This window comes from Magallana gigas, chromosome 9 (assembly GCF_963853765.1).
Source record: "Magallana gigas chromosome 9, xbMagGiga1.1, whole genome shotgun sequence".
In the NCBI taxonomy this organism is placed as follows: Eukaryota; Metazoa; Mollusca; class Bivalvia; order Ostreida; family Ostreidae; genus Magallana; species Magallana gigas.
Window position 1 is genome coordinate 662338 of NC_088861.1, and position 72089 is coordinate 734426.

At 33.1% G+C, this 72089-nt stretch overlaps 5 protein-coding genes, 1 long non-coding RNA gene and 1 other non-coding gene across 8 annotated transcripts; 4 read left to right on the forward strand and 3 right to left on the reverse strand.

Moving 5' to 3' along the window:
• Positions 1 to 4434: 4434 nt before the first annotated feature.
• Positions 4435 to 12445, reverse strand: LOC105321980 (uncharacterized). Its single transcript, XM_066071215.1, has 9 exons — positions 12208 to 12445; positions 11545 to 11649; positions 11027 to 11086; positions 10432 to 10569; positions 9427 to 9582; positions 8565 to 8816; positions 7724 to 7914; positions 6126 to 6301; positions 4435 to 5689 (listed from the first exon to the last, which is right to left on the reverse strand). The coding sequence occupies exons 1-9, from the start codon at positions 12302 to 12304 to the stop codon at positions 4516 to 4518; spliced, it is 2349 nt and encodes a 782-aa protein (XP_065927287.1). The 5' UTR covers positions 12305 to 12445; the 3' UTR covers positions 4435 to 4515.
• Positions 12446 to 12700: 255 nt separating this feature from the next.
• On the forward strand, positions 12701 to 18442 carry LOC117690629 (uncharacterized). Its single transcript, XM_034475055.2, has 7 exons — positions 12701 to 12804; positions 12938 to 13075; positions 14950 to 15105; positions 15259 to 15504; positions 15627 to 15796; positions 16067 to 16242; positions 16810 to 18442. The coding sequence occupies exons 1-7, from the start codon at positions 12771 to 12773 to the stop codon at positions 18308 to 18310; spliced, it is 2421 nt and encodes an 806-aa protein (XP_034330946.2). The 5' UTR covers positions 12701 to 12770; the 3' UTR covers positions 18311 to 18442.
• Positions 18443 to 18641: 199 nt separating this feature from the next.
• Trnav-uac (transfer RNA valine (anticodon UAC)) lies at positions 18642 to 18714 on the reverse strand. The gene has a single exon. It is a non-coding gene; the product is annotated as a tRNA-Val (tRNA).
• A 60-nt stretch (positions 18715 to 18774) lies between these two features.
• On the forward strand, positions 18775 to 26506 carry LOC117691350 (uncharacterized). The gene is made up of 11 exons (XM_034477295.2): positions 18775 to 18933; positions 21454 to 21504; positions 21682 to 21774; positions 22111 to 22236; positions 22620 to 22816; positions 23050 to 23110; positions 23338 to 23449; positions 23947 to 24127; positions 24278 to 24469; positions 24721 to 24825; positions 25026 to 26506. The coding sequence occupies exons 1-11, from the start codon at positions 18897 to 18899 to the stop codon at positions 25302 to 25304; spliced, it is 1434 nt and encodes a 477-aa protein (XP_034333186.2). The 5' UTR covers positions 18775 to 18896; the 3' UTR covers positions 25305 to 26506.
• A 2988-nt stretch (positions 26507 to 29494) lies between these two features.
• On the forward strand, positions 29495 to 30449 carry LOC117690782 (uncharacterized). The gene is made up of 2 exons (XR_004602678.2): positions 29495 to 29630; positions 29883 to 30449. It is a non-coding gene; the product is annotated as an uncharacterized lncRNA (long non-coding RNA).
• A 10435-nt stretch (positions 30450 to 40884) lies between these two features.
• LOC105321986 (putative inhibitor of apoptosis) lies at positions 40885 to 56110 on the reverse strand. 2 transcript variants are annotated; one of them, XM_034477296.2, is made up of 11 exons: positions 56054 to 56110; positions 54391 to 54471; positions 51007 to 53307; positions 50238 to 50361; positions 49009 to 49068; positions 48437 to 48549; positions 43088 to 43136; positions 42284 to 42409; positions 41921 to 42067; positions 41629 to 41640; positions 40885 to 41252 (listed from the first exon to the last, which is right to left on the reverse strand). In XM_034477296.2, exons 2-11 carry the CDS (start codon positions 54424 to 54426, stop codon positions 41050 to 41052), a joined length of 3171 nt encoding a protein of 1056 aa, XP_034333187.2. In that variant the 5' UTR covers positions 54427 to 54471; positions 56054 to 56110; the 3' UTR covers positions 40885 to 41049. The 2 variants fall into 2 exon arrangements, with proteins under 2 accessions (XP_034333187.2, XP_065926708.1); XM_066070636.1 differs by having other exon boundaries at positions 51007 to 52095; positions 56054 to 56096.
• A 1121-nt stretch (positions 56111 to 57231) lies between these two features.
• On the forward strand, positions 57232 to 58978 carry LOC117690947 (uncharacterized). The gene is made up of 2 exons (XM_034475797.2): positions 57232 to 57784; positions 57888 to 58978. The coding sequence occupies exons 1-2, from the start codon at positions 57232 to 57234 to the stop codon at positions 58976 to 58978; spliced, it is 1644 nt and encodes a 547-aa protein (XP_034331688.2).
• The last annotated feature ends 13111 nt before the right edge of the window (positions 58979 to 72089 follow it).

Below are 72089 nucleotides of genomic sequence, written 5' to 3' on the forward strand. Positions count from 1 at the left end.
TAATAGGAGCAGACTCGTAGTAGAATGATCGAAGTTTTTGAGTAGTGCAGAACATACATGTATTATACGTATAATATTATATGTATTGATGACGTACGTGTAATACAACACATCTTACGGTGCAGTGGGTTTTATTTACCTGTGCATATCTTCTTGTTAATTTATTCTTATTTATTTTTATAACGATTTAACTATGTGTTCACAGTATTTTTTATGATGATAATTTTTCAAAAGTTAAAGCTATTTAATCTAATGCATCACCAATTGATAACCATAATATTTAATTAAAAAAATAGAATTGTATGGGATACTTCAATTGCACCACGAGGAAAAAATCGCCATATACATGTATACATTTTAATTAAGAAATTAAGAATAAAGGGTTTATTTCATTTTTCAGACTTACTTCTTAAATAAACCTTTTATTACTTTTTTTAAATTCAAAAGCTCTATATTTTGCTTATTGATAACGGTATTTAGTTTTGATATATATAAGTAATTCATTCAATACTGGCATGCAGTGGGGTAGGGTTTGTACTCCGTTATTTCGGTACTACTATAGAATTCTTTTGATACAACTGAATCATCAAGAAAAGTGGAACTGATACAAAATTGTCTAAAATATGAATATATTGGATTTTCACAGTAAAAAAATAAATGGCCTCTTGTTTATCATAATTAAGGAAAGAAGCAATGTTTAATGCCGCGAAGAGAAGATCATTGTATTGAAAATACATTATGTCTAGCATTGCATGGTTCATGACTTAATTCTAAAGTTTTTTCTTTTAGCGCAAATAACAATAAAAGAATTACTAAAATAAAAAAAATACCATTAGGAAAAAAATGGAAATGTAGCTATAAAATGAAAAACAAAACATTTAAAGCCAACATCAATATACCGTGTCACTTACGTTTTTAATCTACATGTAGATACTTTCAAAACTTTGAGTATCAAGAGAATTTTGTAAGGACATCAGAAGAGTACATGTGGTATGACCACCGTGTTACCGCTCTTCCACACAGATAAGGATGAGTCGATCTGGAATTTTCCTGTTTAGACCAGATTTAATCCTCAAAATTATCACCCTCAAAGATAACTGTATCTGCATTGTCAGGATATAGGGATAAGAATGAAAGTGTATTTAAAGGTCTCAATGTATATTTTTTCATCTGTATTTTTGTTTTGTTTTGTAGAACAAGTATCTCCCAACAAACGTGTCTAAGTCTAGATTGATGTATTATGAGAGCCAGGGAGATTTTGTGCTGTGTTTTCGTGTCTGTGATTGTTCTTAACTTTCCCGTCTGTCACTCTCTTCCTGTTGTCGTGAACTCTAGGCCAGGAAACATTTACCACGTCTTTCGAGGACCAATGTCTGGTTTAGCCAGGAGCCCAGTTGTGAAAACGAAAACCAATTCTACCTGTGTTGAGAAATGTGGTGACAAATATTACATGTGCAGTGTTGAAACATGCCCGGATGAAGATGCAGTTTGCAATCAGTACTGCACTGGTGTTTTTCGTTACTGTTTTAAAACATGCAGTTTGGAATCACCAACGCCATCACCTTTACAAATACTTCCGGTCATGCGCAATGATACCAGCATTGCTACTAAGGTTGACAACGATACGGACTCTCTCAGTCCAACCATGGGAACATGGGTATTTGATGAAAAGTTGTATAAAGCAATGAAGAGAAATAATTCAAACTCAGGCAATAGTTTTCATGGACATCTTTACAATAAGGCGGGAATGAATTTATCTGCCATTCAAATTCCAACCAGAATACACAGTCTACCTCAAATGCAGTTTGCAAGACTTGCAAGATGATATTCACTTTATAACAAGACTTTACGACGACAACTAAAATGATGTTTCCCTTTCTCAACTTAAAATTATATTAACCACATGTATACACATGTTATGCATTGTTGTTAAATTACAATTGCAGTCGTTGGTTATAGTTAGCAGTAGATGTAATTTTAGATAGTGAAAATCTTATTACAATTGGTAGAATACACGAATGTTATTTTAGGTACCGAAAAAAACCTTATTACATTTGGTAATTGCTGTCAATTTAGATAATGAAAATCTTATAAATACAGATACTTGTATTTTAGATACTGAAAGTTTTACAAATTGTCATTTTGATTCAAACCAAGATAACCAGTTACTGTAGTACAAAGAAATCCATGTATATGTTTATTTTATCTATTAAATATTAAATATTATTAAAACAATAACACAATATTTTTCATATGTGTACACATTGTTATTCTTTATCAATGTTTCATAATTGAGAATTCGAACGAGTGATAAACAGTAAAATGTGGTATTTTTCTTGCTCATGTACGTACCAACGTAAATAGGGTGTCAGTAGGTTTGCCTTCAGAAGAGGTTAACAATTTACTCTCACTAATTAGTGTTAAATATTTTTTGCAGTTTGATAAATCTAAAAAGTGTTATCGAACACGTGGTTGCTATTTTTAGCGTGTTAAGAGGTATCGCGTTGTAATACCCGTATGTTAGATCGCATGCTATGTTAGAGAGCATCTGTATTTCAGTCATTCGCGCTTTACGTCCACCTTCCCACCCTGTATTTGCATATTTACAGTTAGGCATGTATCGGTGTGTTCATTATTGAATTGAATATGCATTAAACATGTTCTTTTGTTAGCATTAGTAATCGAGTTCTATTTCAAGGAAACGAGGCAAATATTCGCTATATTTAACCATAATCAGACTGAATGTTGTTATGGAGGTTAATATTCTATGTTCGTTCGAGATTATCCGAACAAGAACAGAGGACTTCTTGGCAGTATAAAATGGCTTGCATTTTGTTACATTATCAGGTACAGATCCCAGAATTCTTTTGACGAAGTGGGAGGCGAGGGAGGATTTTTTTTGGCGCAATTGTCCGAATTTGCCCCCAGGCAGACAGCAACATGTGGGCCAAAGGTTGGGATGGCTCGCCTGTTCACCTTTTAAAAAATTAAGTCTTTTTCTCATATTTAATGCAGAAAACTTAACGAATATGCAAATCGACCCCTCATCTTGTATGACCCCTCCACTTTCTAAAACGACGCCATACACCAGCTTGTGTCCAAAGCCTAATTAAGGTCACTCTACTATGTGAATATGATATAAGCCTGAATTTTCCAATGGGGGATCCAGACCCTCAAGGCATTTTTCCTCTAGATTCGCACATGGTGATTCGCTTATTCCATTTAAGTTATTGATATTGTCAAAATTCAATCGATGAAAGTATTCTTTTTTCCAAGACTCGTAATAACTATAAGATAACCACTACCACTGTTACCTACTAAAAATTTAGTTACGTATTTGACTTCGCAATGAGTAAAAGAAAAGGTGACCTGTTTTTATGTTTTATTCCTTCAGGCACGTAGATTGAAGATCTAGACCTGTTTTAAACCACATAATGTGATTGATGTATGCAAAATATGTAAAAGGTTTTATTTTTATTTGAAATGTCTTCTATTTTGTTTGTCATCAGATTTCATTTGGTTGACAATCTTGCTAAATTGTTGTTGTTTAGGAGTTGGTTGGTCTTGATTTATTTACTTAATCATTTTTAAAGGGCTGCAAAATTCTTTTTTTCTACGTTTGTTATATTTCTTTGCAGACTTGTATCCCCCCCCCCCCCCCCCCCCGTTGCAAGCACTTCTTTTCTACATTAAAAATATTAAAGATTTAAAGTACGTCATACATTAGACCGAATTGTGGAATGGGGAAACGTTGTATTATTGTTTCTCCCATCTTCTCTCTCCCGCTACAACGGATTGTTTTCGATCTATAGTGGAACATTTTATCAATTAATTATTAATTAATGCCCCGCCCCCTCTTTCCATCCTAAAAAAAATCTAGACCCTCGCCTGTTATCTGGCCAATTTCGCTAAAAAAAAATCACTTCCATAAAACTATTATGTATTTAAATCGGTTTCATTCAGGATCGATTGAGAAATTCACAAAAAATAAAAATATTCATCAAAATGAATTAAAGATCTACAAGGTTCTTGGGCCACTATCAGTCCTGGTGGCCACAAATATATGATAAATCTTGATCCCTACAAAATCTCCTGCTTGAGAGCGAATGTCCCTCGCTACACCAAGGCACGCCATTCTGATCATGTGTTTGTTCCAAGACCAAATAAAAACCTCGTCACACACAATAATAATTAACATATATTTTAACATTATTTATGCCTTAAATATTGTTTGTTTTCAATTTAAAACATAAACTTTAAGGCATATTAATTTAGACTCGCCAAGTTATGCTTACTTCATGATTGTTGGGTTTCCAGATCAAACTACAGACATACTTTCTTCTTATATGTACTGTAGCTACATGTAAAAGGAAAAATATGATAATGTAAAGATACATGTATTAAAATATGACATGAGCTCATAGAGTTTCCGGAAGAAGCTATTATACATCTGATAAGAAAACAAAGAAAATGGAAATACATATCATATTTATATTTTGTCACATCAATTTTAAATCATGTGGTAAAATATGCATAGTAAATCTTTCCTTCGTCCACGTAAGTACAAATTTTATCAATTGCAAGGCTATCAGATTTCACAAAATTCGCCAGTGATTGCATAAAAGCATAACGAGTTAATCCCCACACACATGTGTTAGTAAGCTTAGCACTCATTGATAGGACAACACACACACAGACTTCTTTCGTTCTCTTGTTTTTGTAGAACTGTACATGTTGTAGGCCAATGCGTATCTCTGATGCTTTTAAAAGATTTCGAGAGAAAGCTTGTAAGTTGGAGGCAATGTAGAATTCAGTCCGTACTCTGCGTTTATTAAGATCGCACTCGGTAACAGCTGTCAGAAGTTTGATCTCACCAATATAACACACCGACAATAGAACAACCATGTTGCTTATGTCGGACACTAATCTATTTAATGGGTTGCATGGGCTGCAATCTTCTACAACTATGATCAAGAACCTCTGTATCAACCTTGTGTCCACATCAGTCTTTTTCCTGAAAACAATGACACTGTGGAATGACGATTGCGTTGAACAAGTAGCTACAGTATGAACTTTGAACCCCGATGAAATTATTTGCATCACATCTCTTTTTTCTTCTACAAATCTCAATTCTTGTGAATTAATGCTGTTTTTCCTTATTAACCAATCTTGAATTCCTTCGTTTTTATTCCACACAATGTTTGCATAAATATTTTCACTCATGTTCACCAGATCAATGTGGTGCATGAAGTAGCCTTCTTGTTTCATGGTCGTATAATGGTTTTCTATCAAATTGAATGGTAGAAAGACTTCAAACACTTGGTCAATGTGTGAGGAGTACATCCCGTAAAAGGACACCTCCATTCCCAGGAATGAAACGTGCTTAAAGAGCACAGAAGAATACGAAGAAAATCTTGGCGTCACACTTAATGCATGCCGCATCATGGTACCCAGTTCAATATCCAAAGTCTGAGATCCACTTTCCACTTGGCTGAATAACACAGTCCAAGTGATTCCGGATTGGTCTCGGAAAGCTAAGGAGTGGGTTCCTTCAGGTATTCTCCCAAAATGTCCCCAGCTCTCTCCGTTGTCCGATACCTTTAGTCCCAGCCCATACCATTCCGTGTCAGGACAGCATTCTGGTCGCTCCAGCATCTGAGTAACAGAGTCTTTGGACAGAACTGATCTCCTGTAAATAAATAAATGTACTGGTAATTGCACAGATAAATCATTTTCAAAATTTTTAATTTCTTCAAATAACTTAAATTCTCAAATGATAAAATATCAATGATTTTGGATGTTTCTGTATACTGTGGTTTCATTAATATTCAAGGGTATCAATTTTCATGGATAAAGTGAAAATCACAGTTTCAAGGATACGTAAATTCGTGGCCAATGGGCATATCAATACAGAATGTTAATAAAAATTGCACTTCAACTAAACAATGAAATCCACGAAAATTGGTATTCAACGAATATTGATGAAACCACAGTATATTATCAGAGCACTATTGTGCCCAATTAAATTGTAGTTCAAAACTGCAAAAAACTCCAAAATACTTGTACACATCAACATATGTCTTATATGTAACATTAAAGATAGATGTGGGTAATAAACTACTGACTGAAACAATGAGAGTTCTACTGAAGAGAAAATCTTGAACAGTTGTTCCGCTGAAGCTATAAGTCCACAGTACGCCGCAGTCTCTAACAGGAACAGTTCATCCTCCTTTCGTTTATCTTTGGTAGTTCCGTGCAGAAACTTAGCAGGAGCTTCATGCTTTTTCAAGACGCAAAACTTCTGCAAACCAAAGTAACAAACTTCATATTACAAAATTTATAATCTTATAACGGTACATGCACAAATAGATGTTGGTAGAATTCAGAAATCTAAATAAAAAGAACCCAGTAATTGGCATATCTTACTAAGTAAAGTAATTCTGGTTTTACTGCCTAATTTGGTTGGCTAAACAAATTCATTTATATTGTAAAACATAAAGAACTAAAACTTGTCAGCGGTGATGATTTGTGCTTAGGTCCAAACACTGTTTCACTTTCGGTTTGCCAGAGGGACTGCATAGGAGAGTTGATTAAAATCAACTCCCAAAAACTGATGTTAATATGTGCAAAATTTAAAAGTAATTTCAAGCTGATAAATATGTTTTGCATGTGTGTCATATATATTGTGATGTAGGAAAGTAAGTATAATAGAAAAATTAGATGTAATGTATGCTGAAGCATTGTTTTTCAAGGAAACTTATCTATAAACACTTTGAAAATAGTAAGATTTTATATTATACGAACAATTTAGATATTTATGTAGTCTCATGTATTCCTACGCCAGAGTTAAATATAGTCTCGTTCAACCAAAAGCTCGGCTGTCTCCGTAAATCTCCGACAAACAGAGAGGCTCTCTTGGATGTCGGAGATTAACGGATACAGCTGAGCGTCTGGTTGAACGAGACTGGAGTTCAATATCAATAGTGCTTGGATCCATTATGATACAATTTTTAGAATTGTTTCGATTACTAATACGTAGTTTGAAATCTATCTTTAAATATTACACAACATGATTCATATGGGATTTCTCTAAATTCTTGTCTGAAAAGTCTAATTAAAATTCATATTATAAAAAAGTGCGTAATTTAAATACAGACTAGAAACTAAGTGCCACGCAAGATAAGTTGATTTTAAAATAAATGATAATCGATAAAATCAACTCCCGTCAGTACTTCAGTACTTTGATTTAAATACTGTGCCCAATTTTCTGATTTTAGTTGTAGAAAACTAAATAATAAGAAATAAATTCAATTTCTACCTATTTTAAAAGAGTATAACATAACTTGGGACATTTTATTCTTTTTTTTATAAACCGATTCACGATTTATAAAGCGTAAACTGCCCCATTCCTTAAATATCTTTGCACTCAATATTCAAATACTTCAACAAATTTACTGTGCGACTTAAATATTTATACATTACTATGTTTAACATACATCAGAAATTACATGTAACTTCAATGTCTGCAAATGTTATAAAACATAAAAGTAACAAACTGAATCATGAGAGCTGCAAATGGCCAGCTAAGAATGATTGAAGTTCATAAACAGATTACTAGCATTTAATATTGGTTCTCAGTTACATATAACAAAAAAATTATCAAGATTGAATATGAACACCACTTTGTCAGCATTAAGCAATAAGATACATTGTACAGACATACTATATTTTGGAGGCCATCAAGGTAAATATCTTCCTTCTGAAGATCTTCAGTGTAGTCCACATCTTCCAGGGAACCTACTCCCAGACAATGGAACATGTCAGTGATAAAGTCCATATACGACATTCCTGTCAGCTCCTCTATCATCAGTCCAAGGAAAAGGTAGTTCAGGTGGCAGTACACTTGTTTTGTACCTGGAAACACAACACATACATGTATTATAAATATATACCGTATATTGGTGTTTTTTTCGCGTCTCAAAAAATTTGCGAAAATGGGGAAAATTTGTAACAATTTTAATATGCGTCAGTCAATTTTTGCATCTTAAAAACTTTCTTACAGAAAATGATACAGGATATAATTTCTGTGTATTTGGGGTTATTTTGCAAATTAAAAGAGATTGCAAAAAAAAGTGAAAATGCGATCGTTGCGAAAATTACTGGATAAACGGTATGTGTACATTGTACAGTAGGTACATCTCACTAAATAAAGGTATACATTATCTATCTAAAAATGATCAGCATGTTAATTAGTAAACTCATCCACAGCATTATTCACAAATATACTTGGCTTATATTTGTACTGATGATGCCTTGACAGCCTTGTTCAAAATATTTCAAAAGGAATTTACATGTCTGTATATTTGGTATGTTCATTTTTGCCAAAAATGTTCATTTTATTTTTTAAATCGATAATAGTTTTAAGGTTTTTAAAGCTTGTCTAATTTACACTGCTACATACATATATAAAGTCAATATGACAACATAAACATTGTATTGTAATTCAGGTCACTTTTAAAAACAACAATGGTCCCATCTTGTTTAAAGGGAGAAAAAAGTTGAACCTGGTTGAAAATCAGGGGGTCTGAACATCATTTGTCGCATCACCAATTCCTTGGCATTGGAGCACTTGGCAAGATTAGTTATCTTCCTGTTCAACTTTAACTTCCTGGTTCCAATGATGTCGTTTTCTTTGGCTGCATCCCATCCTGCGGTATGTTGTAACAAGTGTTGTACAGATCTAGAAATGACATGAGCTTTCCTTTTCCTTCTATCAAACTTCTCTTTATTTTTCTTTTGCTCCAATTTTAGTATACCTGTTAATTGAATTAAATGTTTACTTTTCAAGTAAAACTGCAAGTGAGTTTAAAGGATTGTAATTATTGTAAGTCTACAATTCTAGACATAGATGTCAGATTGATTACAAAATTAAGTGAAAAAATGTTTTGGCTTGGAAAAGAAAACTACAAGACAGCAAAGTAAAATTAAAGCTGTGTTCAAAATACACTTAAAAAACTGTCTTAAAATTGCTTTTTAGAATTTTAGATTTTTTGGCCACTTTATGGGATCTCCTGCGAGATGCAGGAGGGTTAACAGGTATATTTCATATAACTGAGAGAAATACTATATGTTTGTTAAAACAAATTCAATGTAGTGCTAATTGTTTATTTTAACAAAAACTTACATTATAAGAGTAGAAATAAAGTGAATGAACAGATCTGTACACATTTAGTAACATCTACTCTTTTCACTGATTATTTCTCAGGCACCAATGCATTGCGTTTAATTTAATTTAATTCCTATTTTAAAAGGGGAATAACTTAAATTAGAATACAGGTACTTGTATGCTGCTTTATATTTTACTAAGATTTTTAGTCTGGAAAACTAAAAAAATAATTCTTTTGGACATAATGACCCTATACATACTGGTTTGATCATTTCCCATCACTTCATCTGAAAGCTCCAGGTATCCCAGTTCCTTAAGTTTTAGCACAGCCATTGCAGTGATGACCTTAGAAATGTCACCAATGGGAAACTTGGAAGACGAAGTTGCAGATAATCCTGCAGAATCTTGACCATATCCTGTAGGAAATACACAAGATACTATAAATTCCTAATAAAATCTAAGGAAATAATATCTGCATGAAATTGCAAGAAGCACCCCTCACAGATTTCAAAATCTAGACTGTTTTTTCACGTGTCGCAAAATTTGCGAAAATGGGAAAAGTGTGTAGCATTTTTAATTTGTGTCAGTCATTTTTTGTGATTTAAAAAGTTTCCTATAGAAAATAATATCGAACATAATTTCTGCGCATTCAGTAATTTGCGATTTAAAAGAGAAAGTGAAAAAAGCGAAAAATAAATCATCGCAAAAATTACCGGATATACAGTAAATATTCATGTAAAATAAGGAATTTACAAAATCTGGTAAAGCAAAGTCCTTGTTTGATCAATCTAATAAATTTTAATGATTAAGTCTACTAGTGCATAATATTACAATGAAAATTTTCATAACTCTTTTCATTCTAGTCAAAAATGCTTTCACTAGTTCATGTATGTGTGTTTATAGAAAATCTAGCATGAATTTTAAAATTAAAATTACTAATATTAGTAGCTCAAGGAATCTGCAAAAACTGTTTAGCTTAGAGCTATTTTAATGCTGTGACTTGACCATTTAGTTTGCTTTGAAAAATATATCTAGCAATAAAGTTCTACTGTTACCTTTATCTTAATAACATGCACATTTTGCATACTAAGTAGAATTTTATATTTCTTCAATTTTCAAGCTTCAGAACAAGAAAATACTAACACAAAAATTTTCAACAATAAAGCTACAGAGAGAACATGTTTCTACATATAAATAACAAAACCATGAACAATTCACATCTACTGGTATGAAATGGTACAAGATTAATTGATAATGCAGTTCACCTTGTCTGTACAGTATTTTCCCCTCTCGACCGATGATCACAGATCCTCCCTTGATATTGTGCTCTCTCATAGTGTTAATGATGACCTGGTCAAAGAAGGTCATATCTTCATCTCTAGCCTCATTTGGCTCATAGCTCCCTATCACAAGGAGAAACATTTTTTTTGTAAACATCTCTGGTGAAAAAAATAAGAATTCATTTATCATTATAATATCTCTATGACTTTAGTTTATTTAAGAAATGATTTCATTTATAATGCCTCAGTGACAGCTTCGAAACTTTTAAAATATTTACTTTTCTTAAATGACAGTACATGTAACTATATAATTCAGTTGCTATGGGACACCTCTACATTGTGCTGTACTTCTTATCAAAATAAACAATTAGTACATGTATAATTTTATAGGTATTTTCTTCCCAAATATTGGGTTTGAGTCCCGAAGGTTTTACCTTCCAAAAAATTTTTAAAACATATTTTTTGGTCAAATATGGTAAAATTGGAAAATTTTAATTCGATGCAAGTATTTTGATAGTAATGTCTTTTATCGACAGGTGTCCCATACCACATTAAGTATATATATTACAAGCAGAATTACCTTGTGATGAGGAGTAATCAGGTTCTATAACTATGCTGCCATAGACATCTTGTTGACCATCTGAATGAGGAAGAAAGATGATATAGTACACCGTATGGAGTTTGACTCTATCTTAAATCAAAGCAATTATCAACAAATTTTATATTGCTATAAATCACAGAAACAGAATTGAAATTTGGTCCCCACTAGGGCAGATAGCATGGAGAATTGCTGTATCTGCTTGCCGTGCATATATTCTTGCTGCTATGGAAACCTTGATATCAATGATGTAATGTGGTTAACGTGGTCAATTATTAACCTGTTGCAAGAACTTGAATAGATCCATTTTTTTGAATGATGACAGATATACGAACATTATCATATTTGGGAATCAATTTTGCATATGCTTTCAAAACAGACATAAGAAAAGAGGGTTTTCAAGGATACAGATGAAGATGTAGAGCATAAAATTTGTATTGTTTAATTTAATATGCTGATAAACCACTAACTATTATATTTGACTAAAAAAGACTTCTTACCAGAACCCGATATCGGTTCTTCTATTTTTCTAATTGAAATGCACGGGGATGTTGCTTCACCTGCATGACTCTTTGCATCAAGTTCAAACCCACACTGCATTGACTCTGTAATCATTGTGAAGTTAGCATTTTTGAGTTATAATTGTTTATTTTGACTGTGATGCTGGCAGAAACCAGAACAAAGAGAGATTTCATTATCTACAAGTGCATGGGCACTGCCATCTTTTAAACAATGTAAACTCGATCATTATATGACTGGCAATTTTCGATGATATTACCTCTTAAATCTTTTAAACTTTCGAATATTTTAATCTGAAGAATATGATATTTAGATAACTAAAAAACCAACAATTCAAAGCATAGGATAGGATATATTTTCGAAATCAAACATAATGTTTAAAATATGGCGTTATAATTGTAGACTCACCACATGAAGTCTATTATGGTTTGAGTAAAGGGAGGCAGATCCAACTATGTATTTTCAAATAAATTTTGTTCTCTCTTTTACATCATAATCAAATTGTAATGTCTACATTTAAACCATAAACCTGAATATGCCCTTGGCCCAACGGTCACACGGTTTACATATTAGATTACTCTTCATATTCAAGCCAAATTCTTTGAAAATATTTCATTTAAGAGAAGTGATTCAATTCTTGCTACCTGTCAAATCATCCACTGGGATGAAATTAACCGGTTGCTCCTTGATGATGCTCTGGTCAGCATGGTCCGCGTAGATTGAGCGCCGACTCGACGTCATTTTTGCTGATGTTTGCGCAGCCGAACAAATTATTGTTTTCTATTTTCTACATCAGAAAAATAGGGAATAAGTTAATGGTGATGTTGCGTTGCATTGTTACTTGTGTCACGGCATAACTTTGCACTTTTTTGGGGTTGTGAAGTTGTCTGTTGAAAAAAAATTCTGTAGCATGCAGTAGGAAATCAAACAACGCCTATAAAAAGAAAATCAAGAGAGAAATGTAAATCCCGAAAAAAAAATCCAGAAATTTAATGTATTTGTACGTGACAGATATATTTTTAAAAAAATGAAATAGTGGATTTCTGTTTTGATTGAAAATTTCAAATTTTTTATTCCTGTTTTTGATCAATTGTAACATTTCGGATATATAACAATTACTTTACTATAGCCAATGCATTTTAATTTTATGTGCCACGAGGAATTTCCTAGTATTTGTTGGTTTGAGAAAACTCACAGAGAATGAGAGATGTGTATGACAACAATATATTCAGTGCCGGTTGGTAAGTTATTTTTTACCTCTCCGATAAATCTATGCTTTATTTGCTTTTTCCAGTGCACAAATAGTTAGCTGATGCATCAGTAATTGTAATAAGAGATTACTCAGCTGCGGTTTTTTTTCACAATGAACTATAGATTTGTGTGAATCTAATGAAGATGCTGATGGGTCGCTACAGAGATTTGACTCAATAATCACCGATTTTATGAGGGAACAGAAAATATCTGGTGGCTCTATTGCTGTGTCATATAATGGTCGAGTCATCCACCGACAAGGTAATACATCTTTTACTAATTAAAATTGTTAAGTTGTATTGTTTTACATAAGGCCAAAAAAAAAAAAATATTCCTGTTTCCTGTCACTTGACCAAAAAAATTAGGGTAGGTAGGTAGGAAAAAAATTTTATTTTTAAAACATATTTTATTTTTAAAAACTTGGAGCATGTGTGTAATAATGAGAGAGATGTATATTCCCAGTGTTCAGTATGTAAATAGATGATTTAAAATTTCCAAAGGTCTTTGTATTGTTGCTGCATACAGGCAAAGAAAAAAAAATAGATTAATTTTTTAATTAAAAATAAAAACTAATATTATTTGCAAAATTTAATCTACATGTATGAATGTATTTATCCTTTTCTGGATAAATATTATTGTATTGTATTAGCTTAATGTCAATATCAACATGATTAATTAAATCACTCTCTGTACTTCCGTGTATTTGGGGTATTAGTCCAACCCTTTGACCCACTTACTACGGTACGTTATGTAGAGGATCTGTTTAATTCTCAAGATAATATAGAAAGCAGTTTTATGATAATTTTAACATTTATTGCAGTTATTAACTAATAACAGGTTATTGACTAACTGTAATATCAGGATTTAAAGTTATAAACATTGTTTTTGTAATTTCCAATATACAGAATGTTGTTGCATCACCCATATTTATAACCCCTGAAGGTAAGATAGTCGCAAGTTATTCACCACAAGGTATATTTATGCAGTAAAAATGTTTGTAGATTAATTTTCTATCATTCTTTCGTCAGTGAGGTTAATTTACACGATTATGAACTCAGAAGACTTGGTCATCTTCACTTCTCTTTCTGAGGAAATTCTGGCGAAGTTACCGATCACCACCATGATCACAAAAAAACTTTTAGGGTCGGAGGGTAAAAGATAGGGTCGGTCGGGCGACAGGAATAATTTTTTTTTTGGCCTAATCTGAGACTCCCCTGATGAAGTTTGACTTATTGCTGAGGGCAAATCTAATGGAAATAAAGATAAAACAGGGATGTATTATAAAAATTCCATATGGTGGTCATCATCTTGGACATGAGGATTCTCTCTGTGGTCTGGTTTCCTCCCAAATCATTGACCCCCTTGCACTACTGTTGGGTTGCCATATTCCTTGCGTCAAAACATGTTTGATATGACGTGGTTTCAAGCGAAATATGCATCAATTGCGTAGTCTTATCTCAAAATACTTATCTCAAAAGCCAGACAAATCTTGTTGATTTCAATTAAAAGCAATGGCTGAGTGGTTAGCAATGAAATAGACAGGCCTACGTCACATTGGTGTTTGACACAACTACCCAAAGTCAAAGTTCTTGTTAAAATGGTTCAAATAAAGTTGTTGAGCTTGTTTATCAACCATTGTAGAATATATATAAAGTTTTCATTAGAAGTATGATATTACATATACAGAAAGCTATGCCTCAAAACTTGATCCTATATTATGATGGATTGCAAAAAACTTGATTGTGTTGTTTTACATCAAATTGTTCATGTTTTTGTTGACTAGCATCCTTAGAGATCTAAAGTGAACAGATCTAAGGCACATCATGTTTGAATTTGTTGGATTGTTCTGTAGACTAGGAATGCTATTTTATTAGATGTAGTACATATTATTATGAAAGTTACATATAATGCTATACAATGATAAATCTACACAATTTTTATCAAAGCTTTATATAGAGGTGATGTATAGAGTTGTTTGCATTTACATAGTCCTCTTCATGCTGGCATCAAGACTTCCATACTGGTCTGTCTTGTGTCAAATCATTACAGACAAATTAAATCAAATTGGTTTAGATTAATTCATTGGAGATATATAATGAAAAGCACCAACATTTAAATTTTTGTTGTATTTAAAGGATATGGTATGACTGGCTGTGGAGAGAGATGCCTTTCAACTTCCTACTACAGAATTGCCAGCATTTCAAAGACCATCACAGCTATTGCTCTAATGCAACTAATAGAACAACACAAACTCCACTTAAATGATAGAATATTTTGCAGGAAAGGGAAAGGTAAAACATAAAAAAGAACTTTAAATTGCTTTAAAAGGTGGCTGTTTAAATTTTAATGTATATCAATTTAAAAACATGGCTATAAAGTATTAAATATTTTTATTTAAAGGAGACAATTGTTTTTATCATGGCAAATATTCTACTTTTTTTAAGGAATATTGAAAAATTTCAAGCCAGCTGGACCCAGTGTTAAAGCTCTAGAGAGAATTACAGTACAACATCTGTTGGAGCACTCAGGTGGTTGGGACAGGGAAACAGGGGTGGATCCAGTGTATATCCCTCCCCAAACTGTCTGTCCACTGGGTGACCAAGAGTCCATATCCCCAGAGGAGCTCTTTACTAATTATCATGTCAATCTTATTCAGTATATGATAAAACAGAAGCTTGATTTTAAACCCGGTAAATCTTTCTTTTCATTTTTTTTTTGTGTATGTGTGGTTCTGAATTTTAAATTTGTATGCAATTTTGACATGTACCAGGCTTAATCCCTAGATGTGCATCAATACAACTTATTTATATAGGAACGCGACATGGTTACTCAAATTTTGGATACCTTGTGCTTGGACATGTGATAGAAAAAATAACAGGGATTCCTTACCATATCTATTTTCATGATGTCATCAACAAAGCAGGAGATATTGATTTGTTGGTATATGAGGGAGATGAACTCCACAGACTGCATCCAAATGAAGTAATTGATTTTAGCTATACATATATACCCTAACAGGTTTCTGTGATAGAAAGTCTATAAAAGTTACTGGTACAAAGAATCAAATAAATAAATATTTTAAGTATTTTAAAATCAAACTTTAATTTACATAAAAAGTAATGTCATTGCATTGTGCAGGTATATACATTTTTAAGTAAAAATTGTTACTGTTTATATATTATGAAAGTATTTATAATGTTTTTATCTCAAAATATTTTTACATAAGTAAGGTAACTTCTTTTTATTTTTAAGGTAAGATATTTTGAAAACAGTGATAGCACCCATCCCAGTATCTTGCCTTATCAAGGAGAAATATGGACCATGCAGTATGGGGGATTCCACATGCAGGGAACGGGTTCCTATGGAGGTCTGGTTGCCTCCCCTCTACAACTGTTGACACTTCTCTCAACATTGGACATGGAGCATTGGTAGGTCTAGGTTGCATATCCGTCCTAGCTTTAACCCTCCCCCTACTCTTATTAAACGTGGGGAGGGGGGGGGGGGGTTATATCTCTTTGTAAATGGTCGATAGGAGTAATTCTTTTTTTTGTATTGCTTATTTTAGTTCTTTAGTACTTCTGTTTTCAAGATTTATACTTGTTGCATAGTTGATAAAGATCATCTTCGCTAGCCAAGGGTTTTTGTTCCACTCTGCTTCCCATTTATGGGGAGCGGAGTGGACCAAAAACCCTTGGTTTGTGAAGATGATAAAGATTAGTACATACATGTATATATGAAATAATGTACAATAATGAAAGTACCTAGTACTTGCAAATCACAAATTGATATGATGTAACTGATATTATATCAAAATCAATATTATTGTAAAAATATGTTGATAAGATATATAAGAATGATTCAATCATAAGAATCATTTCATATGCGGTTTGTACTTACAACATCGATGCAAGCACAGTAACAAAAAGGAATTTTATAAAAGTAAAATGCATGTCTCGAAATCTTGTTATGTACGTGAAAAGTTATTAATTTTACAGGAAAGGAAACCCAATATTATCAGAGGAGTCTATATCCCGGATGCTGGCATGCCCAAAGTTTGAAAAAGGAAGTGAATGGTATGGACTAGGACTTGATGTTGAGGATGAAGGTCAAACCTGGGGTCATACTGGCTACATGGATGGGACCACAACCACATTCAGGAGAGACAAGTGTGGATATTCATGGGTCTTGTTGTTCAATGCTGGAGCAACTGACCAAGATCTAGATGGACTCGTCAGATTTGCTCTGTCATCTCTTCAACTTTCTTCAAACTTGAGTGGTCTAAAATATATGGGAGAAAATGTTAGGAATTTTGAGATATCATCCAAGGATAGGGCTCAAGTGTATCATATTTTAATACCATTGAGGAACGTGGATGGATTAGCTTGTGCTATGAAATCCAAGGGATATTACATGCAGGACATTGATTTGGTCGAGTATGAAAATGAATATTACATCAACATGATTTGGAATTTGAATGAGGCAAATGTTGATTGGTTTTATAAGATTTATCATAATGTTGATATTGATGACTCAAGCACAGAAGAGGATATGAATAATCACATTAGTAATGGTTTTAGAATCCATTTGTTATCAATATGTACAGATGCAATGCATCAGAGTGATATTTATACTGCTGTTATTTACATGAGACCACGTGATATTTGTGGACAATTTACACAACACATAACATATATGCGTGAAATTTCTGAACACTCAAATCTAGATTTACAAAGCCAGGGTGATGTTATTATTTGTTCTGTGTGTTATTATTTAGAAAAAATGTATGTTTCTATAGTATCGTCGAAGTTTAATTTTAATACAGATAATCTATTACTGGGTAACAATGGCGGGAAAAAAAGATCATATCCTACAGAAGTCATGTGTAGCCAAAAGCTGAACATTTCAATACATGGAACCAAGTACGATCCAACATATGGAACTAATATGGATTCAAGATATGGATCCCACAGAACAAGTAATTCTGATAGAGTGAGGAAAAAGAATATAAAATATTGTTCTGATGATGAAGTAAATAATTCTTCAATCAAACCAAGAAACTTTGATGTGGGAGAAAAGCCCAGTACTTGGGTCAGAAAGGACATGTCTGAGGATGAATTTTTAGATGAACTGCGGCTTCAAGCATTGGATCATTATGGCTTGATTTTTTTCCAAATATACAAAATCCCTCAGAGGAAGAATATGCTAATAAGTGCAGTTTGGTCAAAGTTAAAAGTCAATGAATGTTATCAGAGAATTGGAGCCTCTAGGTTCAGTTTTATGAATGAATTAATGGAGAGTTCAGGGGAGATTACTCCGTTGGAGAGAATTAGAGCCTATTCTGAGGATGGTGTACTGTTGTTTGCAGGCATCTGGACAGCAGGGAAATTCAAAGCTTCATGTAAGAAGTCTAAAAGAGGAAGTTCCCATCAGTCTCCAAAAACAATTAAAAGACCAAAGAAAAATATACCAGCTTTAAGGCATCTTAGCATAGATTGAATTAATCCACTCTCTCTCTATATATATTATCCTAGTATTACACATATGCAACTTGATGATGCAAGTACTGAATTGAAATTGAACTTTGTAGTTATTGAATGTATGAAATAATTGATAAAACTTTGGAATATATTTGATATTTGATTTATTTTAATTTATCAAAAAAGAAGCCAATCTTTGGGGGGGTTTTCTGTGGTATCTCCAGAAATTTATGGTCATGTTTTGTTTTTTGTTATGTTGTAGTTGTTTTTTTTTTAATGAGAGAGGTATATTCAATTCTTTTCATAATTCATTCCCGTCATGTAATTTAAAAAATAAGAAAAATATATGGAGGTTCTGGCGAGGTTCGAACTCGCGACCTTCTGCGTGTAAAGCAGACGTGATAACCACTACACCACAGAACCACTTGGAGAAATGGGCAGCATAAAACGTACATACAACTGTAAGTCGATTTTGATGACGTAGAACACAACCTTGTGAACAGTAAACAACATGGCGTCCTCGCCACTTCGGTAGTGCAATAACAAACATCATGAAGTTAGACAGTTGTCTTCCTGAGGATTCTTAAAAATACAAACAATATAAAATGGGTGCCGGGTGCAGCAGCGATCACGGTGGATACAGTATGTTAGATAATTTGTTTATTACCGCCATACCATTCGCAATCTTATCATAATTCAAAATTTTTACGATACAAAATTACGGATAATATTATACATTTAGATATATCTTATTAAAGTTGTTTTATGTAATGATTACTGCACATCAGGTTGCACAATAGTTGCAGATCTGTAGCCCCCGTTCCGAGTTAAATTAAGTTGTTTGAAAATATTAATAGGCCTACTGTGTATGATGTGATATTTCATCATCATGCTATAGTACATTCTACATGTATATGATTGTTTAATCAATATATGAATGCATTTTCTCTTAAATTTTAATTATGTGATGGTTATAAGTAATCTATTAATATCGGAACATACCTCAGCATAGTGTTAAAAAGTGTAATATCAGTAAGTAAATGTACATGTTTAAAAGAAGGAATTGGAAAATATGCAATGAAAATGTATAATGAGTCTGGGCTTAGAAACTAACGTACCCAGGGCATCTGTAAACATAGTCAAATGCTCTACAACTGAGCTATCCAGGCCTACACAAGAGTACGTACATGTAGTATGGAAAGGGGGAATTAGTGCCAGCAGAGACATAAATAACAGAGATTGGCAACTGATCGAAATCTCGCGAAATCCTGCAGTCCCTATTGTAAAGTGTTCCCAGTTTAACGAGGCCGGGTCTAATTTTTTCTGCCCTAGATTTTTGACTGAATTTTTTTACATGAATTTCTAGTGATATAATTATTATTTTAGAATAAAAAAATAAGATATTTACCACATCGTTTGTTTAAGGGGTCATCTCAAAGTTTGTAAATTTTTAACATAGGACCCTATGGGATTTTGTTTGAAATGTATCAATTTTGCACATTTTTACAATTTTCTTAAACTTCTGCCCTAGGGATTTCTTTTTCTGTTCTACATATTTAAATTATTGCTAAAAGGCATCAAATGATCAAATAAAAAAACCGTTTACCTCCTGGTTTGTTCCAGGGGTCTTATCAAAGTTGTTTTTTGTATGCCCAATTTCCCAGTTTGTCAGATAATGGCTATTTTTTATTTGACAAAGACGAAAATGGTGATCTTTATAGTATTATTAAAACATTCAGACATATTTTAGTAATAAATAAACATATAACATCACACATTAAAGGTCATTAATATTAATTACATGGTTACTGTTTTGAAATATATGAATTAAGCTATATTTAGGCGGGTTAAGAAAACCTGACAGAGGGCTAGGCTTGCTTAACCCTCTTCACGTTTTCAACCCGAGCCCAAATATAGCTTATACTTCGAGACATTTATGTTTATTCCACAATATAATATCAATTTTACGCATCAAACGAGCTATTTTCAACAAATTTTGCTGATTATCTTTAGTTAAAACTATCACGCCATGGCGTCAACAAAGCAAAAAGATGACGTCACAATACAAATGAAACGCTGCGCGAAAGCGTGCGTACTCGTTCTGTACTCGGCCTCGTTAAATCAGTATATCTTTCTAATTAACAATTATATCGAAATATAAACAGCTAAAAACTACTACCAAGACATTCAAAATATTATATTTTCATGAGTTTATGTAATACATTGTATAAACAATATTAAAAGAGGAGTTTTAGGAGGCAGTTGGCTAGCTGTCATCCGAGATTTTGCCGATGTTTTATAGCCGGCCAATATATTTTCTATATATTAATCTTATTTTTCTATTTTATGTTTCAAAAATGTTTAAAACATATGCACACTTTTTATTTAATAAAACAATATACTTTTGGTTTAAGATCATTATCTCAGTTTACTAAAATGTAGTTCTCAAAGTAAGGTTGGTCCTGTACCATTTTTCAACAACAAAACATGCTAATGGCGGAGTTAATTGCCAATCTCTATTATTTATGTCTCTGGTGCCAGTAAATGTATTACCGATAGAATAGATATTGAACTCAGGACCCTGATAAATTCTAATGGCGGAGTTAATTGCCAATCTCTATTATTTATGTCTCTGGTGCCAGTAAATGTATTACCGATAGAATAGATATTGAACTCAGGACCCTGATAAATTTCTTCAGACCATGAATACTGTAGATTCCTATTAAAACACGAGGAATTAATACCCGTGTAAAATCGCAAGAAGCAAAAATCTTAAAATCTCGCCATTATTTTCTAAGAGTTAAGAACCATAAGAAATAGAGAAAAAGTTCCACGTTTGCGATTTTATATTCTCGCAATTTGATACAAACCAGCGGGATCGCAGAATTGAGTACTCGCGTAAAATAAGGAATTTACAGTTTCAAAGCTCATGCAACTAGCTAGCTGCCACTGAGCTCATGACCAGTATATATCAACCCAATGACACATTTATACACTGTTCACTATTGTGATCTTGATATTCAGGCTTTATTTACATATCTATATTCTTTAAATTACACCACCTTCATGTAGCTGGTATAATAATATACTGGCATGTATAACTGAATTACATATAGTTACTTATATTTCATGTTTATAATTATATATTTTTTATACTTCCAGGAAGCAACATCATTGGTTCAGGTGTCCCAAATCTTAAAATAGCAATAGTTGGTATGTTGTTTTGAATTTTTTATAATTTTATAATTGCCTTAATTATAAATATATATTTATACGTAACATGGTCTCTATTTGTATATTTGATAACAGATCTCAGTGTTTGAATCAATGAAGTTTCAAAGTTAGCTTTTACCTGTATTATTAATATTTGTATTTTTTAATTTCTTACAGGTGACACGGAAGTAGGAAAGACATGTATAATGTTAAGATATCTAAAAAATCAATTTAGTCCCATGTACATTCCAACCAAAAAAGCAGTCATAGGTAAATATGATTTTTTCCTACTGCATGTGAACTAATTGCCTCACAACACAATGTATTCATATTTTTCCCTAATCAAAAATTGTAATAGATGTACAACTACATGTACTTATGTCTTGTGCATGCATTAAATTTGTTTCCTGTACATCAAATAAGAAAAGTTTGTGTACCAGTAATTAGATAATGCACCTGTCATTATATACATGCAATGTTCATAAGAAGTGCCAGGAATATATATCCCAGCATATTCATGTGTATATCGATGTACAGGTACATGTATTTGGTGATTATCAGATTAATTTGTCAATGACAATTGTTAATGTTACATTGATTTTGTAGAGAGTGCAGTGAAGAAGATAAATGTTCCTGGACACACAGTTGCCTCCCTTACAATCTGGGATATCCCAGGGAGGGAGGATATGGACCTCCATAAAACTTACTTCAGGGACCTAGATGCAGCAATAGGTATGGTAATTGCATGTTTAAGCTATAACTTTTTGATTGTTTTTCAACAGATATGGGTGTTATACTGAGGTGAGTTGAGTCCTGAGGACAGTTTGAAAATACATACATTAAAACATGCTTATAACGAAGTCCTAGGGACAGGCAATTTTACTTCGTTATAAGCCTAATTCATTATATCCGTCAAGTTAACAACATGTAATAAAGTCACGGGGAATGAAATTTTATCACTTTGCTGTAAGTGTCAATTCATTATAAGCGTGTTTGCGATAACCATGTTTTACTGTATTGTGAAATTATATTAAAATGACAATAAAATCTCGAGACTCTTGAATTTAAGATTTGAAATTGTAGAAGCAGATTTAGTAACTGCCTTCATGTTACAGTTGTAGTAGATCTTACTGAAATGAACAGCATAGAAATGGCGCCCGTTTGGAAACAGACCATTCTCAACAACACCTTTGTTACCTGTCCGGTGAAGGAGGCCTCCCATGGGGGCCAGGTGAAAACGATGACCATGGAGGAACATCCCGTCGATAAGGAGACATTTCCAGTTCTCCTGATGGGAAACAAATTTGATGTGGTAGGTGAACTTTCCAATTATTTGGTGATCTATTATGTATTATCATTATTTATTAATTATATCTTATAAGTGCATAACATTTGAGATTTTCTAAAATTAATAATCGGAATTGATTTTATTCAATAGGAATTTACCTCACGTAAATCTCCATGATCTGTTGACACTTTGATCCCACTTTGTTTAAGGAACGATTTTAAAACCAGTGTTCATAATGTTCAATTTTTTATTTGTAGATTGAACAAAAAGTGCAAGCAGAGAGATTAAAGAAATATGCACAGGAGAGCCAGGAAACAGGTTAATTATACAGAATGATAACTGTATACCCAGTAGTGGGAACACAAGAACATTTATCTTTTGTAACAACACATCTAATAGAAAATATCTTCAAAGATTAAATTGAAAACTCAAGCTATTAAGTGATTAACAAATTTTGATATCAAGATGGGGAAATATATTTTCTAAATCTCTGTTTAGAATCTGCTTTGTATGAATGTCAGTGAATCAGTCAGTTTGGTTTACAGAAGGTGAAGAGAAACGTGTGTGGTCACTAGGAGGCCCACTGACAGAGGAGGAAAAGCCAGAGTGTATCAAGCTGCTGGAGAAACAAGCAGAGGATCACAGCTTTCATGCTAGGTATAAGCTCTGTCATATAGACAGTGTAAATTCATCTTCTAAGTTGTCCACTCCCCATATAGATCAAATATGGTAAACAAAAAATCTTTTCTCAGATTTATCTTACAAATTGAATTTTTTAAAAACAAATGCAGCCATTAAATTTTGTGCACTTACTAAAGCATATAAATCTTTGCTTCAGGGATACCATAGATTCCTAAATTAAATAGGAGGTTTTGTTGTATGCACTAAATTGCCAGAAGTACTCATTGCAGATTTTAAAATATTGCCTTAAGTTTGTTTTTTCTGCCAGCTGAATGTGATCTATGAGAAATTATAATATAAGTTTGGCGTTCGATCGCGATATTATATTCTTGCAATTTAATACAAAACATGGTAATCTCAGAATTAATTAAGTACTTGCCTAAAACTAAGGGATCTACATCAGAAGAAGATCTCTAGAGTATCAATGAATGTATTCTGCATTGGTTCAGGTTGACTGGTTCCCTCTTTTGTAGTGTGATGGTGTCAGCAAGGGATGGAGATGGCTCGGTGAGGGAGGCCATGCAGAATCTTGTGAGGCATGTCTTAGAAAACAAATACTCAATGAAGAAGTACCGCAATAAGGGAGACTCCAAGAAGCACAAAGAGAAGAGGAAGAAGGAAATTGAGGGGCTTGATAAGACTGGCATAAAATCAGTAAGATTTTTATGATGTCTTGCATGCACTACATGGTACTTGTATTCAAGATCGAGTTTAGTAGTACATGATTTTAATCTAATGTCTAAGAACTTTTTCCTTTCTTAACAAGAATTTGAAGATATTTGAATTGTGGAGTATTTATTTCAGTTTGATACAGAGTTCATATCAGCCAATACCTCAGTTAAGAAGATTACAACACTGCGAGAGTTTTACAACAAGTCACTCACCAAGTTCAAGGAAGGTTGTCAGTTAGCTCAGATTGTGGAGAAGGAGGAAAACAGTCTGGAGGACTGTGTAGCAGCATTAAAGAAAAACATAGGAGAGGGGGCCAAACTTAAGGTAAAAGACCTACATTTTTAGGTTAGTACATGTTCTTAAATTGAGTAGTTACTGGTATATGCCAATGTTATGGGGGCACTAAAAGTGAGAATCAATCAAAATTCTGGTATGCCATTATTAACAAACTTGTTTAATTTTGCATTTCTAGTTGACTGATGTATTGATATATATGTGCATATGTATAGAAAGATATACTATTGTTCTAATATTTTTTGTTGCATTTTAACAATTGGATAAAAATTAATCCACAGGTTAAAAAAGATGAAGATTTCTGCAAGCTGAAAGTTAGTTCTAAAGATGAGGACTTTAAACCAGCCAAAAAGATCAGAATATTGTTAAACATATTTCATACTGAGGTAGATACATTACTGGTGTAGTGTTTTGCTTTGCATTGAAATTAATTAGAATCCTTCAATTAACTTTTCTAAATATACATACAGAAGTATGCAACTGTGTTCATACCAATCAAAGCTTGAGATGTGTTGATTTTTTGTGCTAGAATTAAACCAAGAAAAATAATGAGTTTACCAGTTTGTAGTGTAATTTTTTATTTCAGTATGCCAGTGTATGTAAATCTATACAGAAAGATTGCCCACTAATGGACAAAAAGCTTCAACAGCAAGATGAAGCCATAGAAACCATGTGCAAGGAATGCTGGGAGGAGGTTGCCACGGTAGAACAAGGCCAGCCTCGCAGTGAAGAGGAGATCAAGAGAATTACTGACATCATTGAGACCAACAGAGCTAAGATGCAGCATGCCTGTTTGGAGGCAAGAGCTGCGGTGTCAGTGGTAGAGGACGCCATGAAGAAAATCAAAACGGCATTTTTGTGGTGAACTTGATTTTCAAAGGGGGAACTACTCTAGATTAGTATGCTAGAGATTCCTGGCAAGGTTGATGATAACTCTAGCAAGCTAATTAGGTTTATGGCAAGATACTTCTGACTTAATGCCACATTTATGTAACAATAGGATAGAAAATTTAACCAAGGCTCTTTCATATATTTTTAAGGACCATCCAGTATCAATATTTTATTAATAGACTTCTTTCTTATTGTATTAAATAATATATTTATTAAAATATCGGTTTTTTCCAGGCTTATGGTTTGTTGATTGCAACCTCATGTGAATGTATGTACATGTATATATACTCAGTACTTTTTAAATACAAGTTAAAAATATTTCTTTATTTAACTTTGAAAAATGTTTATTTTTTCTATAACTTTATATCTTTTTGAAATTTTTACTAGGTGATTTTTGCATACAGATTATTCAGTTGGACATTATGAATATTGTCAGTGAGTTGCTTTTAATATGTTTGTGACTTGCACCTCTTCTTCTGTACATGTACAATGTTTTAAACAAAACAATTACAGAATGTAAATTATTGTAAAATTTATCATGAGTTGCTTACAACGAATCTCTATTGATGCACATTTGATGGGGAAATTTAGGTCTTAAATTCATAATTAGTAGTAGTTTTATAATGATGATAGGACAATCAAATGATGTGTTTGTTGCAAGCAATCACTATCATTTTATATAAATACTGTAAACAGGGTTATATTTGCCCCCCCCCCCCCCCCCTCGTTATTTTTGCCCGTATTCACTTGCAAAAACTTTCACCCCATCTTGAATTTCCAAAAACAAATTTTTGTATAAAGAGAATTATATATAAGACATTTATATTTGCCAATTCATAAATTTGCCCAATCACATGGAGGGCGAAAGGGGCGAAAATTAAACAGGCGTGAAAATTTCCCTGTATACAGTATCTATGTACAATGTAGAAAGGATGATGGATAAAAAAAATTTTCTCCAAAGATTGTGATATGCTGGGTGTGTGAACCCTATTATTCTTCCAATACATTTACATAATTACATGTACTTTTATATATAATATGTGTTATGAATTTTTCAAATTTAGTTTCTGTGATATTTTGACACATTTAATTTTTATTTTCAAAATGATTTTCCTTCTGTTCTTGAGAAGCTGGTCTTCACTTGTTATCAATGGTAATAAAATAATTTAAAAATACTATTTCATTTATTTAATCCAAATATAAATACATGGACACCAGGAACATGCACAGATCTAGAGAGGGGGACAGGGACAATTGTACAATTTTATAGTAACTAGACAACATTGAGATGGTGACCATCTCAAAGGGCCCACCTTAAATAATGGAAGATGGAATGAAAAGATTTTTAGAGCCGTTTGCTTTGACCATGACCTATGACTTTCAAGCATAGAACTTTTAATTCAATCTCATTACCCCTTACATACAGGAATTTTTGTTTGATTTGAGCAAGATTAAGCAAATGGGAAATAATCTACAGTCTAAAACTAATTATAAAAAGATCCGCTATGACATTCACATTGACTTGGTTCAAGGTCACTGCATGCCATTAACTAAACAGCTCTGTTTAAGTAAAGTATAAGACAAATAGGGCTAAATTGAGAGCATTTGTGCTCTTAAAAGAAGATTTTGCATAGTCTGATATGACCTTGACACTTGACTTACAAACATCATTCAAGGTCACTTCATATCCTTTAATCGAAGGCACCATGTGGGTAAAGTTTGAGCCAGACTGGGAGAAGAGAGAGAAAATACTAGTATGCTCACGACAAGGATTTTATCATATAATTCTGCTATGACCTTCACATTTGCCCTGAAAAGTTGGTTAAAAATCATTACACACCCTTTACTCAAAAGCTTTTTTTATGCGAAGTATGAGCCAAATAGGGCTAAGTATATACTAGTATACTATACGGTATGCTCCGAACAAAGAATTTTTGCGTTGTCTAATATAACCTGGACCTACAAACTCCATTAAAGGTCACTGCACACCCTTTGACAATAAACACTCTGTAAGTGAGGCATGAGCCAGATTAGACCAAGGGGAGAGATTCAAGGTCACTGCACACCCTTTGACAATAGACACTGTGAGTGAATTATGAGCCAGATTTGACCAATGGGAGAGAAGATATCGTCCCTAAAAACATGGTTCAAGAACACTGCACACCATTTACCCAAAGGCACATTGTGGGTGAAGTATGAGCCAGATTTGACCAATGGGAGAGATTCAAGGTCACTGCACACCCTTTGACAATAGACACTGTGAGTGAAGTATGAGCCAGATTTGACCAATGGGAGAGAAGATATCGTCCCTAAAAACATGGTTCAAGAACACTGCACACCATTTACCCAAAGGCACATTGTGGGTGAAGTATGAGCCAGATTAGACCAATGGGAGAGAAGATATCATCCCTAAAAACATGGTTCAAGAACACTGCACACCATTTACCCGAAGGCATATTGTGGGTGAAGTATGAGCCAGATTGGACCAAGGGGAAAGAAGATATGCTCCGAACAAGCAATCTCGGACGGACAGACAGATCACTATAGGGTGCCCGCATAGCGGAGCTTTAATTAAAGTACACATGTACTTTAAACAAATTGAAATGAAAATCAGAAGTCCCTCCGCCATCCAAAGAGAAACAGACCCCCTTTCGGTATGCCTTCCATGGGGGAAACAGACCCCGTTTTGGTAATGTGATACAGGGTTGTTAAATACGTATATACTTTACTTATTCTTTCATAAAATTAAAATTTGAACCTATAGAATAGAAAAAAAGCTTGTTTCTGTGTTAACTTTTTTATATAATGACGCCTTTAACACACGCCCCTCATCGTATGACGGTTGCATTATACCACGGTTATGTAATATTAAATCCTCTATAATCTAATTTAGATTTAATGACGTGACTATGCAACCAAATTCATATCCCGGATCTCTTTTTTAATATGTTGTTTATTATTTTAAAAAAAAGAGTGTGTCGATCAAAAAAAAAAAAAAACATCAGTCATTGATTAAAAGTACAAAACATGAAAAAAGTTTAACGATTTATAATATAGAGGAAATTATAATATTATTGAATAATGTGGCGCTAATATGTGAACTGATATACTGTATATTAGAATGCTATAAATTCAGGCACGTAGCATCGTTTTTGAAAGTGTGTGTGTGTGGGGGGGGGGGGGGGGGGCAGACTCATCCAAAAAATCTTGACAAGCAAAAAAAAAAAATAAAAATAAAAAAAGGGGAAAAATTTCTTTCCAAAATCCCCCCCCCCCCCCCCCCCCCCGATGCTACGTGCCTGAAATTGTTTTCGGCCGATAACATATTTCATTTCACGCGAACAGACTTGCATTTTTGCACTATAAGTTGTTGGATTTTTTTTTATTAGATAATAGTATATTTTCCGCCTGGAAGATACATGTAGAATGTAGCCCTGGGGTATACAGTAGAGAGAAAAATTCAGGGCGTCAGGTTATTATCTCTCTACATGTATGACGATGTACAAAAAAAAAATTAGTTCCAGGCGTAAACCAAGCAGAAACCAAGCGAAAATTGGCAGAAATATGGGGCTAAAAATTCTATATTAGCTCTGCCTGGAAAATAATTGCACGAGTAAAATTTGAACTTGCCAAATGATGCTTGGAAACCGCCACTTCTCACATGATGTGTATAACTTTTAGAGATTCCGTCTCCAAGTTAATTAAGAACGTTAAGGAATTTGCGATTCCAGCCAAAATCAACATAAAATCAGGTGGATTCCACCTCTAAAATTCTACAGGGTCGCAATCGATCATCAAATTATTTATTTTTCACTTTTTATTGAACTTGTTTTGTTTTTGGGGGTTTTTTTTTGCGTTTCAACATGACATACACTGTAGACTGTTGTCTTGCGTGCGAAAATTTAAATAGTAAGAGCTATCATGACTGTCACACGAAATTAAACTAATATGATTTATCAAAACGAATCCCCGCAACTCAGTCTATTGGGGTTTTTTTTTATTCAGAAAGAAACTGCGACTTCAAATCTGTAATTATTAAAAAAAAAACCTATACATAACAGATGCAAAATGTTTGAAGTACATGCATAATGCTATATAAATATCTTTATTTGTTTATTAAGTTCTTATCATTATCCATTTCTTTTCTTCCGCCTTAATAAATATTTACCATGCCCCTGTGTTTTACTTTTGCGTCATCCATTTAATGTCGGGTTCGAGTTCCCACTTCCATAGTAACCGTGGCGTCAAGAGGAAGAACAATGACCATTTCCCGTTTTTGCTCATAAAGGTTAAATTCAGGGTAAGTACAATCACATGTTGTTTCTTCAATTTGCTTAAAATAACACGATAGAATAATAAAAATATATATACATACCACTTTTGGTGCAAATTCTTTAAAAGTTTCTCTATTCTTAGACCGAATTTTCTCAGTCAATTTCTTTGTTCGACTATGGATAAGAATTTGATCCTTTGTTTCTAAACTGATCTAGTTTTTAAAAGGTAAATAGGTAATAGGAAATTCAATGAATCAAAGTTAATAATTATTCTTCAGGTAATTACTATTTTGAATGAAAATGGCTGGAACAAGGGAGCAAGCAAAACAATACCTTGCTACCCACAAAATACCTCAGATGTTTGAAAGCTTACTGAGCTGTTTAATGTTGGAAAGACCAGATGATCCAGTTTTATACATCGAGAAAAGGATGTCAGAAATCAAACAAATAGGACTTGAAAATGTTAACTGGGAAACCTTTGTGTTCCACATGCACCCCTATAGGGACCCCCTGAGGAGAACGATGATTCATGATGAAAGCAAGTATGACAAAGAAAGACAAGAGGAGGAAGAGGCCAGACAGGAGAAAGAACGGGGACAAACCCAGAGTCAGGCCAGTTACAAACCAGAAGTCTTTCAACTCACAGAAACATAACAATAGTATTCTAATAGGAGAATTTCTATTGGTGCATGGAAGAGAAGTTTCTATTTAAAACCCAGTTTATGGGGTGAATGAAAAGAATTTGAATATATTTTTTTTTGAAGTATAAGAGATATATTTTATATCTGTATTCAAGCATATTTTTTATGGTTTTTTTTTCTTTTTGCCATACTTTTCAACATGAACTTCCCATTTGCTTGAGGTATTTTAAAGTATTATAGCAAAATGTTATACAGATATTAACTTGCCATTTTCATAAAGAATTTCATATTTCAGTATGTTGCTGTCTAGTTGTGCAGGCATTAACAGAATATGGCCGATTTTGAGTGCTCATCAGTTTTCATAATCAGTTATTCAATATTTTATTTTCCTAATATATTCTTCCAAACTTTTCCTGTCTGTCTCTTTATTGAACCTAATCATAAAATGATATACTGCATGATCCTTTCAATGTTTTAAGAAATACCAATCAATATACCTCAATGCATATAGCTATCCAAAAAATGATTGTATTTTTTTCTGTACAATATTTTGTTTTCTTAATTATATCCACCCCTAGTCCTTGATCACTTTACTTTTTTTTATTATCTATGAAACTTTGTTTGTGCAAGACCACCCATTTTTCCGTTGTTGCTTTTTTTCTCTATTTGTTATTTATAATAGTTACATTTTGCGACCACCTGTGATATATATTGTCAAATCTTTTTTTTTCAAATCAAATTTTTGAAGATATGCGTTGGATTTTTTTTTTTTAGTCTTTGCTTTGAATTTGGTAAATGTAAACTGTAAACGTTTGTTTATGTGGATTGTTTATGTTTATTGAAGTGTGAATTGTGACAGCTATGTGGACAAACATGGAAAAAGTGATAGAGCGGGATCAGTGAATTAACAATAATGATTTAGAATAAACAAGAAGAAAACATGCATAAGAATAAGCTCACATATTTTTGCTTGAAATGACGGTTTTGAGGCAACACAGTTGAGTGTTTTATATATAATTGTTATATTTTTGTTGCTGAATATCTGTTTTCTTGATTCCAGTTTTTGCATGAACATGCATTAATTTGGCTGAAAGCTGAATTGAAAGAGAAATGTGAATGTTAATTGAGTGTCACTTTTTCATGTAAAAAATAAAAGTATTTTGCCTTAAAAGACATTTTTACAATTGTCAGTGATTTAAACTGGGAAATCTTCCATATGAATATCAGTTTCATGTACACAAAAAATTGTTCCTTGATTTATAAATATCAAATATATAGGCAGGTATGTAATATTATTATACTAGGTATACAATCATTACATCTACATGTAGTTTATAAATTGATTCCAAGCCTAAGTGAGTACTTGCACTCACTGTAAAAGGCAATGCACTGTAACCCTAAGCAAGATGCCTGCGAGACTTTATGATCACACATACATGTACATGAATAACACAATTCCAAGAATTTCAAGCTATAGTTAAACTAAATGATCATATATCAATACATTTAAGAAGGTGCTTTATACAAGGTTATTTTCTCCTCGTGTTGTTTTTTCCCCTTCTTCACTTGTGAATAGTCTTTTTCAACCAAACGCTCGACTGTGTCCGTAAATCTGCGACAGTGTTGTCGGAGATTAACGGAGAACACGAGCATTTGCTTGAACAAGACTTCACTGGAGAACAGTTTTGCCTCATCTCTAATTCCGGCACAGACAAAGTTGTGTTTGAAAAGAGATTATCGAAGACATTGGAATTCGCCCAGTTTTAAATTCGCCCGCTGACAACAAGGGCGAAAGTAATAAAGGGGCCAAATATTTCCCTGTATACATGTCTTGACCAGGGAACGCAAATTGAAGAAAGTAAAGCAAAACGACCAAAGTAAAAATACATAATCAGCTGATGACCTCATACCTTTTTACTCTAACAAGAACGGAGGATTATAGGGCTGCGATGATCTATGATTCACTCGGTTCCATTATTTCACGATTAATAAGTCTGACAATATTTTTTGATCCGTGAATCAACAATCTTTGCATTTATTAATTCCTTTATAATGAAAAATGATAAACTAAAGTACAAGCAATTATTAATGGAACTCGAAATATGACATATGATATCTTACAAGATTAACAACTTCGAATACATTGAGTATAGTGTTAGTATTTACACGTTTCTCAATACTTGTTTTTTTTTTCTTTATTAACCTATAATGTACCTAGAGATATAAGGTGAGGAAACTGGGTATCCCAATTCATTTTACTGGTTTACAATTTATCATAAATTTAAGTGAACTGAACCAAACTCTTGAATTCCAGGTCGATGCACTGAATCTAAGTATTGGGATTATCCAAGAAAAATATATGAATTAGATCAAATGTATTTTCATTACATGATCCAAGAAATTTGTTTGCCAGAATTCAAGAACAATCAACATAACCTTTAAAAAAAATTTCTAGTTCCCCCGTTTTTTGCATTCTCTCACCATTCGTTCAGCGTGTACTCACCGTGCGTTCATCCTTCAGTTTTGCGCCCTCCGCTTTATTCCGTTCGCGCTCACTATTCACAGTCACTGTTCAAAGCGTTCAGCGCTCTTACACCGTTCAAGTTTTTTTTTCTATCCTCATTTCATATTAGAAAGATCATATTAGAAGACACAGAAACAAAACTTCATAACAAACACGAAATTCGTTAAATACATCGTGAATGTCATTTTGTTTAATAAATTATAGGATTATCAGAAGTACAGGTAAGTAAATAAATTTATAAATTGATAAAATAAAAATAGTTTGGTTATAAAACCTCCTCATCTTTGGTTTTATGAAATCCGTCTGAAACTTTCATAAAAGACTGTTAATTAAGAAATAAATTTTTCATCCATGTACATAGAAAATAATTTGTAGATAGCTTGAAATAACGAATAAAGAATCATTTTTTTTAGTATTATGAAGTGATAATATTGGTCGGGGCGTGGTCAAATTCAACAAAGCCCCAAATGGCTTTTGATAGATTTGACCACACTCGGACCGAAATTATCACATCACAATTTTTAAAGAATGATTCCATATTACTTATATTATTTCCAATTTGTTTACTTTAAAACAACATTATTTTAAAACCATTATTTTTATGTAGCACATGCTATGTATTACTACGCGGCGCAGCCAATACTGTTTTCGGTTATGCTATAAGACACGCCCATTTTGTGTCAGTCATGTTTTATGAAGTAATTGGGTTTTAAGGTTCAAAATTGATTTGTAAATGTTATCACAGACAAAGGCCGACAGTTGAAAATGTAAATATAGATAGAATATAAACAATAAAATGCTTTCTTTGATGATTCATGTGGGTTATCTCGCATGAAACACCAAAGAAAGCATTGCATTGTTTAAGGACGTTGGATCCTGCGATCAAGTCTTAAAGTTTTTTTCTAAATCATTTTTTCAAAATCTACACACATAGCTTAACCAAAATTCAAAACAAAATGTTGGGGTCTATATGCTTCATTTGTCGCTAGGGTGTATTAAATATGACCTTTCTGCACTGAAAGTTGCAGATTGCAAATAAAACGCTTTTACCTCTGTATTTTATTATCGGAATGAACCATGGCATCAAATACAAATTTATATTATTTAAAATGAATAAAATTTAAATTATCATAACGAAAAATGTTACAATTTCTTCACCTAATTGATATTTTCGCCTTTTTGCACTGATAAAATGCTATTTTTATCCATTACCAATTCAACATGTAATGAAATTATTTAAAAGTCTCAAACTTTTTCTCAAATTATGATAAACTTGTCAGAAAAATCTTAAAATTTCAGAAAATAAAACAAAAAGAATGGGTCTATTATGTAAAATTTGAGATATGGCATGAAATAATTAAGCTGATTTTAGGCAAAAAAGTGGGATTCATTTTTCCTTGACTTTTATGAAATATAAGTTAAATTTGCCAATATGTGTCAATAGAAATATTGAAAAATTGTAAACTTATGTTTTTTGTAACAAAATAAAGATATCATAATGCACAGACTATCTGAAAATTTTGTTTTTACTGAAAAAAGGAAGCTAAAGTAACGGTACTCTAAAACAACTGAGTTATGAAAAATGTTCATTTTCTTCTTAAAATCCTTCCGCCATAAAATATATTCCCAAACTAAACTCTGTAAATATGTAATTTTTCCTTTACTATTTTATTTAAAGTAGTTTAATTGGCATTATAAAATTTGAATTTATAAGTAGAACCAATATTTGATGTATAATTTCTAGAATAGAGGTGACCCAAAATGGCTACCCGAAAACAGAGGAACGAACCTCTTTAAATCAATTATTCGATAAAATGGAGTGCGTTTACAGTGGCCTTCTATGTGACTGCTCTAAATATAGTGGCTAGCCTTGTCTGCCTACCTCCCTTTGGGTCAATCCAACTTAAATTGTCTGGAGTATACTAAAAGCTTTCTCTCCTTTAAGCAAAGTATGATTCCCAAACAGAAAAAATAGCCTACGGGATCATATCAATGGCTTGTGTGTAAATCATGGTTTTGAGATGATTTCGGTATAGGAAAATTTCACATGCAAATGAGTTAATGGATCATGATTCTCGGGTGATCTGTTAAACTAAACAAATTGCAAGAAAACCATGGTCCAGGTATGATCTATTGTAACTAACAACTCATATCAAAACCATGGTTCTGGTATGATCTGTTGTGACTAACAACTCGTATCAAAACCATGGTCCTGGTATGATCTGTTGTAACTAACAACTCGTATCAAAACCATGGTCCTGGTATGATCTGTTGTAACTAACAACTCATATCAAAACCATGATCCTTATATGACCTGTTAAAGGACAATTATACAATAATTTCTTAAAGAAAAAAATGACCACTTAATTAATATTTTGCAACAGACAATTATATACTTTTAATTTTTGAAATACATTGACAATTACCAAATATGAAAAATAGTATACATAAATGTCTCATGTACTGTATCGTTAAGCCAATATAATCTGAATTAGAACGCAGGATCAAAGTCTTCGATAATTTAGATGATGATTATACTGTTATTTCAAACTCTTCTAGCAATTATTACATGAATTGTTCAAATTAAAATATCATGTATGCATTTCAAAACCTAGCTGCAGGTCTGTAGCTCCCGGTCTGAACTAATGATACATGTACATCCATGCATTAGTTGCTTGCTTCACTTAATAAATCACTTGATAGTGTATTGTAAATTAGTCTTTATAAAATATTATTTACCTCAAGTGAATAAGAATATATTCCCCCAAAATACTTCCATAAATTCACTTTATAAATAAGCCAAGATAGAGCAAGATGCCCAACAATAACAAATTTTCCTAACATGTACATCACATTTAGGCTCCAAGATGAACATTCAAAATTTGCAACTCAACTTCCTGTTATGCAGAAATCTTAATTCTTAGTGGTCAGTTTATCTGGCAATTAACGAATCATTTCAAACATATGCTCTGTTGCCTTCTAAGATAATAGCACATACCAGAATCACAAGAAAATCATAGCAGACTCAAAACCAAGAAACAAACCACATCAGGATCATACTTCCTTATTTTTCACTTATGATTTGGGTATGATTCATTTAATGGATCATGTCTAAATCATAGAACAAAATCATGAATTTGTGAGTTGGATATGATTTTTAAGTGATTTTGATATGATTTCTTAAGAAAAATTTTTGTTTGGGTTGTCTTTGGATTAAAGATGTCCACTGACCTTAGACAAGCTTAAACATGCAAAATCCTTGTCATTACCCTATATTTTCTCCTATGCTTATATTTAACCCCCCACCCCCCCCCCCCCCAAAAAAAAAAAAACAAAAAAAAAAACCAAACAAACAAAACAAAAAAACCACACACCCAGTGTTTATGAATAGAAGAAAAAATCTGTTTCTAGCGCAAAAGCCAGTCATACGACCTCTGTAAAACTGCTTAACTGGTCCATTATATTATTTCCCCTTGGCCCTATCTGGCTCATATTAAAAGAATGCTGATGTCCAGTGCAGTGACTTTGAACCAATTTTTGTCAAAGGTGAAGGTAATATCAGATCTATTTCAAATCCAATTTTGAACAACAATTTCTCTCCTCTTGACATAATCTTGTGCATGCTTAACCAAAAGGATGTCTGTAGGCAAGAAGTGTCTAGTGACCTTGGATTAAGCTTCTAGGTAAAAGGTCAAGGTCATAACAGATCGCTAGGTTATATGGACCCCAATATTTCTCCCCTTGGCATTGTCTGCCTTTATTATACTGTACTAAATTCTTCGATCACTCGTTAGATAGAGCATGAGCAATGCTCTTGAACTAAATTTTTAAGTCAGTAGTTTAAGGTAAAGGCAAAATTCTCTAATGTTGTCTATCCTTCTGTCCTTTATCAAAGTAGGATGTTTTGAGGTGATCACCATCTCAATGAATTTTAGTTTAAAAACTGTTTATCCTTACCCCCAGTGGAAAAACTTACACCCACATTAATTCAAAACAATAAAATACTTCACAAATTAGTGAAAAGTAGAGAAAAATTATTTTGATTCAGAAATATTAATGAGTTTTCCCTGTATTAACAATCATACCTTGACACAAAAACCCTTATACCAGGGTCATGAATTTCACAATTTTAAAAGAGACCTAATTTGCTTCTCTAACTAAACAGGGAAATGGGGTTTGCACAAAGTTTGTTCAAATTATTTCATTTGTTTGTGTTCCCATACAAGAATCTGACACTGAAACTTACACGTTCTTTGATTGCGATGTCTTATATTGAACAATCAATCAAAAAAGTAATTTTATATTATTGAACTTTATTAATAATCACACCATACTGAATAATCTGAATTTTTAAAGACATTTAGTAAACATATACAAAACAAGTATATTACACAGTTTAACTAAGCTCTGTAAGACTAGTTTTAACTTTGTGATTTGCTTATATAAAAAATTAAATGATTCCTTGCAGTTAACACATGGAATATGCAACCAAAAAATATGCACTTTATCTTTGTGTCAAACTATAACATCAACATAAAGTACCTGTAATAAACATGATAAATTCATGGTCAAACGAAAAAAAAAATAAAACTCACAAAAACACCTATTTATGTGGCATTATAAGACACTGTAAGATAAAAATATAAAACAAAAAATAAAATAAAACATTGCATAGTACCATAATATACAATGCCATGTTATCGGTACAAAATGATAATATAAGGTAATGTACTAAACAAAAACATGAATAAATAAAGTAGTGGTATAGTATATACAGGTACATGATTGTAACGATGTCCAATCACCTTATATAAACTGATGCATATATCCAAATGACTAGAGTTCTGTACATTTTGAGCAGACATCCGAATAGAACATTTTAGTAATGTTAATATTGTTGAGGATATTCAACTTCAAGTAAAATAACAAAAATAACAGTTCCTGACCATCAGGTTAATGGTTCGCATACATCACTGATATGCATATATTTCTACTTTTTTCAGCATTCATAGACTTTGTACAGAATTACACTGACTGAATAAAACAAAAATGAGGGTTTTTAAAGCCATTATTAATTATTACTGACACTACCAGATAACTTAAAATTGGCATGACATAGCTAAGTAAATATGAAAAACATTATCGCTCTTTTTTTTATTAAGATATATTGTACTATAAATATTAATAGTGACACTTATATTTGTTTGAGAACATCCCATATTGACATCATGGAATTTACAGTAACTATAAGAATTAACACCATTGTTATCTAGAACAATACTCAGCACAAAAATAAACTTCATAATAAAATGTTTTTCCTTTCCATCATTATAATGTTTTTCCTTTCCATCAATACATTTGTATTATGCGTTGCAATTTTCTCCAGGTTTTAATTCACACTTAATATTGACATCCAATATAAGCCAACAAAGTCTTCCTATTATACATTCTTGTACTGCATCCCTTTTCTTCATATAAACCATTCACTCTGTTTATATAGGTTTTTTTTAAAACATTGTAAATGGTGAATATCATTCTATACATTTGTGTTATCAAACACATCAAAACCCATTTTGTCAAGTGTTTATACTTTTTAGTTTTCACAACACTTGAATTTAAACAAAACTTACGACTGTGATCCACCTAATTCAAGTTTGGATAAGTGACATTGTTCAAAACTCTCTGCCTCAAATGCTTTGTTATACTGAACATCCACACACTCGACTCCAATAACTCTTCCCAATGTCTGACAACTTCTTCAGAATCTGTATTTTCATTTCCATTCAGTTATATTAATCAAAAATGTTAAAACAAATGAGGACAACTAATATCACACCAAGTTGCAAACACGATTAATGGGTTGTGATCAGGTTAAAAATAGTTCGAGATATCACAGCAATATTTTCCGAGATCCATGGGCCAAATTGTCTACAATGCTCCTTAAAAGGTACATGGAAGTTGGGTCCAATATTCAGAAAATGTGGGTTTAATGTATATATTGTACGTAACACATATTTTCTCTCATTTTTAAACTTTTTAAATTTAAAGCTGAAGATGCTGTGTAGGAATATTGTATTATACATTCATCATTTGAGAAATGACCATTTTGAAGCCAAAAACACTATAAACTTGTAACCTTTTACCAATGTGATTGCAGATCTATCCGTAGTAATTTTACATAGAAAAGATTCATGAACTATCTCAGCTCTAGGATATTCATAATTGGAAACAACTGTTTTTTTTAAGTATAAAATGACTAACTGCTCCTGTAATTTTAATGCTGTGGATCAGTTCTCACCCAGTCGTTTAATAAAAAAGAAGTGTTAAAATTACTTGTTTTACAGAATCTCAAACACCCATGCCATTAATGCATGATCTATAAAACCAAAAAATTAATGGAAAGAAAATGAATGCACAAATAGTTTGGCTACGTACTAATTAAATGAAAGGAACATGCACAAATATTTTTTATGTTTATTTTCTTTTTTTCTCTTCTGTATTCAATTATTATTAACATATAGTTTTCTGATATATAAATTTAAAAAAAATCATCATTCTCTGGTTAATAAACTATTACAAATCCAAATCAGATATCATACTCATGCGAGTTTTTGTTGAGCAAATTATTTCTCTTGGGAAATTAATCAAGGCTAAAATAGTATTGAAAAAAAATGTGATGACAGCAGGGAAATATGAAATACTATTGCCCTGATATGTGATTGTCTAGAACCCAATCAGATAATGTTCTCCATAGAATACTGGTCTGGTAACTAATGTTATACTCCAACAACCTATATATTAAATTAAGCTTTAAAAGCTTTTGTTTTCTTTCCATACACATGATATAATTACAAGTTTGCAAGCTTACAGTTATATGTATAGGATGAAGCAGTCTTAACTTTCGAATCGATTTAGCTTGATGGCTAGAATATTTGGACTTGCGTCTTAACCAGATTTAGTGAAGGGGTCATTAGTCTAAATATCCAAGCATCTGAATCTCCCCGAGATTATAAAACATTGCTACATGTACATCATTGATCAGGTTAATTGCAAAATAAAATTTTAATCTAAAAATTCAAAAAGAAAAAAAAAATTGACTTCATCATCAGATGAAAGCACTTGATAAATCTTTTCAACAACACACTTGATCAAGTTGCATGCACATGTCACCACTCTGGTGTAAGATTTTGATTTGACATTCTCTCTGAATTGGAGATACATATAACATATATATATTGCTGGATATTTTTGGTATTGAATCCCCTTTTTCAATTTATCCAAATACTGAAGAATAGTATGAGTATTTCAGTAAATCCGCTAAGGGTAACAAGTCTTTTTAAGCCCCATGCATCTAGTGCAGGATAACAAGATTTGACCATTTATAGCTATTATTCGATAGGGAAATATGTATATAGTGAATAGAACTTTTTTGAGCAAAAATTAAACAAATAGGACATCTAAAATGAAGGTTTTTAATTTTCATCTCACTAATAAATTTTGGCACAGTTGTGTTAAATTTGTATGTATATATTGACAATGTATATCCCGTAAGCCTTAAAAGATCTGGAAAAAATATTTACCATGTAATACCTTTGATGATTTTGATTAACCAGTTTCACTAAAGAGGTAATGCTCTCTTCTAACAATTCCAAAAATAAGTAAATTGGACATGTTGGACAAAATGAACCTTACTGCTGTGATACCCATGCTAACAAAAACACTCAGTGCTTTTGTATCTCTCCATTATTGTACTTTATATACTTTAACATTATCCATAATTTCTTCAGAAACATAACCCAAGACCACTTAATTGATGTTGCAACCCGTGGGACATTTGACACATGTTGTATTACTTCAAATTTATCAAACACAATGTTTGAATTTCATGGAGTACTTGCAATGTTTTTGTTGACAAGCTGCAAAGATGATGATATACAAGATAAAACCTGACACAGTCTTGATACCCAGTATTACAAGGCTGCACTCATAATCCCACACAAACACAATTTACTTGTCAATAAAAACAATGAAAGCACTAAAAATCAACAGATTCTAAATAAGTCGTAGAACCATACTGACCAAAGGACACTTCTTAAACTCCTCCCATGTTCTTACCTTGGAGCTATATGTCCTTCACAATCTACTTAATAACAGGGTATGTAGATTGCATGCAACTGCTTTCACCAGCTAGATCTATCTATTCCAGCTTCCTTGGAATTCATTTTTCTATTCCTTCTGTTTCATGCAACTTGATGAAAACTTTTCAATGGGTGGTCAGTATCAACAAAGGAATGTCTTGACCTTTTTCTGGATCTTCTTCCTGCACTTGATGCACCTCTTCATCGGTTCGGCGCAGGCCTTACACACCAGCCTGTGTCCACAGGGAGTGAACACTATGACTCTCTCAGCCTGCTCACACTTTATACAAAGGAGTTGCTTTTTTAACATTTGGTTTTCTTCCTCAATGACTTCTGGATCAACATCTGTTAACAATATATAATAAGATCGATGAACATACTTCTACTGGAAGCCCACTTTGTTTTCTATAAATAGGCTCTAGCTATTTACAGACATTGATTAATAATTCCTGCAAGGTTTGTTAGGTTTTTTTTAGGGGGTGGGGTCTTATTTGACTTTTAGAATTTCATTTCAATCATTATGATTATAAACTATGATAATTCTTTTTTCCCGTAATTTTTCAAGATCCAAGTACATGTACTGCTTCTTTCCATAATCTTAATCATATAATTTTTTTTCTACACCTTCAAATTGAGATGACTTTATGTAATCCACCTCCCCTTCCTCCCCCCCCCCCCCCAAAAAAAAAAAATCTGATAGTGTAAATGCCAAATGCCTTACCCGAGTCACTCTCTGAAATAATAACAAAAAAGATAATTAGTACAAGATACTTTCTATCATTCACTTCATTTATTCTCCCTAAATGTCTAGGGAATCATTATTTGTATACATGTTTACAATAAATCAATAAAAAAGTGTTTACTTAATGATTAAAGAATAGGACTGAGTTAACAAAGCCTTTATCAACATTTGAAGTCCTCCTCTCTCCGAGTTTGGTCAATGATACAATTTTGAAACCCACAATATCAGCGGCTTTGAAATGTTCATATAAATATTTTTGGAGTTTACACACCTGAGTCTGCTTTGTAAATGTCTGGGAGTTTGGAGGTCTGCTTTGAAGTACTAGACTGAGCTGATGTTTCAGGGGGAAAAGTTTCTCCATTATCCTCCATATCCAAAAGAATGACTAACAATTCACCAGCATCAAACTTACTGTGACCTACAGTAAATACCAGATACAATTATGTATCAATTTATGATACACTCTGTTTCTCTTTCGAAAACTTTAGTCAATGAAGAATTATTCCTCAGAATACCACTAAATCTTAAAATCTGAACTTTTCTAACAAAGATGAATGTTGCCAAAAGTTTGAACCAAACTTTCAAATTAACAAAAATAAAATAAAGTAAGAGGTGAACACCAAACGAAATCTACCTTTTTCTGCCACAAATTTATCGATGACATATTGAACTTTGACCTTGGAGTATCCCATGCCTAGTACACTTTGAGCTGCTGGAGAGTTGAGCGGATTGTTGTCTTCCTCTGAGGGCTTGGCTTTGCCTAACATGAACATACACACAATATTATAATCAACCCCTCAACTAAATCACCTGGCACTGTTAATCAGAAAATTAATCATTAAAACTTTCACGTTACAAACAGAACTGCTCTCCCCTTTTTTAGTTTGATTTTTAATCAAAAACTTTCACTACAGCCAACATCATAAAGAAAATACGGTAACATAGTATAAATGTAATCTGGCTATTGCCTAATAATTTATCAACAGGTATCAAAAATCATCGCCAGAAACCCTGGATTAGTCTCGTATAAGCTAGCTTACTGAATAAGGGCATACTCATTGAACTTTTATCTTTTCATGAATATCTTTTATGAACATCAATCACTAATGAGAGACCTACACTTTAGTTCTTCAATTGGCAGCATAAAAATGATCATCTGTAGATAAATGATGCATGCAGAGCATTAGAAATAATTGGTGAAAATTCCTTCATGCTAGTGTGAGGAAGCCAATAAGATTTGGTCATGAATTATTCATGAGTACCTGGAATATTCAATGAGTTGGCCCAACAGTCAGAAAGCATATGCCTGACTTGCCCAGGGTTTGCAATGCTGATTAAAAGTCACACAATAGAGCAATCCTGTTAACACTTCTCTAGAAATATATTTTTAAGAGGCAGTAATCTTCAACTGAAAATTTTTGCTGAAAACAATTCCTACCTGAGACATTGTATCCTGATGCTGGAGGAGAATCTAGATTACCAGCTCCCTGTAAAAAATAACATCAACATCGCCTCCTTAGGCATATATAAATTTATTTCAGAAAGGAAAGGAAAGAAAGAAGAAAGCAAAACAATGCATTAGTTATCTTTTTGTTGTGCTAAAAATGACCTTTTAACAAACTTTGTATCAAAGGTAATTCCGTATCAATATTTCACCCTAAAAATATCTTCAGATTGACATCTTAGATATCATGGACATATTCTTGTTATTTTGTGTCATATTTCTCATGATTTATTGCTTCTAAGGTACAAGACATGTACTAGATATATTAAACATGTTAAACATTTGCAGTATTGGCATTAAGCAACTTACAGAGCAGACAAACACAGCAAAGAAACAAAGAACAACCATCTGACACACGGGTCACATAATCAAATAAGAATTCAAAAATGTAAAAATATACACAACTAGACTCTTGTTGCAAAAGCAACAAAAAGGTCTTCCGTTTTGATATACATGAATCAATTAAACCGTAGACATTGCTTCTCTCACATAGAGAAAATAGTTGATATGACAATTATTGTGAATGATATATCCAGGCGTTACTTCCATGTAAAACAACGAGATTGAAAAAGAAATCAATTTTTGAAGTACTCTCTTTGACGACCGGAAGTAATGCCGAACTAAACAAAAATTTGTACAATCATAAGTCAATCTTTCCTCAAAGTTTGGTTGTTAACATTTCTTCCAAGTCTGAAATCTCTTTGAAACAATAGTTTTTGTCTGGACACGGGAAACAGAACGAACGGAAGTGATTAATAAAAAAAAAGCTGGTATTTTTCGTACATTTGCTTAGCGTACATCACTGTTTATCAGGCTACATGAAACACCCAAGAAATTTAGTTAAACTTGTTAAAAATATGATTTATTTGAATCCTTCCGGTGAAAACCGGAAGTGACAGTTGACAAAATAAAACCCGCTAAACATAACATCAATCAAATGTCTATCATTCATGAAAGCTTTGTGTCTCAATCACTTACAGTGACAAAAATCTTGCGGGCATCAAATTTGTAAAAAGAAAAGCTACATAGAGATATTTGAGATATCTCACCGGAAGTAACACTTATTTGAAAATTTAACATTATAAAGATGACACATCTAAGATTGTATACTGATATATTCATTCCATGTAAAAGAAATAAATAAAGAAAAAACGTAATTTTTGTAGTGCTTCCGGTGACGACCGGAAGTTACGCCGAACAAAACAAAATATTTTAAAAACATGTACCGTATTTTCCCGACGACTCGTCGATGCGGACGACTCGTCGAATTGCCCATTTTTACCCAAAATTTTAACAAAATCCTATGATACGTCGATCTCAGACCATACGTCGTTCTTATCACTTCAAAATGGCCTATAAAACTGCAGTAACATTATCAGTGTATGATGCCACGATGTCACCGATATTGCTACCAATTATTATTAATGCTTAACATTTAAACAATTACGCTTTATACTTATGCATCAAATTTTCAAATACCGGCAACTTCTACAAAGTCGCTTGCATTTTAAACAATTCCCGATATCGCGTGTTATGCAAAACTAAACTTACTTTGTCAGAAATATTTTATTCCCAAGCATTAAAATAAGTATCCACTCTGACTATCGCCAGTGTATTCGCCATTACGTAACCAGCCACCTGTTGACTCGGCGCGTGGTCAATGTTTGTTTAACAATTTCCGGTGTCATAAGCATGCACCTGTCTCGTGTCGGACTTCAAAGGGGGATCTCAAGTGCAGAAAGCTTAGCAATTACTATGATTTGATGAAACTTGTTTACTTTGTATCCAGTAATGCAGTTACACGCTATTGTTTTACATAGACACTGTTAGAAATAGATCGATCATTTGTACGACTTGATAATGACTATATACGACATACATACGTTTCCTAAAAAAATTATATAACAATAATCAAAGAATTGGACAATAATTAATCAATGAACTATAATCACTCGTATAACGGTACTCTTTATATACACAGGGAGTGAAATTGCCTTAAAGACCTCAGCCTTAGGGCAAGATTATTAACACAACCGGTGTCAGCCTATTGTATAAACAGTAGTATTGATAATTGCCGATTATGTATTTTAAGATTGAATTTGACCATTAAATATTTCTGATTTATACTTTCCACTAACAACTCTTTACAAATAAATAATTAAATTTAAAAAAACATCCCCCGGACCTACTGCAATATTTTCTTCCATTCAAACTTGGTTTCAATTTTACTGCGCAATGTTATCTTCCTACTAGTGATACATAGAACCATGTGACGATGTGTTTATAAAAACGGAACGGTAAAACTTTTAATTGATTAAAGACAATGTAACATTTTTTAATAACTGTTGTTATTATTATGTATTTAAGCGTTGACAGATGAGTGAAAATGATAATTATAAAAGATGAACAGTGAATTCAACAACGTAATTTTCAATCACACAGCCAACTCAAGATGATTAAATCCAAGATTTTTAATGCTATTTTAAAAAAATTTCTGACATCGAGCCTACGACAAGTCGAACAAGACGATAAGTCGGGTGCTCTGCTTCAGAGGAAAAAAATACCGACTAATCGTCGGAAAAATACGGTACATATAAAGATCCCACAAAGTTTGGTTGTTCAAGTCTTTACTGTTTTTGAGATTTCGTCGAAATCAGGTTTTTGGTCTCTGGACAGGAAACGGGCAAACGGAAGTGTTCAATGTAAATTGTATTAAATATTTCTTGTATACTTGCCATTTGTACATTATTTTTCATTTATCTAACTAAAATATATCAAAGGAAAACAGTTAAACTGATAAACAGCTCAATTTTTTTAACTCTTCCGGTATGGACCGGAAGTGACGGAAGACAAAATGAAACCGGTTAAACACATCTTCAATAAAATGTCTATCATCCTTGAAAGTTTCGTGTCTCGATCGCTTATAGTTTCTGAGATCTCGCGGGTACAAAATGTGTTTTTAAAAAAGCTACCTGAGATAATTGAGATATCTCACCGGAAGTAGAAATTTTTTGTTGATATTACATCGCAAAGATTTCCTATGTATAGATTTATTCTTATATATTTATTCTATTGACAAAAAATTTGATGCGTAAAAAAAAATATTTTTTAAGTGCTTCCGGTGGCGACCGGAAGTTATAACGAACATAACAAAAGTGTTTAAACACATCTACAGCTATAGGTTTATCATCCCACAAAGTTTGAATGTTTAAGTCTTTACCGTTTTTTAGATCTCGAAGTGACAAGCTTTTTGTCGCGGGACAGGAAACGGACGACCGGAAGTGAATTTAGAATATTTTTAATTAAAATTCTCTAGATCTTTTTATTTTCTGTCATTCCTGAAAATTTTATAAAAATCCATCAAGACATCTCTGAGAAATTCACGGGAGAAAAAGGGGAAAAAAAAAATAATAATAATAACTAGACTCTTGTTGCTATAGCAACAAAAAGGTCTTCCGTTCCTTATGTATTAATCTGTTAAGTCCATTTCTCTTGTAAACAGAAAATGGATAAAACATATACTGAAAAAGAATTCCAAAGAAATAAAAAAAAAACCAAAAAGACAAAATGTCAATTTTTGAGTACTTTTTGTGACGACCGGAAGTTACGCCGGATCATACAGTACATAGTAAACATATCTTCATACATTGTTTTGTCTTTCCTCGAGGTTTTGATGTTCAAGTTTTTGTAAGTTATAATATCTCTTTGAAAAAAGGCTTTTAGTCTCGGTACCGGAAACGAACAAACGGAAGTGATTTAAGAAATTAAAAGTAGATATTTTAGTACATTTACCTACGGTACGTTTCTGTTCATCAAATTAAGTAAAATATTAAAACAAATCTAAAGTTAAAAAAAAACTTCTATTCCTTGAACGCTTCAATTGAGAACCGGAAATGACGTACGACCAAATGAAACCCGTTAAACACATGTTCAATCAAATGTTAATTATACATGTAAATTTTGTTTCTTGATCTCTCACAGTTTCTGAGATCTTGTGGGTACTTTGTTTTTTTAAACAGAAGGCTACCTGAGATATTTGAGATGTCTCACCGGAAGTAGAACTTTTTGTTTTTTATTTATGATGTATATATGAACTTTTGTATTTCTATAGCTTAGATGTTACTTCCATGCTAATTAACCAAATATTTTTAAAAAATCAAAATGGGTGTACTTCCTGTGACGACCGGAAGTTACGCCGAACAAAACAAACTAATGTGAACCCATGTACATACATAGATCTATCATCCCACAATGTTTGGTTGTTCAAATTGTTACCGTTTTTAAGATCTCGTCGAAATAAGGTTTTTTGTCTCGGGACAGGAAACGGACTGACGGAAGTGCGCATTGTAAATTGTATTAAATATTTCTTGTCTACTTGCCTTTTGTACATAATTGTTCATTAAAATAACTTAAAATATCAAAAGAAAACAGTTAAACTTATAAACAGCTTGATTTATTTTAACTCTTCCTGTGTGGACCGGAAGTGACGGAAGACAAGATGAAACTGGTTAAACATATCTTCAATCAAATGTCTATCATTCATAAAAGTTTCATGATTTGATCATTTATAGTTTCTGAGATCTCGCGGGTACAAAAAGTGTTTTAAAAAAGCTACCTGAGATATTTGAGATATCTCACCGGAAGTAGAATTTTTTTGTTGATATAACATCGCATAGATAACTTATGTATAGAATTATAGTTCTATGTTTATTCTATGGAAAAGAAATTCAATGCGTAAAAATAATTATTTTTGAAGTGCTTCCGGTGACGACCGGAAGTTATGACGAACAAAACAAAATAGTTTAAACACATCTACAACTATAGGTCTATCATCGTACAAAGTTTGGTTGTTCAAGTCTTTACCGTTTCTTAGATCTCGAGGTGACAAGCTTTTTCGTTGCGGGACAGGAAACGGACGACCGGAAATCATTTTTGAAAAAATGAAAAAAACGCCTAGAGATATTATCATTCTCTTTCATTCCAGAAAATTTCAAAAAAATTTATCCGGCCATCTCTGAGAAATCTTGTGGACAAAAAAAGGAAAAAAAATAATAATAATAATAATAAAAAACCTTACAATCACTATAAGGTCTTCCGTTGGAAACGGAAGACCTTAATAAGAAAGAAAGAAAGAAAAAACCTAACAATCACTATAAGGTCTTCCGTTGGAAACGGAAGACCTTAATAACAGGCAACTATGGTATTTAAATCTAACATTTTATCATTGAATATTGACCATTATCAGGTACCGTACTCTGAATTTAAGTAAATTTAGACACTCACCGTCTCATACATGTATCTCTGCTGTATTTCCTCAATAAACTGGATGCCTTTGATCTTCATTACAAACTTGCAGAAAGGGAACCAACGGGCATGCTCAGTCCATGGATCATCACCTAGCAAGGGGTAATAGGACATGCTAATTTCACCAATACAGAGAATTATGGACATATATCCCAATTACATGTACCTAGCTTACATGTGCAGATTTGGGCAATATCAGCATCATTCTGCTTTTTCTGTAGTTGGGGAAGGATATAGTCTCAAGATAAAGATAAGCTGTACATTGGTGTTTACAAGTCAACAACAAGAGACCCATGGGTTATAATGGTCACCAGAACATTATACAAACCCCTCAATTTTAACACTTGAATTATCCAAGTTGAATAATGAGTTGTTTATTCTGACTGTACTAAATAACTTGCACAAAATACAACATTTGAAATACCGAAATAAAACAAATATGCCTCCATTTTTATGCCCTATGGAATTATAGAGGGATCAAGTTTACTAGTAAATGACTTAATAAAATGACTGAAGAGTAGTGTGATTTTGAAGATCTCCAATGATTTTACCTGGTTCCCATTCTCGTAATCCACCATCGCAGTAGTGACAACGCACAGCATCCTCTTCACCTGTAAATTTGAATAAATATTATGTATGTAATATCAAATGCTTGTAGAGATACATTATTGTATTCATATGCATACATCTACATAAAAACCATAGAAAATTCATGCAGTTCTGTAACAAACCAGTTTTCATTTTCACATCCAAAGTTAAAAGTTTTGTGGACATCATCATAAATATATAGGAATTTTTTAAAACTAATAATATGCAAGCAATTATTTCTATTATAAGCTAACATTTCAACAGGGAAAAAAGTTATTCATACACTATAAACTTTATTCAATTCTACTAGACTTTGACCCGTGCACGCACGGGTTGACATTGCATATGATATCAGGCATTTACAAAATAGATACATCGAAATACCGTATATTGTTGACATTTGCATAACCAAACTTCAAGCCTACAATAATGCTATTAATTTCACTACACTCGGCTGAGTTGGAATAATCTAACTGTGTCTCAGGGAAGGCCAAACCCACAGTTAAAATGCCTCCTATATACCCGTAATGTAGCAGAAAATTGCAGAATCGCTCCAAAACGATTTTGGAGAAAACAGAGACATACATTAGATAACATTTTATTTATGTCTCTGGAGAAAATTAATAAAGTTGCATTGCAAATAACAGTCAAATTGTTCAGAACATGTAAATACCTTTCTTCGAAAAGTTTAATTCTATAACTGCAAAATTCAGCATATTTCAACAACGTTTTTACATCCCATGTTGACATTCGAAACTCTCGGGATTTTTTTATAGTAAATGCACTGTGTAAGAGTTATCTCCCATATTTTCTTTGATGAACAGAAAAAAATTCCAATGAAAATTAACACGCATTTGTTTTATCGTTTCCAAGTTTATCCATGTAAATGTGATATTGTGGAAACATAAAATAAAGAGCCTCCCCTGGTTTAGTGTGAATGTATTGCGCATGCGCAAGATTGTAAAATCCAAAAAATTCAGATGATTTCCGGAATTTTTGGAGGAATTTTCGTTGATTATTAATTAACGAAGCTTGGTTGAGAAAAAATAAAAACAAATTGGTAATCTTCAAGTACCAATGATGTTTAAAATATATAAAACAAAAGACAGTACTCTTCCGATTTATCGGTATTAAAGCTAAAAAATTCGAGTCTATTATTTTAATATAGTAGTATAGATTTGCATCATCTTACCTGTGAAATAGAATCCTGCTTCTGCTACTTGTTTTGGAGTCTGGGTGTTTGTTGTTGGCCAATTTGTAAATGTTTCAAATCTTTTACTCAGATTTTGCATATCCGGAGTTTTTGGATTGTAGATCTAAAGATCAAGAGAAAAATCTATTACAGGATTAACCCATATATATATATACATTTTTCAAATCACATAATGTTTTACTTTTTGTCACCATGTATTCTTAACAAACTCTTTTCTTGTGAAGGTGCATTCCAAAAGTTTGGGAAAAGTTTTCATACATACTTATAAATCATATTATAATTTCCACCTGCAATCTGTTCTTTATCATAACATTAAAATTACAAGTACTTGTATATTGCTCTATAAATTAATGCCAATCTCTAAATTACAATAATGCATTTACATGTAAATCAACAAGATGAGAAATCATTATCAAAACAAATACAATTGTGTGCACTTGTATCAATTTACAGGTCAATCTCGATAACTCGAACTTCATGGGACCATAATTATATGCTTGATCGGCCGCGTGTAACACAGCAACCACTTTGAGTTATCAAGAGTGAAAAACAATGAAATATGTATAACGGGACCCAGGTTTCACTTCGAGAGATCGGAGTTCGAGAGATCAAGAGTAAATTTACTAAGTTATATAGAGAAAAAAATCGGGACCGTGAGTTCACTTCGAGAGATCAAGAACTTCGAGAGATCGAAGTTCGAGCCATAGAGTGTCACCTGTATAAATAAATAAAACAAAACTATACAGACCTTTCTCCAATCCTGTTGTACATGGTTAATGAAATCCTGGCCTTTCATCTTTTTGAGATATTTGCAGTGAGGTGAATGTCTTGCGTGCTCTGACCACGGATTGTCCGTTTCATCCCACTCTGCCAGTCCAATGTCGCAGGAAAAGCAGCGGACTATATCTTGCTGCCCTGTATAAAAGAACCCACACATCACCAAATCCTCTTTGCTTTGTTTGTCGTTCAGTGGCCAGTTGGAGTAGGTCCTGAGTCTTGCTTCTACTGTTTTGTACTCATGGTGTCTAATGGAGTAGGACTGGTCTTCCTCGGGCAGTGTGGTACTAACGATGGGAGATATCTGTTTTTCGCTGGTTTCATTCGCCGTTATAGCTTGGTTTGGAGAAATTTCTTCCTCTTTTAAAATAGAAGATGAGCTAATGGGATCCCCAAACAAGGAACTAGGCTGAAGGCTACTTTCGCTTAATATTGGCATATAGCTTAGTGAATCAGGGGTCTCTGTCTGAATAGGGAAACCTGAAGCCTTAGCAATGCTCCCTACTGAGTTACCAAAATTTGATTGTGAACCAAACCCACTGTCCACTGTTTTTGAATCTGCAACATTTGAAAAAACGCTTATGTTCTTTTTAGCAGTTTGATTAGGCATCTCATTTTGGGAGTTAAAACTGAATGATGAATTGGAGATGTTTTTCTCATTTATTTCTAGACGATTGATCTCTGGCAATGGATTTTGAATGTAATCCTTTTGAATGGCACTTGCGGTGTTTAACAAAGTACTGTCCATTTCACTTTTGGGTCTAAGGAAAGGAAATAAGAAACCACCTGATTGCTCTTTCTCTCGTTTCTGCTGAAGAGCATGAGGACAGTTTTCAGACAATCTTAGATGCATGTTTAAAACAGTGTCATTTCGAAGTTCAGAACTTAGATCCCCTATTTCAATAAGAAGCTTGCAAGCATAGCAAGCTACTCCCCTCCGTTGAACATCATAATAAAATCCTGAGTCCACAAGACGCAATGCAGACACAGGCGCGCTCAAAGGCCAATCCTTAAACGATGCGAGACGGTTAAAGTTATTCTCCATCATGCTATCCACTTCCTGTAAGACAAATGAGGGATAAATGAAACAATTGACTAAGGGAGACATGCCAAAATGTTTAAACAATGATAAATGTTCAAATCGGCAGTCATCAGGCATGTGAATACGATCTGGTACAGCTTTTTGATGAAAATGAAGCTTCTTTGGCAGAATTTCCTTCAGAACCATTGTCAAGAAAGGCAATGCCACTTCAGTATTTGTAAACTGTAGACCAACATCTTCTCTCATAAGTCGCTTGCTTTCACAAATAGAAAACAGAGGGGGTCTCGTCAAAGGCGGAACTGCCGTACTTGATGCTTTCTTTACCACCGTCATTGGCCAGTCCTCCGAATTTCCATTTAATGCCATTGATATTACAGAGACTTTTTCCATTTTTAATTCCGAATCGATCTTTTTAACTGTTGATTTTTGTTTTTCTTGTTCCTTTTTGTTTCCTGATATTTGTCTACTATGTTTTGCTTCTTCATTTTGGTTTTCTTCCTCTAACTTATTCCTGGCTTGGTACAGTTTTAGATATCCCTTGGGTAGTTTCCTTGTTTTGCAGCTAGAATCCACTCGATAGAGCTCAGCCTTATGAATTGTATTACTACTGACATTTTCTTTTATAACATCTTCAATATCATCACCTGGACATCTTAATGTTATGCTTTTATTTAGAGAACTTACATTAACCTCAAAAAGAGTCATATATTTAGACAAGTTTTTCGTCTTATTGCCTGAATAAAACGATACATCTAAATATCTCATACCAATGGTAACATCTGAATATTTGAGCATTTTTAGAGATTTTATTACATCTTGTGGGGAATTAGTCCATCTGATCATATTATATAATGCTACGATGGGTTTATCTTCGTTTTCTAAGAATGACAAAAGTTCTATTAGTTTGGGGCTATCATTATAACCCGAGTTATTCTCATGAATAGATAATGCAGCAATTTTTTCAAACTTTTTCTTAGAAATTTCAGGTTTAAAACACAGAATATAAATCTGATCTGACGGATGTGAATTCTCGATTTTATTTGTAAGCTGTTCATTTCCTTCAATGGAAGCTTTCAAATCTATATCTCTTTCTAAAGCAGGCTCCAAATCTCCACTCTTGTGTTTTATAATTCCCTCTATGACAGACTGGCTTCCGGAAATCATATCACTCCCATCACGGATTTGATCATTAATTTTGGGAGTTTCAAAAGGTGTATCCCTTTGGCTTGCCTGAATTAAAAGAACCTTCTGTTATATTCTTTCAATTATATTTTTTAAGAGAATGGGGGTCAATGGTAAAATTTGTGTCAATCTAATAAAAATTAAATGCACCAAACAGTGGCATGCTTACAGGATGTCATGTTAATAGAATGAACTTTTGATTACATAACTATAACTGGCCATATAACTCTTTATGATCTTTATGAATGGATGGTGATTGGCCCTTGTTTGGTGGATTTTGTGGGGCTTCTCACCCAAGACTTTATATCCTCAATCAATATCACAATTCAGAAACAGGAAAGATAATTCATCAATGATGCAAATAAATCTACAGAATTATGGCTCACTTATTCCAAAGTATTGCACATTTGCACTTTCACTGAAATATATAAGCTAATGGAATTATATTTTTTATATGAATTCATGTTCAAGTTTCTCAGAAAAATCTTAGAGCATGACATGTTTCATTATGAAAAAATTATTTTGAAGTCTACATTTATCAAAGAATGTATCACACAATGGATATCTATATCAAAATTTTGTGGGTTTTTTTTTTTGGACACTATTTATCATAATTAAAGATTATAACCAATTGAACAGCTAGATAAGAAATTCAAGGTATGACAACCTACTACAGTCAAACCTCGTTATCTCAAACTAGATGGGACTGGTTAAAAACTTTGAGATATCCAAGTATTCAAGATATCATGGGTAAAATACTTATAGTTTAAGTGGTTGGGACTTACAAATCACTTCGACATATCCATTGTATTCAAGATATTAGTGTTCGAGATACCGAATGTTCAAATGTATTTTTGCATCACATATATGGTTGCTGTATCTACATGTAGATCTATTTCAAGATAGTGTATAAAAGCTTACATTGTTAATCTATTATCCTTATTCATTATCATAACTCAACATTCCTCTTATGTAACGAAATGGTGACATTTGAGAAGAAAATGGAGGAGATTCAAAACAGCTACCTCTATATTAAGATTAGAGTATTTAAAATAAAATTAATGTGTTTAAATAATGTTCATGTGTCATCAATAATTAGGTAACAATGCTGCTGAACATAATGACACTGACCTGCAACAGGCTATCACTTTCCTCACTGTACACCATATTGGATATCTTAGTACTTGTTTAGAACATACTTTGTAGATTTTTCTGTAAAAAAATAAAAAAGGTCTATATTACATGTATAGTTGCAATAATGTAGCCCTCTCCTCCTTCTTTATGTAAAAAAGTCAAAACTTTGAACAAAATCACACTCAAAGAAACATAATTATTCATATTTTCATCACATTTTACTTTTGTCAAAAAGATTTGGACAACTCAATCTGTTTTAAAGAAAAACAGAGAATTTTATCTGTTTGCTAACATGCATTTAACATGTATTTACTTTTATTTCCTATAGTCCAACATAAAAACTAATAACACATTCAGATACATATCATAAACTCACACACTGTAGAACTCTATCCAAGTTTGAGAAGTAAAAACTTGCATTATTTTAATCTTAATTTTTTTTCTTCTTAATTCTGGAAGTCTGGAATATAATTTGTTTTGCCTCGGACTAGAATGTCGCGACGTCATTGGACGAAAAGCGTCACGTGGCTGCCTTACAAATTTCTTTAAAAGGCAGGCGTCAACATTTATAGCGCAACATGGCGGACGTAACGTTATTTGAACTGATTTTCTACACAAACGTTTGTTTACATATCAAACTTTAGGTCCTCGACAAAACAAAACACTTATTAGGTTTGCTACTGACTGTTTAAAGAAATTTGTGGGGTCGGTAAAGTCCATAGAAGGCTCGGCTCCGCCTCGCCTTCTATGGACTTTACCGACCCCACAAATTTCTTTAAACAGTCAGTAACAAACCTAATAAGTAATAATATATAAGCTATAATGGTGTGCAACGCATTACTTTTGCCAGGTGCAATTCTCAACAGTGCACTATTGTTATGGGTTTTTTTTCGAATATTTTTACATGTTGATAGTTTACTTAATGCAATGGCGAGAAATGGTCCATTGGGAGAATGGCATGAAGTATAGTTCTTTAAGCGAGTCAGAAAGTACCGGTAGGTCCATGGACGCTTGCCATCTTTTAACAGTAGTTACACATCGTAATGGAAGTACATGCACAGATCTGGGGGAGGGGGGGATTCCTGCTAAATCATTTCTTTACATTATAAAATCATTATAAATATTACCTGGCAAAATCAAATAACCTGAAAGTCTCGATTACTCCATTACGATGTGTAATAATTGTAAAAGATGACAAGGGTACATTGACATGAGAAAACAAAACTTGTCCGTTGGAGAAAACGTATCCCAATTCTTGGGTACATTTTCTCCTGGGTTAGTTTTCTCTTGACACCTTTTTATTACAGTACATTTTCTTTTAAGTTTTTTTTACAAGTACGAGGGGAGGAAATACCCTTTATTCGGTTTATAAAGGAGTGGAGTAATAGGCGCATGGTTATGCGTTTTTCAAATACTACTGACACATCTTGTGACTTCAGCATGAAAAAATTGCATTACGTCCATGTATACATAGAAGGTGGGAATCCCCTTTACTATAAATAAATCCATTTCATGACTTTATCATTAATTAGGTATATAAAACAACTGAACAAAGACCGACAAAACTATCATACTTGTTTAAAAAGATACATTCTTATGTTTTCTATCGTGATGTGTAATTTCACCACTATAAGATGATTCATAAATACAATCAACTTACTTCTCTTGAGTTGTAAACCTCCATCTTGGTTTGTTGCAAAATGTCAGCGGTATCCGTACAAATTTGGGGCCCGGTGTTTTCGGAACTGACGTAATCACGATAATTATAAATATTCTTCACGGACATGTAGTTCGGAAATATAACAAGATTAATAAAATCATTTCATATTTTTAGATTAGTCAATAAATCTATTAACACCTATTTCCGAGTGCATTAATGTATCCACTACAACTATCAGTATCTTATAGAAATATATATATCTCCCGAGGTCCGCATCAGATTTCAAAAAGATTTCTCTATATAAATAGAATCAAATATAAAAAAGAAAGAAGATAAAACCGCTTGAAAAGGATCAAACATTTCATGCTTTAGGCATATAGTTGTAATAAAAGTAAAACAGTTTTTTTTAATGACAGTAGGCTAAACATTGCCAATGGTAAAATAAAATTAAACAAAACCACAGAGAGAGAGAGAGAGAGAGAGAGAGAGAGAGAGAGACTTTATATTCAAAAGACAGTTTTAAAAATACACTTTGGGACAGACAAACTACAGCTAGGTATTGAGCGAAAAAGGTATTGGGCGAACGATAGTTATGGCGAACAGACACTGGGCGAATTTACATGCAGACCCAGGCAAACTATAGTAGATTAATTAGGCTATGCAAACGAACTCAATACCTGGAGATTTAAAATGGGAACTATTTATATCTTTTCGTCATTCAGATAAATCGCACAATGTTTAAATGTTATCATCCGGGTACTTTCAGTTTATTTGCAAAGCAATTTTTTTAATCTTTTTGTTATTTTGGGCCGTGTCAAACGTAGAGCGATAGAGGGGCGTTTCAAAACAGATAATCTGGACTTTTTTTTCAATTTTTTTTCAAATTATGTCGTTTTGGCACATATCGAGATACATGTATTACAAATGTACGTAAAAAGTCACGGTGTGGAAGCAGAAACTTGGGACAGAGTATAACTAACTATACCTTGTCACAAAACAGGACTATGCCATGGAATTCCCCAACATATTTACACTATTTACTATGTCAATGGTTCAGTATTAGAATTCACGTCTGTAACAGAGATACCTCCATTGGAGATTACCCAACCTCATGGCAATGACTAGAAGTTGGCATAGTCACTGGCTGTACAATCTCAGTCATACTATTCGCAGCAGCTATGAACCTACTGGTGAAATCAGCAGAGAAAATGAGTAGAGGCCCATGGATGAGAGCAGGCATACGTCAACCACCAGTGCGTGCATTCATGGATGATATGACAATCAGTACTAAGACTGCAGTTGAAGCAAGATGGACACTCAAAGAAATAGAAGAGCTTATCAGTTGGGCGAGGATGAAAATCAAACCATCAAAGTCTAGAAGTGTGGTACTGAAGAAAGGAAGGGTGACAAACTACGACTTCCAGCTTGGACAGGAGATAATTCCATCAGTCTCAGAGAAGCCAGTGAAATGCCTTGGGAAGTATTTTGATGACACACTGAGGGACACCAAGAACACAACCAACACCGTAGAACAACTACAACAGTGGATGGACGCGATAGACAAAAGTGGACTGCCAGGAAAATACAAAACATGGATATACCAGCATGGAGTACTCCCTCGGATTTTGTGGCCTTTGCAGGTGTACGATGTACCAATGTCCCGGGTAGAGGCTATGGAGCGCCTGACTACAAAATTCCTTCGCCGATGGTTAGCAATACCACAGTGCTTTAGTAGCGTGGGACTCTACAGTGTAGGGACTAAACTACAATTACCGCTATCATCTCTTGTCGAAGAATACAAGGTTACCAAAGTGCGACAACATCTAACACTTAGACGGTAAAGATGAGAAGGTGCGCGGAGCCAGGGTGAATCTAGAAGCAGGCAGGAAGTGGTCTGTTCAAGACACGTTCCGGGAAGCAGAGTTACGCCTGAAGCAAGCAGACATTGTGGGAAATGTAGCAGTCGGAAGACTGGGCCTGGGAACAATTACACCAACCAGATGGGGAACAGCAGGCAAAGGAGTGCAAAGGAAGCTAGTGCAAAAGGAAGTCCGGGTGATGGAGGAAGACTCAAGAATGGTTAAAGCAGTAGGCATGAAGAAACAAGGAAGCTTGGTGAATTCGGAAGCAGTAAGGCAGAGGAAAGTGACCTGGAATGATATATGGTCGATGGAGCCAAACAGATTGCAGTTTCTCCTAAGATCAGTATATGATGTGCTACCAAGTCCAACAAATTTGGCAGTATGGGGCTTATCTGATGACCTAAATTGCAAACTTTGTGGAAAACAAGCAAATTTGGAGCATATATTGTCATCATGCTCCGTAGCATTGTCTGAAGGCCGGTATACATGGCGGCATGACCAGATACTTTCGGTGCTTGCAGACTCTCTCGAAAAAGCCAGGAAGAGACCACCACCAAAGGACAAGCGGCTCAAGTTCATCAACTGTGTAAGAGCAGGAGAGAGGGAGAAGATAGGCAGCACTGGGGATGGTAGAGGACTTCTTGGCACGGCAGGAGACTGGCAAATGCGAGCTGACCTGAAAACCAGAATGCAATTCCCAACGGAAGTAGCATCCACCAACAAGCGACCCGACATAGTGATCTGGTCTTTGGCAAGTAGGCAGGTCATTGTAGTGGAGCTGACAGTTCCTTGGGAGGAGAGAATGGAAGACGCATATGAGCGGAAAATGGGAAAATATCAGGTGCTTGTGGCAGATTGTCAGGAGAGGGGGTGGAGAGTATGGTGTTTCCCAGTGGAGGTTGGCACGCTGGGCTTTGTTGGACAATCCTTGTTGCGAGCCCTGAGAGTCATCGGAGTTATTGGGTTGGAGAGAAGACAGCTCATAGAGCGACTAAGCAGAGAGGCAGAAATATCATCGTTATGGTTGTGGAGAAGAAGAGAGGGACAGTGGGGAAGACAGTGAGAGACAATTGTGAATGTAAGATCAGTTCACAGGCGGATAGCTGAATGGTCCCGGGCTGGGAGCTGATCACCCCAGCTGGCGCACCTCTGGAGGTTGTAGTGGACATTCATTGATTAACGAACATACCGGTATACATGTAAATGTATTTCATTGAATAGCTCGTTCCCTATTCTTTTTAAGAATTACCGGTATGTTTAGAGTAAAACACGACTCATACTTCCAATAATTTAAAACCAAGATGTCAATGTACATGTATCGTTATTAATGAATATTAATCAGATGCACTTTAGGGGCCCCTTCTTTGATTATAGTGAGAATGAAGGTTAGTTCTAAACATAAGGATGGGGGATGCATAAAAGTATAACACTTTCTATTACTTACTTATTAATCATTTATGTTACATGCTACAAACCTTGGAAAGGGAAATTTTTTTATAGAATAAGCGGTAAATCGGTGGCGGATTCAAGGAGTGCGCACCCCGCCCCCTCCCCTAAAATTGTCACAATAAAGTTAAATCATACTTCTTCTGGCAAAGAAAATGTACAACTTACGAGTCTTGAATTATCTTTTTTTGGAAGCTCGTGGGATTTCTCTACATATTAGACCGATTTCAATGATGTAGTATGAAGAAAACCGGTGGGTTCAATTGTATAACGAGCATAGAAAACCCAATTTGGTTATGCTGTCCTTGTGTTCAAATGTGACCAGTCACTCACCCACCTGTAAGTATTTGTTTATACTAGCTAGTGTTTTAACGAGTCTTTAATGGTTATTATAATATAAGCTGGCATAGTTATTTTTTTTTTCAAAACTTCATTAATTTACATTATCCCATTGAATTTCATTTTTAATCTGAATAATTTACAGCCATTCGAAAGAAAATAAATAAATAAAAGGAAATGTTTCTTATATTTCTATAAGACAGAAGGTTTTGGTAACTGCAGGTCTTAGATCTACAAACATTCATTTTTTTAAATTAATTTAAGTATACCGGTAATCACGAGGACAAATATCACAAAAGTCTATTTGAAGACTTCATTTTATCCTACAAAACCTCAAGAATCCAGGAGCTTCCGGGGTCGGCTTAGCCCCCTGGGTCACCAACAGGGCTCTTCCCCGGACCCAATGGGGGCTAAAAGCGGCCCCCAGACCTATACTGACGCCCCCTTTAACTTAAAATTTTGGATCTTCCCCTAGTACTAAATATTTTAAAGAGGAGTCAGTGTATGTATGTATGTGTGTTTGTGTGTGTGTGTGGGGGGGGGGGGGGGGATGGGAACTACTGTCTTTGGAAAATATTGACTTTTAAAAATCGCTTTTCTCTATAGTGTTTAAAATGCTGTTTAATTTAGAACAATTTTGTACAAGGTTCATTTATTTTTATTTCGAAATATCAACACCGTTAAAAATAATAAAAGCCTATTCTGAAAGTTAATAAAAAGCAATCTTACTTGGAACAAGAGGCCAATGGGCCACATCGCTCACCTGAGGAACAAAAGGTATGATAAAATCAGCTAAATGGAGTCATAATACAAACTATCTGGACAATGTACAATGATACTTGTAGATCTTGTATAAATAAAGTCCATTTTACCCCTGGATATTCTTATGTTTATAATAATTAGTCCCTTTTCTAACAGGATGATTTTATAGTCATATCATATGTTGAGTATTGCAGTTCTCAAAAAGATCCTTAACAATCGTTTATATATGGGATATAAACCTACATCAAATTCTGAACCTTCTTGTGAGGCCGAAGAATTGTCCTGGGGCCAAAGTCTTAAAACAATTATAAAGAATCATTTGGCTGATTAGTTTCTGAGAAGAAGATTTTTAAAGATTTACTCTACATACTCCTATGTAAAACTTTGACCCCCCCCCCCTATTGTGGCCCCATCCTACTCCTGGGGGTTTCGATATTTTCACAACTTTGAATCTACACTACCTGAGGAAGCTTCCACACAAGTTTCAGCTTTCCTGGCTGATAAGTGTTTGAGAAGAAATCTTTAAAGATTTACTCTGTATAGTCCTATGTAAAACTTTGATTCCCCATTGTCGCCCCGCCCTGCCCTCGGAAATTATTATTTTCACAACTTTGAATAAGCACTACCCGAGGATGTTCCCACACAAGTTTCAGCTTTCCTGGCTGATTAGTTCCTGAGAAGAAGATTTTTAAAGATTTACATTATATATTCCTATGTTAAACTTCGGCCCCCACCCCCCATTGTGGCCCCAACCTACCCCCATGGGTCCTGATTTTCACTACTTAGTTTCTGAGATTTTTAAAGATTTACTCTATATATTCCTAAGTTAAACTTCTACCACCCCACCCCCCCCCCCCCCATTGTGGCCCCAACCTACCCCCAGGGGTCATGATTTTCCCAACTTTGAACCTACACTACCTGAGGATGCTGCATCACAAGTTTCAGCTTTTCTGGCTGATTAGTTTCTGAGAAGAAGATTTTTAAAGATTTACTCAATATTTTCCTATGTAAAACTTCGACACCCCATTTTGGCCCCACCCTACCCCCAGGGGTCATGATCTTCACAACTTTGAATCAACACTACCCGAGAATACTTCCACACACATTTCAGCTTTCCTGGCTCATTAGTTTTTGAGAAGAAGATTTTTAAAGATTTACCCTATATATTCCTATGTAAAACTTCGACCCCGACCACTGTGGCCTTCCCTATCCCCATGGGTCATGATTTTCACAACTTTGAATCTACACTCCTGAGGATGCTCCCACTCAAGTGTCAGCTTTCCTTGCTCATGAGTTTATGAGAAGAAGATTTTTAAAGATTTTATATATTCCTATGTAAAACGTCGACCCCCCATTGTGGCTCCACCCTACCCCTGGGGGTCATGATTTTCACAACTTTGAATCTACACTACCTGAGGATGCTTCCACACAGGTTTCAGCTTTCCTGGCCTAATGATTCTTGATAAAAAGATTTTTTTTTAAATTTCTCAAAAATTTCCATTAATTTCTAATTATCTCCCCTTGAAAAAGGGCATGACCCTTAATTTTCACAACTTTGAATCCTCTTTGTCTAAATCCTCTTTGTGCTAAGTTTAGTTGAAATTGGCCCAGTAGTTCTTGAGAAGATGTTGAAAATGTGAAAAGTTTACAGACAGAGAGACAGACGACAGACAAAATATGATCAGAAAAGCCCAATTGACCTTTCAGCTCAGGTGAGCTAAAAATAGAAAGTAATCAAAAATCAGTAGTAAGTAATCAAAAGCATGTAAAAGGGCATTTTTAAATTATGACGTACATATTTGGCTTCCTATGTGACCATACATACTACATGTAGCTGCAGAGATCCAGATGCGTATTTTGTCAATATACAGTGTAGGCTGCAACTTTGATTTGATTTTACTGCCGGAAGGTAGGGTTTCCATTCCGAACCATCGACTAGTATTTGATTTTTATTTTCCAAATATCAAAAGAAATTTTGACTACGAAACATCACCTACTGTGGTTTCATTAATATTCAAGGGTATCAATTTTCGTGGATAAAGTGAAAATCATAGTTTCAAGGATATGTAAATTCGTGGCCAATGACACTAATAATACAAAATATTAGTAGGAATTGCAGTTCAATGAATATTTAATTTCAAGGACAAACTTAACAACGAAATCAACGAAAATTGGTATTCAACGAATATTGATGAAACCACAGTACCTAATGATCTTTATTATCTATTTCAAACTAAAACATTGAGAGCATAGACATATCTTAGTAAATACGTAAAGTGAAATGCATTATTTGGTTTATTCTTTGATTACAAACGCTCGAAATTAAGGACAGTGAGTCCCGGTGACCCCATAGTCTTAAGTCTTATATTAGTGTCTTTCCACAAATGATTATTTAGAAATAATTTAATTCTGATTGTAACGCCTCATTTGATTGGCTTAACAAAATTCATCGTATTGTGTGTATAATTTCAAATGTTTTTGGAAAAGAGGGTAGGGGCGTAGATGTAAACAAATTTTAAAAAACGAGATAATTAATGGTCTGGAACTCTCTCTCTCTCTCTCTCTCTCTCTCTCTCTCTCTCTCTCTCTCTCTCTCTCTCTCTCTCTCTCTCTCTCTCATAATTTCTATCTTCTATATCTTACTTAATGTCTTTCCATAAATGTTTATCTAAGAATAAAATTTGCTGTCATAACACCAAATTGTATTTAAGGAATGAATTTAATTTCTACATATATACAGTATAATATAACTTTAAACAGTTTACGCTTAAAATGTAAAGCGTAAAATGTAATTTTACATCAATATCAATTACATTAAAAGATAAACAAATATTTATCACCCCGATTTCCTTAGGGGTCGTATCGAAGGTTTTTATATTTTACTATTAAACCCAATGGTTTCGATTAATTTTCAATTTTTTTTTGTATTTTTGTCGTATGATTTTCTTTTTTTTCAAATATGTCAAATATGTCAAATATGTAAAAAAAATAGTGAAAAAAATGACCAAATAGCTAAATTAAAATTAAAAAAAAATGTTTATCTCATTTTTTTAACACTTTTTCTACAGATGTTTTTATAACTTACTAGTACCTAACAATCTCTTTCTTAATTTTGCAAGGATTTTCTTTTCATCAAACACACCACAAACATACTTAAAGTATATATTAAGGGACATATACTTCAAAAAATCACAGAGGTATAATACTCTTTGTCAAAAGAGCGAATATTCGGGATTCATGACTAAAATCTTTTACGTTACTTAAAGATTAAAACTATCACAAGTCACAAACTAGTACTACCATAAAAAGATAATTATATGGTATCCTTCATTATGTCTTAAATAACATAGATAAAACTTAGCTATGTTATAATATGCAATAAACTATACTCTCGTATGCATTTAGTTTTCATAATACCAGGCCAGTTATCATCTGATGCTTTCCCTGACACCCACCTACATGTACGTACAAAATCAATGAATATCACCGTGCACATACAAATAGAAAGAATGTGTTAAGGACGTTGTTTACTCAGGGTTTGAGTTCTCAAATTCGGATCGTTATAAAGTTCAATATCATGAATAAAATTTGTTCTAATCACTAAAGTATTTATGAAATGAATTATTATTGACAAACCATTCTATATTTTTACTATATTATGGAATTAGGCTCAAACAAAGTTGGACTTTTTCAAAATAGAGGAAATTCGGACTAAAATTTTCAGATTTTGTTTTTCACTTAAATATTTTTGGTAGTACTGTCATATTCAAAGTTAAGATTTTATGTGTTAGTCAACATAATTTTGCATATTTTCTGTTGGTTTTATCTCACTTTTTCGTTTAGATATTTGAATGGCACACACTACAAAAATATTGAAAAATGCTTAAAAATGATAAAAGACACCTTATCTCAAAATTTTGATCATTGACCTCATATAACGTTTATGCCGGCAGAGTAAGGTCAATATACATAGTTTAATGCTATAAATGTTTTGTTATTATCATCATTCAGTTTTTTGTAAAATTAAATAAAAAAGGTGTAGGAATTTGAAAACTAATAGAGGAAATTCGGACTGGAATATTCATAAAAATTGTGAATGATGTTTCATTTTTAAAAGAAGTTAGCAATTTGAATTATTTTCACAATTAAGAAAATCTCAATCAAAGTGTTAAATTTTCGGGGATTTTTCTTAAACTTTCAAAAAATATTCAATGGCCATTATCTCAAAAAGTGAAAAATAGCACTACCATGATAGGTCTTTAACATACAATAGATGGTTTTTCATTATCATCAGTGGAATTTTTTTTCATTCTGAGTAAACGTATACCTTAAATCAAAACTGTAAATATAAATGTAAATGAATAGAAACATGCTTTTAAATTCTGATATATCAAGACGTGTCACACAAATTGTGAGATAACAGTGCCGTATTTACACCCCTGCGAATGTGTTTGGAATGTTTTCTTTATTGTTGCTAAGTTTGTATTAAAACCCGAAGTGCTCGAACGAAAGTTCACGAAACTTTCCCGAGATTTGTTCAGTTCCTGTGAAATTTCGAGCGGATATTTACTATAAAATAAAATAAAACGATGAGATTCAACATTGGGTTGCTTAATAAAATCATAGCCTTGTTCGATGATTTTGGTGTGCTTCACCATGCAGAATGGATGTGTGTTTTGTACAAAACTTAGTATATTGAGCCATTTTAAAGGAACATTCTGCATAAAATAGTACAGTTTTTTCACTATTAGTGCTATTACTACGTCAGGCGCGGATCGAAAATTAATCCTAAGGGGGTCGCTACTTAGCATGTTATTTGTTGCAAGAGCAGAAAAAACCTATATTCTCTATTGTCACATTTATTTCTAGAACTCTTTTCATCCACTAATTAATGGATAATAAGTTTAAGATCAATAAATGCGTGTAGATATATATTTGACTACAAGTATCCAGATTCTGGGAAAAAGATTATAAACACGAGGCGCGATTTTAACTGCAAAAGTGAAAGCGTCAAATAAAACCACGTGGTCTAATTTAAATGACATTCGCAGGGTTGTTCAGTTTATTTTTGAAACGCCAGTAAAAGCTGCTTGGTCCGATTTCATATCAAATTTTGTGTAAGCTTTTAAAAGATGATTATACTAAGTATATACATCTATATAATAATACACATTGCAGTAGTTTTTTGGCTAATTAAGCCTTATGCCAATGAAAAAATGATGTACAGTTTTTTATTATAGAAAACCAACGATATAAAAAGGGCATCGCGCTATTGTGCCCCCGATGTCAAGGCGGCGATGATTCTATAACGACTTTGACATCGCATTATATAGAGTCTAAATATAGGTAGTCTGGAAAAAAAACCCAGTGTACATGTTGTGAACCATCATTTCTGAGTTTTGTTTTGTTTACAATCAATGCGTAACATGCAGTTTGAATAAACCCAAACATTTAGGGGACGAAACTAAACGATTACCTTTCCCAAATATTCCCATGAAGCAATACAATATCTAATATCGTAAACAAGTTTTAATATTCAATCATTTGTCATAGCTATCCCATTCTTGTAAAATAGATCTTTCACCTTTCGGTTTATTGAGGCTCTTTTATAAATTGACACCTTTTTGTCACATCACACATGAGCATATACGTAGTATATGAACGATATTACCACATAGATTGCATACCACTTTTTGGAAGCCGTTAATTCATTTCTCGATGAATTAAAAATTACCTATTTCCTCAATCCTATTATGAAATGTAACGTGTGTCAGCATATATATATATATATATATATATATATATATATATATATATATATTATATATATATATATATATATATATATATATATATATATATATATATATATATATATATATATATATATATATATATATGGCTCACGATCGCCACAAACAATTGATATTGTTAAAAAAAATAATTACCGGACACGCATTCAGTCCTTTCTTCAGGATACAAGAAATAAATTACATTAAGAAAAAAAAAATCTTGCACTACAACTAACACTAATAAAGAAACTATAATTAAGCGTATATTAAATAGTTTCCTTAGTAGTGTTAATTAGCTGTAGTTGTAGGCCATACAAAAAAAACCAACAACTCAGAATGCATCATTGGATTGTTTAGATTGTTTAAAATAAAACATAAATGTTTGGGTTCAGGACCTTCAACTCCAGGGTTTCTAATGCCCTGTAAGATTTCTCACATGAGTTGCGGGTTCAGTATAACCCTCGTTTAAAAGCTTACACAAAATTTTAAATAAAATCGGACTAAGCAGCTTAATTTAACTAGCAATGATCATATATCCTTGACGTGATAAGATGATGTGCACGGTGATATTTATCGTTTTTGTACATGTAGGTAGGTGTCAGGGAAAGGATTGAATGTAGAACACGAATAGTAATGCATGTTTACAACAGCTAGAGTTAAGCATCATATGATAACTGGTATTATGAAAACTAAATGCATACGAGAGTATACAGTTTAGTATACAGTTTATTACATGTAATAACATAGCAAGGTTTTATATATGTTATTTAAAGCATGACAAAAGACACCATAAAATTATAATTATATTTTTATGATAGTTCTAGTTTGTGACTTGAATCATTATCATTTTCAGTAACATAAACAAGATTTTATTCATGAATCCCAAATGTTCACAATTTTGAAAAAGAGTATTCTACCTTTCGTTATTTTTTTAAAAGTATGTTTTTAAATATGTGCTTAAGAAATGTTTGTGGTACATGTATGATTATTTTGGATATAAAGAGAGTTATTGCAAAATTTTATTGAGAGAATGTTAGGTAAAAAAATTGGTTTAAAAACTGTTTTTCCAAGAAACCCGTGGGCCAATTTGAAATGTCACGAAATAATACATAACCCGAAAACCTTTAAACTCCTTAGGTACATAAATATTTTTATTGATTTAATAACTGAAATTGCTCGAGAGATCAGCTTACATTTTAAGAAACACGTATACATTCAAATATTTTACAAATATTTTATCGGCACAAAAAATCGATTATGATAACAAAGGTCCACATATGCAAATCATAATTATTATATGTTAATTATAAAACATCATTCAATTTCATACTTACCTGAAATGAACAATTCTGACATTTTAAAGTAGTGCATCGTTTTTTGTATGATGTACAATCATTGATGAATAAGAAAGTTATTTTCAACATCGTTTTAAATTTATTTTGAAAGAAAAAAAAAATGTTTATAATGACATTTATACGATGTTATAATGGTATTGGACATTTCCGATATCTTATTTCTATGAAAAAATGATTGCTTTCAAATGAATATATTTTGAACAGCTGAATTAAAAATGAAATTTGTCTACAATTGCTACGGTGTTGAGGAAAAATAGTTAATCATGTATTAAAACAGATATTTGATATATTTTTAGGTTGTTGTTAACTAAAAACTATATAAATATTTTATAATTATTACCGAAAAATACCCCAAAAAAACTATTTGAAAACACTGAATTTAATCTAATCATATTGTTATCAGATACGGATGCACTTTATGACGTACATCATGATACTTTTTCAATAATTACTCGGCAATAATATTTCACGTTGTATATCTTTTATATATTAAGAGGGCTCAGTGGTTTTGGCCATTTTTAGACAGTATTGATCTTCTTTAGAAAAGAACTCTAATAAATGAAATTCGTACGCAAGTTTCTAATTGGAGAGCTCTTTGCTATTGTGTTTAATAGATTCATCCATGATATTTTTTTTATTTCTTGCTTGCTGTTTTCATGATTTTTGAGTCTGTAGATTTAATACTACCGTGTATGCGTTTATTTATGTTGTCCTCAGCGCTGTACAGTTATCATTAAGGTTCCTCACTACACCTCGAAATAGTTTCTCAAATCAGCAGAAAATTACTTGATTATGGTAGATAGCATGATGGATAAGAGGTATAAAAGCCAAATAGGCAAAAATGAGCAATTTTGAAAAAAAAATTATATTTTTAAAAAATGGCATTCAGTAATCATGACCAAAACCCCTGGTGGGTTCAAACTCATGATTTGCGGTTTACAAGCCTGATACTTAATCCACTGAGCTATGTCGAGACACAAATGAACCGATTGATACAAACAGTTGAACAAAACATTTTAATCGTCATCTTGTGACGTAGTGTCTTTTTTAAAGTATAAGTCTAGGTGTATTTACATGTAGGTACTTTAACCCAGGGCTTTTCGGATTTTTTCCTTTGTGTGTTGTTTGTTGTATTTAACACCAAAGGCGTCCTTAGATTCACTTACACAAGAAAGACATTGCAAAGTTTTGCCATTCCGTTGTTTAAGATATCTTTATCCGCCCCGTTTTTCATAACATATTGAGTTCTTTTCCTTTATTTTCAATATCAAGAATTATGTATCTCCATGCTACAAAAAAAAGTTTGCCTTCTTAGAGCACCATAATTTCACACTCGACTGATCCTGTTTTTTTTTTTTTTTACCTTTTTACGTGGGACACTTTGATGCATCGTTATGCTAACTGTTTAGGGTTTGTGTGCATCAGAAAAAAGGTTAAAGAAGCATCAGATTTTAAATTTGCAAAGCAAGCAAAAAGCTGTTCACTGTAAACCGCATACAGTAAGCAAGAGTTCCGTAGCTGCTTCTCTTGCATGTAAGAGCACCTATAGTTTTTTCAAGCAGTGCAAACTTTGAACTAATTCTTTCGAGATACGCAAGGAAAACAAAAGGGACCTGACCATTGGACATAATAAACTAAGGGCCAACATAGCTTCACATCAAGAATGAACCGAAAAAGAAACCATTGTTGTTATTAGTTCTCCCAATTCTTTTATGTATACATGTACCAACATCCAAGATATTTTGATATTAGCACTAACAATTGCTATCAAATTATTGGATTTTAACAAATGTTATAATAAATAATAATATCCATACTGTGACACTATCAGGGGTAGTAAGGAAAATAATAAGCAATTTGTTTCGAAGCAAACCGCTTTGCATACATTAGCAATTTGTTGACGCCTTTTGTTTCCAAAGCCAGGACGCCAGGATACAAAACAGCAAACTTAATCTTCTTCATTTTGAAATTTCGAATTGTATCATAATAATAAAGGATTCTTTGTGATAAGTAGATCAATTTTTACGAAATTCATAAGAAAATACATGAAAGAGAAAGCCTACACCCATCCCACTCTAGCCTCCATCCCTCCCCAGAAAAAACCTCAATTACACTTTAACCTCACCATCTATACTCTGTCCAATTTCCCTTGATATTTTGATAATCATAAATAACTTTGTGCACAAACTATGTTCATCCACTTATATGAAAATGTCCAGATTATCTGTTTTAAGATGCTCCCTTCAACCACTTAAAGCTTCAATATATACCCCAGAATAGAAATTTGCGGGGATTTTGCATTGCATAAGCCATGAATAGCCCGTATGATAACGTTGAGAAATTGTCTGAGGTATTCCTAGTGAGTTCCGAATGGTGAAAAGCTGTAAACAATATCCGTAAGAAATCTGTTTTCGTTCCTGTGAACTTTTATGAGTGAAAAATGATAATGTGTTAATGAAGATATCTTGGATATTTCCCCTTCAGTCGATTTCAACTGTATCTCTTTTACAGGTATGTGTATTTTTATCAAAAATTCATCAGAAAATGATGGAAGCAGTAATTTGGAACAGGCTATAAAATACCATGAAATGGCCAATTTATCCTGAGAAAGTTGACAAGAATATTTTAATTTTACTTTGCTCCAACTTTCATTGTTAGAATACCACAGTTTAGCACTCGCAAATCTTCTTTATATTTCATAACTGCAAATCACGTTTTTTGACATATTCTTCGCCTCTAATATTTCAGTTTTAAAATTTGTTTAAGAGTTGCATAAAGTAAAAAATCATAATACATATGTCAACAGGTTATTCTTTAACAATGACGTATGCACCATGGATAAAGGTTGCGACAATGTGAATAAAGAATGGTTATTACATTTTGTTTATCCAGTTACCATGTAGAGTGTTATGTTATAAACATGGTCACTTCTGTTTGTGGATGTCTACATGTTTAATCAAAATGAAGATTATCGTGAATTACATTTTCCACGATGGAATCGTTTTAAACGTTAACATTTGATGTTGCTGTTGAATATAGATTGACATATGTAAACTATGATTTATATTCGTTAATTATAGTTGGTTAAGGTCAGACGCGACCTATCTTCCATTTTATTTCTATTTTTTCCTATCTCCACAATGTGAAGGTTTCTAAAAGTAATTTCAGAAATATATTTTCATGTTATATGATATTTTTTTATTTAGATATAATGTGTTTAATTGAAAATTTATAAACGTGACTTTATTTATAAGCATTCAGATGCATTTTGCATGCTGTTTTAAGAAAAATTCTAAATATTCTAGCTCTAAAAATAGCTTGGTAATGTAACCTGACTTTTTGGTAATAAACAGCTAGTTCTAAATGTTATTAAATAAGGAATAGTATATCAAGGAAAATTATATAAAATTGAGGAACGTTTCAGTTAATACTTTCACAAATCGTGAAATTTTATTTATCCGATAAACTCTGTTTTGCAGTCGCAAATGATTGTTTTCAGTGTTATAGTGTACAATTTGGAAAGAAAGATGATCGCGTAAACTGTGGCTTACAGATGTAAGATAGAGATAAACGTGTTTAACTATAATAGTTAACTGTCCGTAGACTATGTTTAGCACGTTTTTTTTATTTGGCGTGCCATAGAAGTGATTTAGAATAAAGGAAAGGTAACATAAAGTTTACATATGCCACACAATCAGCGCCCAAATAAACACTGAACTCTTTTATGATTGTATGCCACCTGACCACACAAAAGATAATGTTTTATTTAATGAGGTAGTACATATTCAAAGACAATTGTTTACAAAGAGTAACGGAAGAATTTGCATATTTCTTAAATCTAGTGATTCTTCAAAATCACAACATTCTACAAATACCAAACTATATTTACTGGGTAGAGTGTCTATCTTTAATTCCCACCCTAAGCTAAATACGAACTCGAATGACCATGTAGTAGAAATCTTTGACTGACCTATTTGTGGCATGAACATTCAAAAAATATATTTTGGTTAAAAATGAAAGTTCGCAACATATTATTAGATCATGTACAAAATTCACCAAAAAGTATAAATTACAGACTGTTTAAAAAATCGTTGGCTTTGTGGAATATTTTTTGAATTTGCCAACTGAATTTTGGAAGAAGTATTGCATTTTTAGAACTGGTAATGCAAAATTACCTATTGAGACAGGAAGATATTTAACATTTCAAGAGAGAATAAAATTTGTAAATTATGTACTTGTAATGAATCAATATGTGGATATTACACATAAACTATAGATGGAGATGGATAGGTCATGTATTAAGAAAACCAACGAACTACATCACAAGAATGGCACTAAGATGGACTCCAGAAGGAAAAAAGAGGAAAGGCCGTCCAAGAACAACAAGAAGGCAAACTGTTGAAAAAGAACTTAGAGACATGAACCTTACCTGGGGAGAAGCGGAAAGGATAGCCAAGAACAGAGAAGAGTGGAAATCCCT

Coding starts and splice junctions, on each gene's coding strand:
- LOC105321980 (XM_066071215.1), bottom strand. CDS start 12,304: ATGACGTCGAGTCGGCGCTCAATCTACGCGGACCATGCTGACCAGAGC. Junction 8,817..9,426: donor GATGGGAAATGATCAAACCA/GTATGTATAGGG, acceptor TTCAATTAACAG/GTATACTAAAATTGGAGCAA. Junction 7,915..8,564: donor ACCCCCTGATTTTCAACCAG/GTTCAACTTTTT, acceptor TTGTGTTTCCAG/GTACAAAACAAGTGTACTGC.
- LOC117690629 (XM_034475055.2), top strand. CDS start 12,771: ATGTGTATGACAACAATATATTCAGTGCCGGTTG. Junction 15,106..15,258: donor ATTTTGCAGGAAAGGGAAAG/GTAAAACATAAA, acceptor ACTTTTTTTAAG/GAATATTGAAAAATTTCAAG. Junction 15,797..16,066: donor ACAGACTGCATCCAAATGAA/GTAATTGATTTT, acceptor TTTATTTTTAAG/GTAAGATATTTTGAAAACAG.
- LOC117691350 (XM_034477295.2), top strand. CDS start 18,897: ATGGGTGCCGGGTGCAGCAGCGATCACGGTGGATACA. Junction 24,470..24,720: donor GAGAGGGGGCCAAACTTAAG/GTAAAAGACCTA, acceptor ATTAATCCACAG/GTTAAAAAAGATGAAGATTT. Junction 24,826..25,025: donor TAAACATATTTCATACTGAG/GTAGATACATTA, acceptor TTTTTATTTCAG/TATGCCAGTGTATGTAAATC.
- LOC105321986 (XM_034477296.2), bottom strand. CDS start 54,426: ATGGTGTACAGTGAGGAAAGTGATAGCCTGTTGCAG. Junction 49,069..50,237: donor AGCAGGATTCTATTTCACAG/GTAAGATGATGC, acceptor TCAAATTTACAG/GTGAAGAGGATGCTGTGCGT. Junction 43,137..48,436: donor AGAGATACATGTATGAGACG/GTGAGTGTCTAA, acceptor TATTTTTTACAG/GGAGCTGGTAATCTAGATTC.
- LOC117690947 (XM_034475797.2), top strand. CDS start 57,232: ATGAACCTACTGGTGAAATCAGCAGAGAAAATGAGTAGAGGCCCATGG. Junction 57,785..57,887: donor AGCAATACCACAGTGCTTTA/GTAGCGTGGGAC, acceptor TCTAACACTTAG/ACGGTAAAGATGAGAAGGTG.